The sequence below is a fragment of the Manacus vitellinus genome, unplaced genomic scaffold (assembly GCF_001715985.3).
Source record: "Manacus vitellinus isolate BGI_N305 unplaced genomic scaffold, ASM171598v3 scaffold_25_pilon, whole genome shotgun sequence".
Lineage (NCBI taxonomy): Eukaryota > Metazoa > Chordata > Aves > Passeriformes > Pipridae > Manacus > Manacus vitellinus.
This window is the reverse complement of record NW_021939882.1, coordinates 4699645-4769185: the sequence shown is the minus strand read 5'-3', so window position 1 is coordinate 4769185 and position 69541 is coordinate 4699645. Positions and strand designations below refer to the sequence as shown.

General features: G+C 50.9%; 4 protein-coding genes across 4 annotated transcripts; all 4 read right to left on the bottom strand.

Moving 5' to 3' along the window:
* Window positions 1-2403: 2403 nt before the first annotated feature.
* LOC103764972 (sulfate transporter) lies at window positions 2404-7564 on the bottom strand. Its single transcript, XM_018073697.2, has 3 exons — window positions 7526-7564; window positions 6059-6692; window positions 2404-5255 (listed from the first exon to the last, which is right to left on the bottom strand). The coding sequence occupies exons 2-3, from the start codon at window positions 6677-6679 to the stop codon at window positions 3657-3659; spliced, it is 2220 nt and encodes a 739-aa protein (XP_017929186.2). The 5' UTR covers window positions 6680-6692; window positions 7526-7564; the 3' UTR covers window positions 2404-3656.
* An 11858-nt stretch (window positions 7565-19422) lies between these two features.
* Window positions 19423-24873, bottom strand: SLC26A2 (solute carrier family 26 member 2). Its single transcript, XM_008931856.4, has 2 exons — window positions 24226-24873; window positions 19423-21922 (listed from the first exon to the last, which is right to left on the bottom strand). Exons 1-2 carry the CDS (start codon window positions 24865-24867, stop codon window positions 20417-20419), a joined length of 2148 nt encoding a protein of 715 aa, XP_008930104.1. The 5' UTR covers window positions 24868-24873; the 3' UTR covers window positions 19423-20416.
* A 5947-nt stretch (window positions 24874-30820) lies between these two features.
* On the bottom strand, window positions 30821-36459 carry LOC103764970 (E3 ubiquitin-protein ligase TRIM50). Its single transcript, XM_018073696.2, has 6 exons — window positions 35331-36459; window positions 34613-34708; window positions 33982-34215; window positions 33865-33887; window positions 32777-32919; window positions 30821-31884 (listed from the first exon to the last, which is right to left on the bottom strand). Exons 1-6 carry the CDS (start codon window positions 35952-35954, stop codon window positions 31577-31579), a joined length of 1428 nt encoding a protein of 475 aa, XP_017929185.1. The 5' UTR covers window positions 35955-36459; the 3' UTR covers window positions 30821-31576.
* Window positions 36460-43066: 6607 nt separating this feature from the next.
* On the bottom strand, window positions 43067-56174 carry PPARGC1B (PPARG coactivator 1 beta). Its single transcript, XM_029960188.1, has 12 exons — window positions 56166-56174; window positions 55853-56026; window positions 53152-53364; window positions 51220-51336; window positions 49035-50151; window positions 48501-48537; window positions 48035-48099; window positions 46832-47603; window positions 46278-46353; window positions 45309-45430; window positions 44861-45015; window positions 43067-43269 (listed from the first exon to the last, which is right to left on the bottom strand). The coding sequence occupies exons 1-12, from the start codon at window positions 56172-56174 to the stop codon at window positions 43166-43168; spliced, it is 2961 nt and encodes a 986-aa protein (XP_029816048.1). The 3' UTR covers window positions 43067-43165.
* Between the last annotated feature and the right edge of the window lie 13367 nt (window positions 56175-69541).

Here is a 69541-nt window from a genome sequence, read left to right as displayed (position 1 = left end):
CAAAGAGTAGAGCTGCTTCAGTACCAAAACACCAATTGCAGGAAGATTTCCCAGGCACTGGGCTGATTCCACTATTTTGTAGGAGATCACAGAGACCAGCAGCTACTGCTGTTTGTGAGGATCCTGGATATTGCAAGAATTTTGCCCAGAGTAATTTTCCTCTTCAGATAATTTCATCCCTGTCCTTTCTCTTTTTCCTTCCCTCTGTGAGAGCTGACAGCTTCTCCCTTTGGAGCGCTGTTGTTTTCCCTATGGGAACCAGGCTGTGATGTGACTGTTCCCAGAGGAGCAGAGCAGGTGGTGGGGTGATGTCACAGTTTTCCCTTTCAGGGATGTACAAGGACACCCTCTCCCTACCTGCAGCCAGCCTGGACTGTGCAACGAGCCTGACAAGTTCCCCCGGCAGCTGGGGGAGAAGGGGGCCTGTGCTAAATTCTCCAGGAGCTCTTCACCCCCACCCGGACTAGGTTATCCCAAGCCACTGCCTGCTGATTCCTCCATCACCAGGCTATCTCCAGTGATGTATTAATGCTGGCCCTAATCTTTATTTTTATCCCAGAAAATCCAGTGCCATCACCTGCAGCTCACTGCTTTCTCTTTCCAGCTCAGTTTTGTCTGCTAGGGAAAGCATACATGGGTAGATAAGCACGTGCTGGCAGCACAGTAACTGCTTTACTGCAGTTAGGGATCTGCAGAAGCAACTTCTTGCCATTATACAGAGTGTGTGTTTCCAGGAACGGGCACTGGGAGCAAGGAGAACAGCCCTCCATGCAGCAATCAGTGTCTCCAACACTTTCTAGAAGGGAAAGCAATCAGCACCAGCCACAATCTTTACTCCTTAAACTTCCCCAGAGGGAACATTTCAAAGCATCAAAAGGATTTAAACCTGTCCAGATGCTGCTGGGGCATAATTAACAGTTGCACAGTCAGCTCCAACTGCAGCTGACAAAGCCTTAGCAGCAATCCTCTGTTTATCACACTCCTGGAGTATTTATAGATCCACAGCAAGGTGAGCTGCTTACTGGGGGGGATAACATTTGCTTTCAGCTGCATGGCATTTCCTTGGCCCCTGGTGAAGCTTTAGGAGGGACAGGCAAGCAGGATGCCTGGAGTGCAGCCTGTTCCCAGTGGGACACAGAGGCAGGTCCTCGGGTGGGACATGTGGGGGGTCCATCCCCAGCTGAGACACTGAGGCCCTTTGGCAAACAGAGGGACTTGGGCTGTTGCAGCAGGGTTCTGGGGCACACAAGTGCCCTGTCCCCTCACCAGGAGCCCTTTCCTTACTGGGACTTGGCCAGTGCCACCACCTGCTCACCTTCCTGCTCACATCTGCCTCCACCAAGAGCTGCAGGTGATGAGAAAGCAGCCTGATCTTCCACAACACTGACTATAAACTGACCTTGGACTGTGTCGTTCGTCCCTCCTCGTCTCTCCTCTGTGTCCTGTACAACCCTGTGTCTCTTCACTGATATAAAAACAGCAATTATCCTTGAACTCCCTTGGCAATCTGTGGGGAATGAAGGAATGCTGGGTCCTGGGATGTTTGAACTGTAGGCTGGAAGGAGATGCTGGAGTTGATGGGATGGAAGATATGGGCGAGCAGACAGGGCAAGGTCTGCCAGCAAGATCCTGGCTACTCTGGGCTGGAAAGGAGAGGGAAGGAGGTTGTCAGCCCAGCTCTCCTTTCCAAGGGAAGGCATCCCATAAAAACTGCTGTGTATCTCTTTGTCATTTTCACAGCTCTCCCAGCCCTGAGCAGGCTGGGAGCAGGAAGTGCTCACATAAAACAGCTGTGTCCCATTGCAGGGGGCTGCAGGACCTGCTGCTCTTACCGTAATCTCATCTGCTCTGAACTGTACCAGGCTGTGCCCAGGAATCATCAGCACTGATTTTATTCCCTGCTGTGGCTTTATGACCCCACTGAGACCATAAATGCATCTAAAGTCTAACTAAAACAAATTCATTTTCTCCATAAAGAGTCTTATAAAGAAAATTATGGCAATGCTATTCCAAAGGGGAAGGATAGTCATAATCCTTGCAGGTAACAAGACTTCTTTACTAACTTGCTGTTCAGCTACAAAACTGCCCCATTAGTCATGGCTAAAGCAAACTCCCTGGGGAGTTGCCTCATGCTGTGATGGCCTGAGAGGACTGTTGGTGAGAGATGCTGCAGCTCTTGAGGGCTGCACCCCGCTTGCACCCACACCTAGAGCTCATTGAGTACATCCAGCCCTGCAAGGTCCTGCACCGAGATCTTCAGTCAATCCAGCTCCACCTGACACAGCTTTTTCCCAAGGACCTGCAAGCAGCTGGGCACACCATGCTCTTTAATACATTCAAAATAATCTTTTGAGCATAACAAGACATATTCCTGAGCAGAGACATAGGATTCCTTTTCCATACACTTTATTTACAGCAGTCTCCTGTCCCTGGGCTTCCAAGCTACAGTTCCCTTCAGAGGAAGGTGCTGCATTGCTTGGATGAGGCCAGGGGAATAGTCACAAAGAAATATTCAACATAGAAGGTGTTTTTACAGATGGAGCTAGTGGAAGAAAAGCTATTCTGTGACTTGGCAGTGCTGTGGAGCCTTCAGAGCTTAGAGCACACACTCACCCCTGGGGTGCAGCATCAGGGCCAGCAGGATGCTGCCTGTCCCTGTCCCAGCCCAGCAGAAAGGACAGGTACCCGTGTCCAATATGGAGCTGAGGCTCCTCCAGTTGCACACCTGGAAGTGCTGGAGGTGTCAGAAAGCCCTGACCCACTGCTGGGAGTGACAGCTCCACGTCTCCTGCTGCAGGCAGGATCCAGCTACACATGTGGATGTGCAGTGCAGGTAGCACAGATCCTGCCAGGCACTGGGAGAACTGTGGCTCTTGCAGGCTGTGGTACAGGTCTCCTGATTTACAGTTTATGAAGAGCAGCTGGTGATCTCCGGTACCTTTTTTGGGGGGGAGAAAATCTGTAATTTCAACTGTGGAATACTGACAGAGAGTGATGATGTCCCCTCTCAGTGTCTCTTCTCGAGGCTGAACAGCCCCAGCTTCCTCAGCCTTTTCTTGTAAGAGAGATGCTCCAGTCCCTTCATCATCTCCGCAGCCTCGGCTGGACCCGCTCCAGGAGCTCCATGTCTCTCCTGACCTTGCCTGCAGCTCCTCTTTCCTTTGTCTTAGTGTCCCATCTTGACCCTGTGGCTGCCCCATCCCTGGAAGTGTTCAAGGCCAGGTTGGACGGGGCTTGGAGCAACCTGGTCTAGTGGAAGGTGTCGCTGCCCATGGCAGGGGGCTGGAAGGGGATGACCTTTAGCTCTGTCCCCCCCAAACCACCCCGGGATTCCCCGAGCCCGCCGGGGTTGCGGGAGGCGGCCCCGAGCGCGTCTCACTCGCGCCCCCCCGCGCCCCCGCGGGGCAGTGCAGGGCGGGAGCGCCTCAAACGCCGCCCCGGCTCTCACCGGCACGACGGACCCCAAAAAACGCCTCCCGGACGATTTACCTGTTGCCAATCCCTCCTCAAATCTCTCCTCCCATCCTTCTGCCCCATGCCGCTGCTGGCAGATCATCACCAGTCTCTCCTGCGCGCTCTGACTGCACAAAGACTGAAACTGCTCTCGAGTACGTACCAAGCCCTTCCCCGTTAGGAATCATTCCCCACACACAGGTCTACAAAGACACCTGGAAGTTCAGGTCTTCGGGGTCCAGGAGAGCATCCTGTTTCTCCTTGCTTTCCTCCTGGTGCACATGGTACCACCGCTCAGCAAACTGCACTGCATCGTGGACGCTGTGGAAAGCCAGCTGACCCTCACTGCCTGTCTCGCCAGCCCAGCCTCCCTCCCGGAGCCGGTGGCGGATGGAGGGGTTGCAGTTGGCCAGGAGCACCTGGACATCAATCTTCTTATAGTCATGATATGTCTCCTTTAGCACAGAGAGACCCACAGTATCTATGAACTGCATTGCCCCACAGTCAAGGATTAAGGTGTGCATATCTACGGAGGGAGGAGAGGCATCTGCTGGAGGTTTCTCAGCCCTTTTCTTGGCCTGTTTCAGGCAGTCAAACCCAGTGCCCAAAAAGCTCTTGCTGTTGCCTGTCTCTGTGTTTGCCTGGGCCCGCACCTTTTGGTGTTTAGCAGCCAGCAGAACAGGATTTACCCCAGTTCTCTGGTACAGAACAGTCTTGAAATAGTCCTTGTTGGCGTAGTAGAGGGACGACTCGAAGCGGAAGATTTTGATGTTGGCGATGCTGCTGAGCTGCTTGTAGGTGGCCTGGTCCTCGTAGATCTCCGTGTTGCTGACCTTGCCCAGGAGCGCGGCCCTGGGTCTCTGCGTGCGGAAGATGATGCAGAGCAGAGCGAAGCAGACGCCCACGAGGAGCCCGATCTCTGTGCTGATCAGGGTGGAGCTCAGCATGGTCACCCACCACACCACCGTGTCCAGCTTGCTGAGCCGCCACATCCGGGGGGTGTCACGGAACTTCCTCAGGCCCCCCCGCAGGTTGACGATGGTGACCACCCCCAGGACGGAGGTCTGCAGCGAGTAGAAGAGCGGGGCAATCCACAGCAGCACCAGCAGCAGCACCAGGGAGGTGACCAGGCCAGAGACCTGGGTCTGGGTCCCCGTGGACTCCTTCAGCAGAGTCTTGGTCAGGGCTGCAGAGCTGGCGAAGCAGTAGAAGAAGGAAGGGATCAGGTTGCACATGCCAATGGCGATCATCTCCTGGTTGGCACGGACAGTGTAGCCATGCTTTTTGCCAAAGATTTCTGCCAGGGAGATGGTCATGGCAAAGCCAATAACAGCAATGGGCAGAGCATCAATTGCCAGGCTGGGAAACAGGCTTATATCTGGTAGAGTGGGTTTCCTGAAACCAGTGGGGATATCCCCACAAACATCAGACTTGTATCGCGTTTCAAAGTTGAAGTAGTGAGATATGACTGTGGCCACAATGACCACCAGCAGCTCTATGGGGAACGGGGCCTTCATCTTCTCCTTGTACCGGTCATTGATCTCCTTGACAGGCACTATGATGGCCAAAGCAACCAGGCTGGTGACCAGGTCACAGATGTTGGTGTTCTGAATGTATCTGAAAAGGTCAACCCAGGTCAGGATGAATGATCCCACCCCTTCGTGACGCGGGATTTTCAGTCCCAGGAGATACTTCATCTGGGAGGTGATAATGGTGAGGCTGGAGCCGGTCACAAAGCCACCAAGGAGAGGTTCTGACAGGTAGACAGCAACAAATCCCAGCTGTAAAACCCCCAGCAGGATCTGAAAAGCAAACCAGCCATACCTTTAGCATGGATGAGAAGGGCTGGAAGAGGTCAGTTTGCTTCCAGTTTAGCAGCTTTGGCTACTCTGTCTGAGATGAGCATTCAGTGTGAGGCAGAGGACTTTGTATTCAGTAGTTAATCTGGCATATGAAAAATTAAAGAGACCTACCTCTAACACCTGTCTGTGGCTATAGGGATGCCATACAAAGAAGCCTATGAGGTCCCTGCTACTTCCTCCTTAGAAGCAATAAGGGTACATGGTTAACACTGAAATTCCAGGCAGAAGCCCCACCAAAGCAGCTCTGAGTATCACTCAGTGGCATAAAACCATTGTGATGCTCTAAATTTTAGCTGTCCCAGTGAAAAAGCCTGGAGTTGTTCAGTGACAGCTAAGCTCAGGCAGTGGAGACACTGACAGGGAGCATGGCAGGGTCCTTGAGGGTGGTTCTTGTCAGCCCCAAATCTGCTCTAACCTGCCCAGGTCCAGGACTGGGGTGGTGGGAAGGTGGTTCACAGTTCCTCTTCTCCCTTGCTGTGTCTGATCATGAGGATGTTTCAGACACATTCAAGGATCTGGGCTATCACATGGGGGAAACAAAACTCCCCACTCGGCCGTGTTTGCACATTTTAAAATCACTACATTCACAGGGAGTCAAGGATGTTGGGGTCTAGTCACACCAGGAAATGTTTCTCACAACTTACAAGTCCAAACCAAGACTGGAGCTTAGAGATCTTAACCTCAGAGAAATTCCTAGCAGGGAAAGGACAGGGAGGAAACAGCACAGGAGCAAACATTCGTACCTGGTAAATGCCAACCAGAAAGCATAAGGAAAGGGCCACAGTGATGGCGTAGCAGCTCCTGTCGCAGGCGCCCGTCCCGTTGCCAGCAGAGGTGGTGTTGCCCGGCAGTGGGGAGCTGTCGGAGCTGTCGTCGCCGTACCCCGCCAGCCGCAGGTGCCGGTTCACGCTCTGCCCCACCAGCAGGCACAGCACCCCAAAGGAGCCCACGCAGTTGTGCCGCGAAGTGGCCACGGCGACGTAGATGATGCTGCAGAAGAAGTTGGTGTAGAGCCCGTAGATGGGATCCTGGCTGGCTAAGAGGGAGTAGGAGACAGACTGAGGGATGGTGACTATCCCCACCAGGAGCCCGGATATGACGTCCCCAAGCAACTGTGTCTTGATGTTGTAGCGAGGGAGCCAGTCCAGCACTGGGAACAACCGGCACAGGAAGGTGATGATGGTTTGATGATTGCATGTACAGACCTCTCTGGCTTTCTTTAGGATGAGTTCCTTGGTGCTGAAGTCTGTGGGCTCATACTCCTCCAACTTGACATGGATGAAATGGGCAGGAGTCTCCTGTGGCACTGGGGAGCCCAGTGTGTCTTTGCTTGGTCCGGACTTCTGGCTGGACGTGTCCTCCATGGCACCAGGAGAGCTAAGCAGGAGAGCAGGCAGTCAGGAAGGGCTGCAGTCATGTACACAGTTTGCTTTGCTTAGCTCCAGGCCTCATGCAAATTGCACGGATAGATAGATAAATAAATAAATAAAGGAAAATAACCTCAGACAAACCAAACAGAAAAGCACTTTCCCATAGTTCTGGTTGATTTATTTGTAGTCATTTACCTGATTAACCACAACCTTGAGCCTATGGTTTAAATACATTCATGCTGGCACAGGTGCCCACATCAGGGGCAGAACTACAGAGACCCCTGTGCTCCTTCCTAACATACCTCTTGTTTTGAAACAGGACAGCAGAATGGGTTAAAATCAGACAATATTATTTCATTGAAACTAAAACTCCTTCAGGAAGTCTGTGTTTCTTAGTGGCACTTCTACTTAAGCAAAAACTATTTTGAAAATGTTGAGATATTCCAAGTGATACTTTCAGGAATGCAGCATGTGAATAAGGGAGGTAATTTGCAAAATATTTTTTCCTTCAACATTACAAAATTGTAAATTACATTGCTGGCTTGCACCAAACATGCACATCACAGGGGCTCCCATCTGCAGAATGAAACCATCCTACTTTTTCTGTCTGGTTAAGTAACAGAGACACTTTCCAGAGCTCATCCAAGCTTTCCAGCCAAAATGCACCTGCAACAAAATGTACCTTTTTGTCAAAACTGAACAGTACACACAGAGAAAAATGCTCCTGAGAGGAGACCCAGAGTGACTGTAGTTCGGAAATTGAACTGGGATGATGAGAAATCTCATTCCCCTGCCCTACACATTCATTTCACACCACTAGTCCCAGCCCAAATCTCTTACCTCTGGCTACCAGGAGACACACTGGTAGTTTTCTTACTACCCGGAGCTTCTCCCCCTGTGGACAGACCTATCTCCACCTTGCAGCACACCCTGAACAGAGGAGGCACAAGGCTGACAACTGTGAACCTGGACCATGTGCTGCTTCCCTTGAGGTCTGAGTTAGTCAGCCAAGCCCTTTTATCTCGCTCCAGCCAATGAAGACAGTGCAGCGGGACAAAGAGAGCTGTATTTTGAAAACAAACATTATTATGAGATAGTATTTTTGATAGAAACTTACTCTGGTCATGAAGAATAATTGAAGGGGTTGACAAAATTGCTTCTGCCAGATTAAAAGTATTGCTGGTATCTGGAGAAGTGTTTGCTAAACAAGGGGAACAATGAAAAGAAACCTCCCTGCTCTGGCTCTGTATGAACTGAATGAACACAAGTCCTGCTGGGCTTCTCCACTCAGGTTTTCATCTATTCTGGACAAGCTTTTGTGCCAAAAAGCAAAACTTGTTCCAGAATGACTTTTCTGTCCTTGTAGTTCTTCCACAGCACCCACCACAGAGGCTCTGTAAAACAGAGGTTTGTCTGCACAGCCAGCAAAGGTGTGGTGACACAGGTTATTTCTAGGCAGACAGGAGGACTCAGTATGTGTGAAATTTGCACAATCCACATTTTTCGCATGCCTTTTAGAGACCAGCATGGATAACAAGGGATTTTACTGCACAAAATAAGCACAATTCAGCAAAGTGCAGGGTTGGATTTTTTTTGTATGTAAAGGTGAACAACTGCACTTGCAGCCAGGAAAAAAGGGAACGTCCCATCATCCTGAGTGGAAACAGCAGCCTCATAAATACCAGCTGTGACTGTTCTGCCCTTATGATCCCTGCCAACAACCTACATCAGATCCACACCCATTCCTCTCATGCTCCCCTCCTTCTTTTCCATCTCTTTTTCACCAACCTAGTCTCTTAGATTTTGTTGGATATGCCATTGCCCCATGTAGCTGGATAAATGCCTGGAAGTCAGGCAGCTTGGCCTCTGCCTCTGCTCCTGGCACTGACTGTTCTGGGACTGGGGAGAGGGCTGAGAGCCCAGGGCATTGGAGAGATGGTGTGGGGTCTGGAGAAGTGGCATTTTCACAAGGTTTTTATAGAGATGCTGGGGAGATACCCTGAGGGAAGAGAAGGGGAAGACCAGCATTCTGAGCTACATTTATCTCATCAGTGGCAGTCTGTATCTCTAATTAGAAGTAAACAAATAAGAAACATCCATGCTCTCTGGCAGCAGAGAAAATGAGAGCACATGGCAGGGAGGCAGCTGCTCAATGTATTTACCTATTTATACAAATTCTTTATTCTCTGTCATTCCTCCACAGCTCACGTATTTTAAGGTGCATTGTTGATAACTCCCTTTTGCTTCTCCCAGTAACAGACTGTATCTTTCCTTGGCCTTGTCTTTCCTCCTGTCCTTAAAAGATGATCCTTTCATATAGCTTGGTAAGCCTTGATATAGCCATGGTCTTCCACATCTCCAAGGTAGAGGCTTTTGTAAGCAGTTCTTTTTCCCATTCCTTCTGTCTCCAAACCTCCCCAGCCATCCTTCTTTAAAATTTTTTTCTCCCTTTTCTTACGTGTAAATTTCCCATTGCTTTTGTATACTTAGCTTTAAAATATTCCATATTTTCCCTGCAGTTCTCAAGCTCCTTGTCCCAGCTGGTTTTCCAATGTGTTTGGCTCTCTGCATGGTTCTCTCTGTGCTGGAAATTCCAGCTGTGGGCACCGAGGAGAGGCCACTCTCTGTTATCCATCCTGGCAGAGAGGATGTAAGAACACACTTGGTGACACTGTAATCACTTTTACTGTATGAGGTGAGGCAAGGGCAGAAACTGCAAACATTTCACATTTGCTCTGGAAAATGTGTAGCAGAAAGCTTAAAAAAAGAAACCCACAACAGAACTTCAGGTGACCTTGAGCTGGCCAAGGTTGTGCTGCCTTCCAAAGCAAGGTCACTACAGCTGACTGCTGAAACTGTTTGTTTGCAAATGCATCTTTCAGGGTTATTCTTTGTTGCCACTATAAACTCATCTAACTGTTTGGCTCCATCCTGGGCAAGGCTGGGCTGGACAAGTGGTTTTATCTCGAACAATGCAAGTGCAGACAGGATGTTGCCTGGCACTCTCTGGTTTTCAAACAGGAATCATGAAATCCATGTTTTCATTCCTGGCATGGTATGTGACCAATTTAACACCCATCTATGCCACAGCCACTGCAGCCAGTTGGACACCGAGCAGTGGAAACAAGCTCCAGGTACAAGGAAAATGTAGTAGTGGCCCGTTGCACTTTTCTATCCTAAAGTTAAAAAAAAAAAAAAGAAAGAAATTTTCTGGGTCTGTGATTGTTATTCAGGCATTTTGCAGTGGGCAAATGTAGCAAATTCAAGTCTCTCCTGGTGTGCCAATGCATCGCTTTTGTTTTACAGGACAAGCTGGCATCTCATTTTCTTTGGAACAGAGCTAACTGCACTGCACAAGGATTTTTGATTTGATTTAAGGTTTGTAAATATCCCTATGACTATTTGGCTTCTGAAAGCCTTTGGAGTAACATCCTACATGTCTTGGCTTCATAAACAGGCCATAAACTGGTAGTACCTGGATGCACCCCACTGCTCCCTATTATTCAGATCACATGCAACTTTATTTAAATAAAAATTATAATGGTGCCAGGTATCTAAGACAGATGCTTTTCCTTACCTTCAGATTTGGGACTTGACAGTATTTTCAGATGGCTGTTGGTTCAGTTCTGCTTGGAAATGTATTTTCAATACGTAGACATCTGCAAAACATCATCCTTTTTAAGGAAAAAAACAAGGAAAAGGAGACAAGCTCAGAATTGGTCCCACTGCTGAGATATGGCAAAATGCAACAAAGGCACCTGAGGACAAAAAAGCTGAAGAGAACCTCTCCAGTAGTTTCTTGGGAAGCGATTATTCACATTTCTGCAAGAGACAACACGTCCCAGAAAACAGAACAGCTTTTGCAGCCACCTGTTATTTGGCAGGGCAGTTTGTGCTACCATGCAGGGGGCACAGCAGAGCTTGCAGGACAAAGAAAACACAAATACTGTGAGGCCAAAAGTGTCACTGACCCTTTGATTGCACGTGGAAATGCAGTCACACCACTCTGAGATTTGAGAGGGACCAAGGAACCTACAAATAAACACTGATAAAGAGCATCTTCGCTCCTAGAAGATGGAAAAAAAGATCACTTCCAACCACATCAGCTAGAGGATTCAAGGAGTACTCCCCATTTATGTAACAAGGACGAAAAACATTCCTTGGCAACTTTTGCAACACTTTGTTGCTGTCTCCATGTTTTTCCCTGCACAACAAATGTCCAGTGCTTTTGACTCTTTTCCAAGTTATCAAGCTAATCATTGAATGCTATAAAGGATCTGCAAACAGATTAAATTGATTACAGATAAATACAGTGCAATAAAAACTGGAGACACATTTCTCTCTCATACTGAACTGGCATTCAGCCCAGGCTATTTGGCATTATTTAGGGTGGTGAGGCCCTGGCACAGGTTGCCTGGAAAAGTTGTGGCTGCTCCATTCCTGGAAGTGTTCAAGGCCAGGCTGGACTGAACTCAGCCACCTGGTCTAGAGGAAGGTGTCCCTGCCCATGGCAGGGGGTGGGACTGGATGATCTTTAAAGTCCCTTCCAACCCAGTAAAGAATTCTTTCCTAATACCTGATCTAATCTCCAGCTACCTGCTGTGTGACAATACTGGATCTGCTATGATACTTCAAACAGAAGGAGAAGCTTTTTCCCACAGCTCAGAGGTCGGGACAGACTGTCACAAGGTGTGGTGGGAGTCAACAGGTTCAAGAAAAGAGGTTAGGAAGCTTCATGAAGAAGTGCTGAAAAAGCTCTAAAAAGGTCTCAGTGCTCAGGAGGTTTCTAACCTGCTGCTTTCCAGGTGCTGGGAGGGCTTTGCATGAGCTAGGCTCCTGGACACTTTTCCCAAGGAGACTCCAATCAGGCTGTGACCTTGAAGATGGGGCTGGAGAGGTCCCATCTAGTACAGGAGCGTGTATGGCAAGAATTTGTTATTCTCAGGTAAGGCAGAGCTTTAAACAGCACAGGTAAAGGGTGCTGCTGACTGAATCTGGTCATCTCAGCTCTGTATCAGCAGGAACCAGACTCATTTTGCTCAAGGCAATGCCTGTCCTGTGCTTTTCAAGAGAAAGCTCCTGCAGGCATTCCCCAGAATTGAGTGCTCCTACTATGTTGGCAACACAAAAATTGCAGCATGTGCTCTGAGGTCTCCTAAGGTAAAAGGTATCCTCAGGTAAAAGCTGAGCCATGCTGGGTCTTTTCCATAATTCAAGGACACATAGTATGCAAGACATAATGTTCACAGTAACTGCTCAGAACTGCATGCAGAGCTGCTCTCAGTTTTGCTCTGACTCTTACTGGCCATGACCTGAACAAGGTATATAACCTGGTATACAATCACAGAATCAAAGGGAAGGGACCCACAAGGATCATCAAAATCCAGCTCCTGGCCCTGCACAGGACACCCCAACAATTCCACCATGTCCCTGAGAGCATTGTCCAAACATTCCTTGAGTTCTGGTAGCCTTGGGGCCATAACCACTGCCCTGGGGAGCCTGCTCAGTGCCTGACCACCCTCTGGGGGAAGAACCTTTTCCCAATATCCAGCCTAACCCTGCCCTGAGACAGCTTCATATTATGTCAAGTAACAGTGAAATACATGACAGCAATTTCATAAGGCTGAGTATGTAATACCAGGCCCTGTAACTACACATATTGTAAAGTACAAGTAGCATCAAACTTGACCAACTCTGTCATTTCTTTCGTTTTAGGAATATGGTCCTGACCCACAGGAGGATGCTGCTCCCTGGTACATGGCACATCACTGTCACCACATTGCTGATTACCTGTTATTAATCCTGAAACAAACCACAGCTGGGTTGCACAGAGCAGCAGGGTCAGAACAAGGTGAAAGCCACGAATCATCAATCAGTGCCCTGGTTTACGTGGGCAGGGAACCTCCCTGAGTGCCTGTGTGTGTGCAACATGGTGTGGGAGAACAGAGCACACAGCTGTGTGTACACTGTGCATTGCAACAGGGACCCTGTCAGGGGAAACAGGGACTGAGGACTCACCAAACACGTGTGGCTCTTCTTTCCAAAAGTTATAGCTGCAGCATCTTCTGAGGCAGAGCAGTGGATATTGTCTAATGAGCTTCAGGGAGGCTTCTGACACCTTCTCTCAGCAAACTCAGGTAGTGTGGGCGGGATAAGCGGACAGCGAGGTGGATTGAGACCTGGCTGAATGGCAGATCCCAGAGGACTGTAATCAGGGTCTAGTTTGGAGGCCTGTCACCAGTGGTGTCCATCAGGGTTCAGTACTGGGCCCAGCATTGTTTAACTTACTCATCAATGACTCAGATGAAGGGGTCAGCACCTCCTCAGCAAGTTCACTGCCACGAAGCTGGAGGAGTGGCTGATCCCCCAGAGGGCTGTTGCAGCCCTTCAAGGGACCTCGAGAGGTTGGAGAGGCAGAGACAGGCAGAGAGCAGCCCTCTGAAATTCAACAAGGGCAAATGCCTGCACCTGGGGAGGAACAACCCTGGGCACCCGTACAAGTTGGGAGCTGACCTGCTGGAGAGCAGCTCTGCAGGGAAGGACCTGGGGGTCCTGCTGGATAACAAGTTGTCCATGACCAGCAGTGTGTCCTGGGGGCCAAGGCCAATGGTATCCTGGGGTGCATTAGGACGAGCACTGCCAGCAAGTCAGGGAGGTGATCCTGCCCCTCTGCTGAGCCCTGGTGAGGCACATCTGCAGTGCTGTGTCCGGGTCTGGGCTCCTCAGGGCAGCAGGGACATGGAGCTCCTGGAGCAGGCAGAGCAGAGGCTGTGGAGATGATGAAGGGATGGAGCATCTCCCTCACAAGGAAAGGCTGAGGGAGCTGGGGCTGTTCAGCCTCGAGAGGAGACACTGAGAGGGGACCTGAACAATGTCTGTCAGTGTCTGCAGGGAGGGGTCAGAGCATGGACCAGGCTCTGCTCGGGGGTGCCCAGCAATGGGACAGGAGGCAACGGGCAGGAACTGGTGCCCAGGAAGTTCCACCTGAACATGAGAAAGAGCTTCTTTCTGTGCAAGTGACAGATTGCCCAGAGAGGGTGTGAAGTCTCCCTCACTGGGGATATTCCAGAACCATCAGGAGACAATCCTGGGCCATGTGCTCTGGGATGACCCTGCTGGAGCAGGGAGGTAGGACCAGGTGATCCACTGTGGTCCCTCCCAACCTTTACCCATCCTGTGATTCTGTGATCAAGCACACATCCAACAACAGAAAAAAACATAAATACCATATTTTAATTGTGCTAAAGAAACCCAATGATTTTACCATATTTGATAGAAAATTCTCATGCTAACAAATCTTCTACAATGGCAATAAGGCACATTAGCATTTAAAAATAACAAGTGATACAGCTCAGATAGAGACACTGTAAAGGAGAGCCAACACCACGCAGAGGATAGACACCAGAAACGACAGCAGAACACAGATGACTACTGAAAAAATAAAACTGATGCCACCAAATAAGGGGACTTTTTATAGATATTATATGATTTTCCCACATTTTATTCAAATAACACATAAACTATTTTGTAAACTGGTCAGCTGACCAATGTGATCTGTTCCAGTTCTGAGGTCCTGTTGGCAAAGTTTGCCATTTCGTTTGTTCTGTAAAAGATTACATCACAAATATCTAAAATTATTCTGAATTTAAAATAATTCAACAAATCATACCCCAGAATATACCAAGGTACTAGAGATGATGGTCAGGGACAGAAGACTGATGACTCGTGCTTTTCAGAAAAAGTGACATTTTACCTCTCCTTAACCATGTTTCAGCTGCATTTCAAATATACATAAAATTTACTTCTTTAGGTAAAAAATCAGATATCAAAAACTTGGACCCAAGTTCAGCAAAGTTTGTTTCCTATCTTCTTGTGGAATATTGGGATCATTTGGGAGCTGGACTAAGAGCTAAGTGCTTTCAGAGCTGGAGAGAGCTGCAATTCAAATATTTTTAGCAGTAAATTTACCTCGATGGAGATTTGATTCTCCATTCAATGCTGAAATATTTTGTGCATTTGCATATTAAAGAATACCAATATGCCTCAGCTTATAGATCTCTAGAAAATAAAATAGAAAGGTACTAATTATACTATGAACTAAATATATATATATATTAAATATTTGCCATTTTACCTAATGAGAGGCCTCATTTTTAGCATTGCAAGGATCTCAAATGAAAAAGCAAGACTCAGAATTATTTGCACTTCAGGCAGAATTTGACTGAAATGGTAAAGATCAGGTTGATTTTCACATGAGCAGTTGATCCTACAAAGGCTTATGAACATGATGACCCAGTGCAAGTAATTCTTGGGATTTACCAAGGTCATTCACAGTGCAAAGTCTGCACTAAAGACATGACTCCCTTTGGTTATGCCAGCAGAGAAATGGAATGCCCTTCTCATGTGGAGAGTTATATCAATATTGAAGTCTCACAACAGCATCCTACACTGAGACTCAGCAGAACCAACTAAGCTACACAAAGTACCTTGTATGGCACGAGCAGAAGATGAATATTTGCATCACAGCTTCACTGGCTTAGCCATGTCAATGAAAAAAAAATTAAAAATGTAAATCACCTCAAGCATTTAAATCACTTTTCTAAAGCACGTGAAAAAAAAACCCCACAACAGAAGATAATGCCCTGAAAGAGACTATTTGCCTGAAGAGTTTCACCCTCAAACAGATCTAGGACCAAGCACAGGCAGGGTTCAGGGCCAACCTCAGCACAAGGCTGTGGGAGGCAGTTGGGTATGGAAGAGCTTAAAACCCCAGTGTGGCAGCCAGGATGTTTTCCTGCCTGCAGTACCTCACCTCTGCTTTTCAAACCCATCATCAGTGGATTTTAATGTCTCTTGACAAAAGCCAGCAGGAGTGAGCAGAGACAAAAGCGTGGCTGTGAGCTTTCTCCCAAGAGAGACACCCTTCCATGGGCATGGAGCAGTCGTGGCAGCTCTGCTGCCCTGCCTGGGAGAGACTGAGATCAAAATGAGACCGAAAAAAATAACCATGAAACCAGAAATCCCTTACATGTGTATCTCAGGACAGTGACTGAGGAGGAACTGAGCAGAGCACTGAGGAACCAGGTCCCGTGTTGTTATTACACTCCCTGTGGAGAAAGGCACAGGGCTGCACAACACCGTGTCCCAGCAGCCCCATAATAAAGACATTAAAGGTTAATTTATCATTCCTGGACAGCACCAACAGTTACACAAACCCTCCGCCAGTCCCAAACCAGGCTGAGGCTCCAGCATGGGGACACACACAGAAGTGCTCCCCTATCAGCTGCCCACAGCCCCCTTTCTTCCAGTCCCAGCACCCACAGGATTCGTGGGGTTCTGGGGTTGTTTTCCTCTCTCTGTTCAGGAGCTTTAGCCTTATCAAAAGATCTGCCATGAAAACTGAGCAGCAGGTCACATGTAACAGCAACACACACAAAAACAATGATTCTTCTATTTACAGTCAACTATATGCAATGTCTTGCAGCAAAACACAGAAAGAAGCATCAAGAAGTTGGAGGTGGGTCTTGCAGTGAATTAGGAGCAGGTGGAACTGCAATGGCTCACAAGGAAATCAGGATCACTAAATCACACAAGACTAAGGTTGACAATGTCATTATGAATCCAAAAATAAGCACCACTGCAATGCCTTTCCCTGTTTTGTGAAGTGGACCTAAAATGGTTTTCATGTCAAAACACTCACACAAGTGAAACATTTATTAGTGCAGCTGCCACGTTAAGAGGAACTGACACTACTATCTATAGCAGCAACACACGAGGAAAAAAGAGCCTGACATTTAGCAGGAGATTGCTAAAGACATTTCTAGGAGTCTTTAGTACAGCTGAGGCTGGGAGTGTTAATTTCCATAATGCCATGTTGTTGTCATTAATGAATGTGCTAATGATCTTGTAATTCTTCATTTAGAGTGATAATTGCTGATTAGTACCTTTGGGAATGGAGATAAAATGATTTATACCATCTTCCAGTCTAGCTTGGGGTTCTGAAGTTTGCACCTGGGAGGAACATTCCAGTTCTGGACAGATGCATAAATCCAAACCCAATTGTTCTGAGAGTCCCTCTTCCCATAGTTTACATTCAGCTGTGAGGTAGGGAGGAGAGAAGGCATAGGAGAGAAGGCAGTGAGATTTCCCCTTAAAAAATCTGGTACATGTTCTCCACTGTTCATTTAGAACAGCAGAAGGCAGAAGAGCCCTTTCCAGGACAGAAGAAGGAGTATCACAAAAGCATAACTGGATATATACAGCTGCTGCAACCATCACACAGCAGCAAAAGATACATATATATATATATACATATATATATATGTACCCACACAAATATATACATACAAATACAGATGTGTGTATGGATATATACGAAATTCCTTTATAAAACAAATTCTTTAGGGCAATAGCTTTCAATCAGTGGTCCCTGATTCCTAAAGATGAAATTGGATTACTTTAAATGGTCCATAAACATATTCAAGCAAAATGTGCTTCTTGCCAGCAGGCTTAAATCAGATTCATGTCACTGCTAGAAAGTTATTCTAGGCCTAAAAGGAAATGGCTGAAATCCACTGTTCTAAGAAATTCCAGCCATAATAAGCTCTAATCTTCAGTTAATTCCAAAGGATTCTATTACACTGAACCGTCTGGCAAATGGCATTTATTTTGGTTCCCTTTTAAACAGGGTAGTGTGCATTAATATAGACTTATTAATACTATGACCTCTGGATGTTATCTTAAATAAGAACATTAGAAGTTTTTCTTTGGGTTGCCTGGCTGGTTTTGCTGTTGCATTTTAGTTCCTTTATGGAATTTGGAAGCTGCATTGCCAGTTATGGCTGTGCAAACAGCACTGAGGACAAATAGAATGTGCTCTAGTTAAACATAAATCACTTCAGTGTATCTTTTACCTATAATGTAATTTAATTGTTGGGAAAATCAATTCACAGCTGTTTTATTGTGCTTCTATGTAAATAAATACCTAGGAGCTACAAATACCCATTCTGATAGCTGTGGAAAGTATTAACATTAAAATTAACACTGCTATTCCTCCCTTCCTGACACAGGTAGAAATGGATTTGAAAAAACATCACTTAATAAATAAAGGTTTTCCCCTTCTCAGTTAGAATTTGGCTACACAAACCTGTGCATGGTCACGGATCAGAAGATTTCCACCTGGGCAGCATGGAAGGAGCATGGGAGAGAGGGAAAGAGGAAAGAATCAACCAGAGAAATTTTTACTTGACTTCTGTCCCACTTGTGGCTGACCTGCCTTGAAGTCTCCTGGCCAGCAGCTCCTTCCTCCTCTCCCTCTCTCCTGCCCATGCCTGAGAGAAAAAGGAGTGAGAACAAGTAGCTGCAGGTAGGCAGGAAAATTACAATAACAACATGCTGTAATTTTTCATCAGGGCTTTAAGTGTTTCTAGCACTGCTCTGCCCTCTGGCAATATAGTAGTTAAAATCAGCATTTAGAAATTATACTGAGGCTTTTGTTCAAAGTTCCAGAGATTCTGTGAACAAACTGTGTTGAAAAGGGACTCCCCCCCAAGCCATGGCCCCCTGTGGGGACAAACCTTCCCACCCAGGGTCTCTGATTAAGAACTCAACACAAACCAGGTTTGGTTAGGAACTAAAGCATAACTTCCATCCAGCACTAACTGCACTCACTGCTTTTATACAGCTCAGGCCAATCTGCTCTGGTAATGCCAATTCAGTAATTACAATTACCCAAGCTGCATAAAGGATTTTTAGCCCAGAATAAAAAAGTTCACACAGAAAAGGAAAAAATTCAGCAGAATTTGGGATTCATCCCCTTATAAACAAGCCTCGAACAAAACAATAATTGGGGTTTGAATACTGCAGAAGCTTTAGCATTTTCTCTCTGATACACAGAGGCTTCTTTCCTTAACAGTGCCAGTTCCAGGACATGGAGTGCACAGATCTCAGTTATATGCTCCTTTTCAATATGTGCTACAGCCACCCCCCACCTCCCCCAGTATTTCTATAGGCTGTGATGATGTCCTAAAAAAATGTAGCATGTTCAGTTAACATATAAAGGACTCATCTTCCTGCTGTCTCGTCCTTCTCTTGAGGTCCCATCTCCTAGAGTAGAGTGTTACATGACATTCAGCTTTCATAGAAAGAAGAGAATAGTTACTGGTCCTTGATCAGAAAAAAAAAGAAGAAAACAGTCTAAACTCAAAATATATTCCTATTTAGTAAACGTTTCACAATTCACATTGCATTTTATGCCTTTTTTGACTCCTGACTTATTATTTTGGAATGATTAAGGATGAGAATATTGTTGGTAAACAGCACCTTTCCCTTTTGAAAGCTGTGAAGCACCTACAATTCAGACTGTAAACTCCCCTGGGAGAAAGTACCATCTTCCAAAGATGTATTGTGTGCTGTGTATAACTGGTACTCAGCAAAAACTGTTAATCTCTCCATTCTGCCTTCATAATTGTATTCTATCACTGTAAGGAAAGAGAACCTCTTCCTACCCAGTGCTTGTATTTCAGCATGAAGAACAGGCACTGTTCTCTGTTCTGAATAATTTAAAATCCAACTAAAAAGTTCTATTTACACTGACCTGGTGAAACAAAGTTCAGTAAAGAGTCTTTTTGGCTCCTTTTCCAATGACTGTATTTCTTGGTCTGTGCATCCCCCTTGCATAAAGTCCCTGGTAGAGCACGTGCAAAGGGTCTATGGCCAATAAAACCTGCATTCACACGAAGTCTGTGTGACATGAACACATTTGGATAGATGTTGGATCATCTATTTGGCCCTTTCCATTTTGGTGCCTGTGCTGCTGTTTGCCTGGCATATAAAAATGCCTATAAGGGACTGTTTTCTGTTGAAACTCAAGAACTAGATATTTTCCATATCTAATGTCCACAATCCTAAAGAGCTCCTAAATATTAGGAAAACAACTGACTGACCATAAAGATGAACCAGACTTCTAAGCAGTCACCTCTGAATAAAAATCATTAAAATCAAACTGGAGAGGTAACATTTCCATAGGCACAGGCACATAAAGGCCTGGAAAAATAAGATAACCATGCCCCCGTGGCCTGGCTGCATTAGGAGACAGTGCCAAAGCCTCTGGAGGTGATAGGTGGTTAGAAGCTATTCATGAAGATCTTTTCATGCATGTTTAGATTTGATTTATCTACCTGTTATTTACCTTCAGGAAGGTTAAAAAAATCAAACACTGCACAGTAAAGACCAAACCAAAAAGTCCCTGTCAGTCATTCCTTAGCAAACATAAGGGTGTGGAGATGGAAAAGCAATGCCAGAAGGAGGGACAAGAAATGAGCTGCCTCGTTCTTCAGCTGGACAGGATGACCAGACTACTTTAGAATCCTGCCCCATCCATAAAGAAAAGGTTGCAATAAAGACTTCAATGCTGATGATTAAACCTTAGAGGGGAACTGAGACACCGAAAGTTCAAGAGAGAAGAGAAAGATGAGATGAACAACCGTATGAAAACTCTTAGAGTCACAGATTAGCCACATTCAAGCTAAGAATTGCCTTTGTTCAGTACCGCTCATTGGATCACTACACCTGGCAGGCAAATTTAAAGCATGTAAGCAGACTGCACAGCAACCAGCATGCTAAGAACCACCCTGCCCTTTTTATCTGAGTGCACATATATTGATTGCATAGATATACAGACCCACAGACACTTTTTCCCAGGCTTTGTTCCAACTTGCTGTCTTTTCACAGCTAGTCCTTAGAAGCACTGGTCCCACCGTGTCCCTGGGTGCCCAATGCAAAGTCCACAGCCTGGTGCACACTGTGGAAGAGAAGGTGGTCCTCCCCCTCTTTAAAGAATTCCCCTCGGATCAGGGAACTCCTCACTGAAGGATTGCACTGGGCCAGGAGCACATGGACATCTATCTCCTTGTAGTCCTTGCAGACCTCCTTGAGTGTGCATATTCCTGCCGTGTCCAAAAACTGCACTGCACAACAGTCAATCACTATTGTGTGAAACTCCAGAGGTTCAGTCACAAAATCCATGGAGATGCTGGTCTGGTTGTCACCAGAACCCATCTTTTTCTCCCTAAGCATTCTTTTTGCTGCCTTTTTCTTTGCTGCCTTCACCCAGACTGGGTTGACCCCAGTTTGTTTGTACAGGGTGGATTTGAAGCACTCCTTGTTGATGTAGTAGAGCGGGGCTTCGAAACGGAACACCACGATCCCTGGCTTGGTTTGCAGGTTCTTGTAAGCAGACAGGGACTCGTAGGTCTCGGACTCTGCCACCCAGCCAAGCAGAGGTGCCTCCGGCCTCTGAGTTCGGAAGATGACGCAGAGCATGGAGAAGCAAACGCCAACCAAAAGACCGATCTCGGTGCTGATGAGTGCTGTGGCTGCCATGGTAACTCCCCAGATCACTGTGTCCACTCTGCTCAAGTGCCACATTTTCGGCAGGTCCCTGAACTTCCGCAGGGCTCCTCTGAGGTTCACGATGGTTATGACAGCAAGGACACATTTCTGAAGGGAGTAAAATAAAGGTGCAATCACAAGGAGGACTAACAGGATTACCAAACTAGTCACCATGCCAGAGACTTGCGTCCTACAGCCTGTGGACTCCTTGACAAGAGTCTTGGCAAGAGCTGCGCTGGTTGTGAAGCAATGGAAGAAGGAAGGAATGATGTTGCAGAAGCCAATGGCATACATTTCCTGGTTGGCCCTCACAGAGTAACCATGCTTCTTGGCAAACATCTCCGAGAGGGAGACCGTGATGGCAAAGCCAATGACAGCGATGGCAACAGCATCCAAAGCCAAATTGGGAATGAGGGTCCAATCTGGAGAGCGAGGTGGCAGAAACCCAGTTGGGATGTGCCCAGAAATGCTCGAGCCATAAGTCTCTTTCAGTTTCCCAAAGTGAGATGCCAGAGTAGCTGCCACAACCACAACCAGTTCAACTGGTATCGGAGCCTTGAGCTTGGATTTAAAACGTTCATTAAGCTCTTTGGCTGGGACAAGCACAAGAAAGCACAAGAAGCTGGTGATGAGATCACAGATGTTGGTCTTGTGTATGTTTTTGAAGATGTTTATCCAGGTGACTATGAGAGAGCCGACGCCTCCGCTCCGTGGGATGTCCAGGCCCAGGAGATACTTGACTTGTGAGGTTAGGACGGTGTAGGAGGCGCCCGTGACAAATCCACTCAGCAACGAATCGGAGAGGTACACTGAGACAAAGCCCACTTGAAAGAAACCCATGGCCACCTGGAAGGAGTCAATCACACACAACAGATTAGGACACAAATCTTGTGGATTTTGTCCGTGTGGGGCTCTGGAGGGAGCTGCAGTAAAATAAACCTACTGTGCACAGCCCTGGAAGACAAGGCGTAGTCTGAGCATGGAGAAAAGAGTCTCCAGCAACCAAAACAGGCTTTTTTTGGGGGGGTCTTCACACTCTGGACCTGTGTTTATTGTTTGCTCATGGGTCCAGCAGTAACTGCTGGTTATCCTGGTGGGGAAAAAAGATAGCCTGGCAAAAACCGCCACGTTTGAAATACTGACTGCTTTTTCCATTTCTCTCTCAGTTCTTTTAACCTCTGTGAACTCTGCAGGGATCTAAAAACTTTTCTAGTGGCCTTTGTCTCTCTTACACTGGAGTTCACAGCCTGCAATAAAACCACAGCTTATGGTGTAACAGTTGTCCTTTGCACTGCATAAGGTTTAGTGCATCTGACTCAGTATATGAGCTGCAAACTCCTGTGATGCAGATCATATAAACAGAGATAATTTTTTAAGTGTCTTGCCATTAATCTTTATTAATGCTATTTGAATGGACAAATGTCTTTCATTGGAATGACTGGTTTTATGGATACCTACTCTACACATGCCTCTTCACACCTGGTAAATGTCCCTTCCTCCCCATCACACTTCATGCCAAATGGAGAAAGGACCTTCTCACAGCAATTTGGCAGAAACATTTTAATTCCCTGTGCTGGCCAACGGGGCTGTCTACACTGTTATCTCAAGACTGTAGACCAGAACTTACAGGTATTAAACTTTCAGAGGTGTTAACTTGATATATCCCCTTAGGTAGTTAAGGCAAAAAATAAAGAAGGCTGGGATTTCCATGAGAACCATAAAGTACTACTGAAGAGAAGGTAGGACCTGTACTGACAGGAAATCAGCTCAGAGCCAAGCTCTAAAAAACAAAACAAAACAAAACAAACAAAAAAACCAAAACAAAAACAATAAACAAAACAAAACAAAACAAAAAAACCCAAACCACAACTCCCTTACAGCCTTGGTAATGAAATTAATTCAAGGTTTTTCTAAGTGTAAAACATTAACAATAATTGGCATAACCTAATTATGCTGTAGGCAACTGGTGTGAGAAGACTTGCTTTTTATGATTTGATTGTACAATTTCTGCTACAAAGAACATGTGATTTCAGTTGGAGCTTCAAAAAAAAAATTTGAGGGTGTGAAGACCTATTGGTTGGTCTTCAGGGAGACAGCAAGTAGAATATGCCTGACATTCAGAGGGACTGAAGATAAAGTTATCTAACTTCTTCATATAAAGAAACCTAATTGTACTTATACTTGCAAAGAATATTAAGTGCAATTCACAACTCCAAAACTTCATCTATGTGATGAAAAACAAAAGCCAGTGCAGATCAGGAGGTCCAGGATACTTCTGAAATTGCTCAACTTGAACTTGTAGTAAAAGAAAAAGTTCCAGGTTGTGTCTAAAACCAGTGTTTTAGAGTATCACAGCTGTGTTTCTTTTCCCCTCCCATACAGTTTAATTAGCTATCACCCTGGACATTTAAGAACAAATGAATGTGAACTCACAAACTCAAATACCACAGCTCTACAGTACCATTAAAACTAATCCCATTCTGGTTAATGCATGACACTCTAAAACAAACATACCTGCTTTTATTTCAGCAAGCAGTGAATTTTAGGAAGTAAGTAGAGATAGACTGGTAAAATATTGTTGAGTAATATATTTTTATATGGTAATAATTTAAAGTTTCATTTCAAATACATTGTATCCTCTCAGTAGTGTTCTTTCCACACAATGCCATTGTTTTGGATTTAACTGGGCAAACAGCAAAGTTTTATAAGCACAGTGATAAATAAAAAGAAACTGGAGATCCACTTTTTTTTTTTTTTGTTAAAAGGCAAATGATTGAAGTCTGGAATTAAGAGCTGATGCACGTTTTGGTCCAATGAAATGGGGGGATAAGCTATAAGCTAGAAAAAAAAAATAAAATTTCAGGCCACAGCAAAGAAGGTGGTGAGCAGATTGTGAGAGCAGTAGGTGGGGTGTGCAAGTCCTTGCAGTCCACAATAGAGAAGGAATGAAAGCCCAAAATGCTGTTAAAAAATGGAAAGCACCCAGAGGAGTTTCCTGCACCACAGTAACTCCAGCCCTCCCCACATCCACTGCCCTGAGACACAGACTGAGGACACGTGCAAACCCAGCAGGGTGTTCACGGGCACAACCACCTAAAGAAGAATTATAACTGTTTCCACATCATACCTGTTTGTCCACCTCCTCTTACCTGATAAACTCCAGCTAAGAAGCTCACGGTGACTGCCACTGTAATCGCGTGGCAGCTCCTGTCACAGAGCAGCTCCTGCCATGTGCCATTCACTGGTGAAAGGGTGGTGTTCACACGTGCTGCTGCACCTGGGGGGACGCTGAGCACAGCTGGCTCCACGTCATAGCCAGCTCTCTCCATTTCACGATCCACCACTTGCCCCATCATCAGGCAGGTCACACCGAAGATGCTAACTGAGATGTGGCGGGAGGTTCCAAATATGCAATAAATAAGGCTCGCAAAAAAGGACGTATAGAGGCCATAAATAGGCTCCACTCCAGCCAAGAGAGAATAGGCAATTGACTGTGGGACTAGTAAGACCCCCACGATCACCCCGGACATTAAATCTCCCAGGAGATCCTCCCTTACTTTGTATTTAGGAAGCCACTGTAAGATGGGAAAGAAACCGAAAACCCAGTCTTTAACTTTGGCTGGAGTGCAGCTGCAGGTTTTCTTTGCTTGCTTAACCACCAGAGCCTTCACGCTCCTCTTCTTCTCTTGGGGTTCCAGGAACATTCCGTGATGGAAACTGCATTTGGCATCATCTGCTTCCGGCCCCTCAGTCACTGCATGGATGTTGTTGGTTTCTGTCACTGCTGCCATCGCAAGGACTTACTTACTGAAAACACAAAGAAGGACCACCTGCATTAAACCATAAATGAATGTACCCTGTGAGACATTTTTTAGAGAGTGAACACTATTTATGGAAAGTAAGGGCTGAAAGTGTTAGTTCAGCAGAGAGAAAGCAATCTCCAAGCAATTTGGGAAAGATCCTCCCCATCTTATCCCTGTTAATCAAAGAATGACCTTTCCTAGGAGGGAAGCTGATATCCCCTAGAATACACCTGCTGCTGGCAATGTTGTGAAATGGAAAGGAATGCAGCAGCACTGCTCCTCTGGGAGTCTTCCTTGAGAAAATCTTTATCTGCAGCCTGTTTCACCATGCAAAGACAGACACAGGGTTTATTGTAGTCCAACAGATATTTCAATACAGTTGCTGAAAATTAACTAAAAATGGTATATTGCTAGCAATGTACAGCTTGGTCTAAATCTCTTGTGGATTTTTTTTTTTTTAATGCAGTGATTGCACCTGCCAAATACTGTAAAGACTTGTTACCTGAGAAGTGGCATTATTTCAGCCAGGGACACACTGGAAGGAAAACGTGTTCTTCACGCCTTTTAAAAGCTGGTTTTTCAAGTAAATTACAACCGACTAAAACAACACACACCAGTGGAAAACATATTAGTGGGCACAAGGAAAGATAAGTGGAACACTACCACTAGAACTTGTGCTCTGTCCAAGCTGTCCACAAACAGTAAAAGAGGGTGTTTATACCAAAGCACATTTAATACTGGAAACATATTGCCTGACTGTGAAAGAGCACAGTCTTGATAAGCTATAATGAAAGTTGACAGTAACAAGTGATTGTCAGCATTTATACAGCACTCCCATTTCCAGAAAGCATTCAGAATCCTCCAGAAAACTCTTTCAGCCACAATACCTGCTACAACCAGCATTCTGAGGTTGATAACTTTCAGCCAGAAACCCACTGGGCTGGTGCTACAGTGGAGTCAAGGTGAGAGACAGCAGGAGAACCCTGAAAAGTCTCACTGCCAGGCTTCCCTTTCAACCACTGCAGTCCCAGAGTGCCAGTAGCAACCTACCTCTTATGTGCTACTTATGTCTCCTCTGTGCAGTGCAAACATCAAACAAACTACTGTCTGTGCAGTGTTTATCACTGAATTAATTACCAAATTGCTACTGGAAGTAACAGTGCTGAGGATGCCACAAAGAGTCTGCCTTGAAATATGTTCACTTAATCACTATTTCACAACTAGACATAAAATCACAGAATTGTAGAGTCACTCAGGTTGGAAAATCCCTCTAAGATCACCGAGTCCAACCATTCCTCCAGCACTGCCAAGTCCCAATAACCCATGTCCCCAAGTACTACATTACATATCTTTTAAATCTCTCCAGGGATGGTGACTCCACCAGTTCCCTGGGCAGCCTGTGCTAAGGCTGGACAACCCTCTCAGTGAAGAAATTTTTCCTAACACTCACTGCTACTATCACTTCAGCGAGTCTCTCAAAAACATGTGAGGGGAGAAGTGACAGAAGTGAATTTGTGTGATGCTTAAGCTAACTTCCCTTGTCTAATGCTTTCCAATTCAGTATCTTAAATGTGTTCTAGAATAATCAGGGGCTCAGAAGACCCATATGAAGAATCAGGATCTTTACAAGGAGGAAACATGCACTGCAAGATGTTACGTGCTCAAAATGACACAATGATCATGCTTGGAGGAGATCCCCCCCACCTTTCAGGTATCTAATCTCACCCACCTTTACAGGACTCCAGAGTGTGCTCAGGGATAATTTACAGCACTCACAAAACTGCCCCCAAATACCACACAGTGAGAATGAAGTATTACAAAAGCCTGCTCTACTCTGCTTAAACACATTCTAGAGTTGTATTTGCTCAAGAAGTTTTATTCATTTTACAAGCACAGAGTTACAAATCAAAAAGCTTTTCACTCACTCAAAGCTCAGCAAATCAATACCGTAAAAGCTGAGGGGGGGAAAAAATCACCTCACACTACCTTTTATGTGTAGAAAATTATTTGGATGAGTTTGATTTCTAGATTTTAGTGATGAAAATCCTCCTGATTGCACTCTCCCTCATGCAGGACTTGTAGACAGCTCTTTTAAACCTGGTGTTTTCTAATGTGCCAGGGAACTCCAACACAAAACCCAGACAGCTTGGATTAGTTCTGCTGTAAAACATTTGTGTGGTAGATGATGCCTGGGTTTTGGTCATGTCCAAAAAGCAGAGAAATGTTCCAAGTAAAAATCTCTGGCTACGAACCTCTGAGCACATACTGAGTCTTTGTGTTGACTTGCATGACGGCTTTCTCTACGTGGCATGAAAAGGGCCTTTCATCACACAGTCCCTGCCTCTCCTCATGTCAGGATAAAAGGAAATGACACAATTTCTAACCCCCCTTTTCATCCTCAGTGTTGCTCTGTGTTATTTTTATAACCGTTAGCCCAAGCTTGCCTAAGAAAACTGGATTTTATTCCTAAACATAAAAAAAAAAAATAGAAAACCCCATTGGTTTAATGGATAGGACACTGAATGATATTCTGTATATTTAGATGGGAAAAGGAGCCACTGTGTTTTTTATTTTGAAAGCTGCTATTTATGTACAACTTCGTACGCCTAGAATTCACTTTTATCAGTTCCTTTTGGCTTGAGTAAGGTCTTCAGGGTGTGTCTGTTTGCCACAAACTTTACTCAAGATAAAAAGAAAAAGACTACAACACAGAACTGAGGGATTTTCCAGTATCTCTCTGTTATAAGTGACTGCCAGTTACTTATCAGTGACTAAAGATATGGGGAGGTTCTGCAGTTCTGGAGATCTGATGACTTTTACAGACTCTTTTTGGAGCCCATCTGGGCCTTTCTTTCTGATCCCATGACATAGCAGAGGTGAGCTACCACCTGCCTGGCATCTGTCTTTGGGGGAACACAACCTGCAGCACAGGGCTGGCTTCCACAATCCTCTGTCACAGATCACAGTCACTTGGCAGTAAGGGAAAAATTGATTGTGAAGCTCATTCACCTACTGAAATAATGTACTACAAGCTTAAACTGAAGATGTGAGCATCTAAGAGTAGAAACTAAATCAAAGGTTAATCAGAAGTATTCCTTCTATTACACTCATCTCAGTTTTCCAGATTATTTTTCTACATTTCATGTGCACGAGTTGACACTGTATGTGATCACTACCCACTTTCAGGTACCTGTTTTGCTAGACATGAAAAGTTAAAAACGAATGTATAAACACATGATCTAAAGAGACATGAGCAATTCCTTAAAGAGCTGTAAAGGAGAAGCAGGTGAATCAGAAATCAATGAACTGAACCAGAGCTGGGCTACTACCTCTGGATCCTTGGAAAATCTCCCCCTAAGAGTATAAAAGGAGAGCATATCACAGTATTTTGACAAGTAAAGCTTTGACCTTACTTTTGTTGGACAACAGCCTTTTTCAAATAATGTCTTAACTCTTGTGGAGCAACAAGGAAATTCAATACTGCCATGATAACACCGAGATAAGCACTGGAACAGCACTGTATGCACCTTGGAATTTGACAAAACACTTAACATCCTCCAACAAAACATTCAAGCCACGAACATTTACTTCAACAAAGGACTTAAAATAATGTGAGTACCAAAAAAAGACATACCGTGTTTAAGCAATACATTTGGGAGCAGAGCGACCTTACTTTTGGCACAATAACCACCAGCCGTTCAATCATGCGGGAAAACCTGCAAAGCCGGACAACAAAACCTCGCTTGTGTGAAATATGTAATCTCCTCCTGCTTCAAATGTCGGTTCTCCTGAGCAGCAGCAGCAGCAAAGCTGCTCACCAGCATCTCTGGGGAAGATCCCACGGAATCAGCAGCCCCGCTGGCAGCCAGCCTTTCCAGGAAGGTCATCTCACCTCCGAGAGCAGCTGTACGAGTGTGTTGGCTGCTCTGCCCTGCCCTGTGTGAAGCAGATCCCTCCTGCAGACCAGCCACAGCCTCGCACAGTGCTCCGGCAGGCTCCATCCGAACTGGATTTTTTACGGAGACTTTGCTAAGAAGTACTTCCACCAAGTCAGGGCCCTCCTCCCGCCCTTACCGTTGGCAAGCAGAGGTGAAGCACTGAAGAGCTGCTGTGTTGGGCGGCGAGGAGGATGGGCGGTGGGAGAGCTGCCCAAAGGTATTTCCTGGGGCAGTGGCCGCCAGCTCAGCTGCCCACCACGGCCCCAGCCCAGCTCCATCCGCAGGGCAGCAGGGAGAGAGCCCGCCCGGCTCCCAGCGGAAACCCAGGCACTGGGACTGTGCCGGGTAACGGCGTGCTGACAAGAATGCTGTTTGTTGAGCTGGCTAGGGTTTTTTTTATGTTAACAAAACCCTGCTAGAAGAAGAGACACCAAGAAGAACCCCACGCGCTGTTTACACTCCTGAAACTGCGAAGTTTTGCTGAGAGCTCGCGTGTCGCTCTGGGAGCCAACCAACCAGCAACTTACGCTGCCGGGAGGGCGAAAGGGAAGTAAGACACAGCAGCATTTTAGTTTGTAAAGCAACATTCACTTTCACCCGCAGGGTCCCGAATACAACATTCACTTTCACTGCCTTCACATCCAGCCCCTCCGCTCCCGCCTCGGCAGGAGCTCTCCCTATGGACCCGCGGCTTCCATCTGCCGCTTTCCTCCTCCTACCCTGCGGAGCGGCTCCCAGGGGGGCTGTGAGCAGCACGCCCGAGAGGGTCCGCAGCCGGACGCCGCTGCCGCCCCGACCCCTGCCGGCCCGGCCCGCCTCCCTCCCTCGCCACTCACCGCGGGCCCCGGCGCTCCTGCAGACCTCGGGCGGTGGGACCGACGGACAGACGGAACCGACGGACGGCGGGCGAGCGCGCGGCTGCGGCGCACACGCCCGCGAGGGCCGGAGCGGCGGCAAGGGAGGACGGGCAGGGCCGCGCCCCTCAGCCCGCCCTGCCCCGCTGCCGAATGGATGCCGCGTGTGGTCCGAGTTAGGAGGGGCCCGCGGGATGGCTGCTGCAGAGAGTGGCTCCCCGGTTCTGTTCCTGTTCCTGTAGCCGGGGAAAAAACCCGCCCTGCAGCGAGGAACCCGCTCCGTTGTTGAGGAACCCACGTTTCAGGCGGGGAAGTCGCATTCACGCTTCTAAGTTGAAAGATTGATTAGGGTTGGTAACGCGAGATAAAAGTGAGCTTAAACTTTCCGCAGATAGGGAAACTGCAACAGTTTCTGACAGAGGACAGCGCCCCTTTTTCCTCTGAGGTACCACAAGGATTCATAAAAAATTAGACTTTCAAAATCCCTCCGTGATGTTTGTTTTGGTGTCCGGGTGTGTCTGGGAGGTAATTCCAGCTGGACGGACAGAAGATCCATGACAATGTCGGTATTAAAAACACCAGGTTTTTGTTCGGTACTCTGATTTTATCTCTAGGCTGGAGGTCAAGGCTGGAGGGGCCATGCCCAGCCTCGTCTGCCTTTCCTTCACCGTTTGCAGAGAAAAGCAGGCATTTGATCTGAAATCAAACATTGCGCAATATTTGCATTCCAGGTGGAACCTTGAGCTGTCAAAACGGAACATGAATGTATTTTAGCATATGCAAACCTGTAGAGTCCCTCAAGGTCTTTCACTGTCCCTGCTGGGGTGAAGAGCTTCTGCTTCAGCTGCTTCATGCAAATAACTGTGTCTGAAGGCAGCAGAACCACAAGCAACCAGCAGGAATATCATCTCTTCCTCCCCAAGGTGTTTGGACAAGCATAAAAATTTACTAATCCAGACCACATATGGCACAGGCGGTTTTGCTTCTGCATCAGATACCTTTGATTGGGCAGGATGGGCACAGGCAAAAGCTGCTGCCTTAGAGCCAAGATCAGCATTGCTGCTGCTTAGTTTTGTTGCAGTTCCTATTGTGCTCTCAACTTTAGGACAAAATCAATTGCCACTGACTTTTGCAAACTGAATTACTTTAATAACATGCTGCCAACACCGTATTTGATACAGCTGAGCAAAAATGAGCAACTTAATAGTATTTCCACCATGGTTAACAGAACAAATAAGAGAGAAGCTCTTGTAGTAAGAGGCAGTGACGTACCCCACAGAGGCCCTCACAGCAACCCACAATCCCTTTTCTGATATGCCAGCTTAACAACCCTCCCCCTACAGCAATGGTCCCAATTCCTAGGCCTGGAAATACAAAGCAACACCTTCTCCCCACATCAAAATAGGAGCTTCAAAGAGCCATCAGGCACAATGATGCCAGCATGGACTGGATACTTCAAAGGGATGCTTACTGTCTCTATAAGCCTGAGGCAGGGTGTTTCTTCAGCAGTCTACGCAGTCTACATCTGCTCATATCACTTCCAGGTTGTTGGTCTAGGAACATGCAGAGGTAATCGTGAGGCACTTGCAGGCAGCACTCAGACAGGGCACAAATGACTCCAAGCTTCCAGCAGCTCTCATTGTTGGTGTTCACCTCCCAGAAACTCTGGACACTCTGCATGTCTGGGACAGCACTGCACATATTTGAGTTCTGTCCTGGTTTTGGCTGGGAGTGGGCAGGTGGGGAGCAATTTTATTGTGCATCACTTGTTTTAGTTGGCTTTTCTCAGTCTCTTTGCTCCTTTCTATTACTGTTATCATTAGTAGTAGTATCTTTATTATTATATTTTGCTTTGTTTCAGTTATCAAACTGCTCTTATCTCAACCCACAGGTTTTACAAATTTTTCAGAATTTCTGAGGAAACCCACCAAAGCTAGTATTTGAAAAGCTAGAGCCAAATAGGCCAGTGGTAGAGGAAGAAGCAGGATTTGAAGAGCTAGAGCCAAAGGAAAAGCCAGTGGTAGAGGAAAAAGTAGAATTTGAAGAGCTACGGCCAAAGGAGAAGGCAGTGCCAGAGGAAAAACTAGGATCTGAAGAGCTGCCTTGGAAGGAGTTACAGCCAAAAGAGAAGCCAGAGGCAGGGATAAAACTAGGTGGGTAATGTGGATGCTGGGGTCCACCTGTACCGCTGTGAGGAGTTGAAAACCGCACATCTTTAAAACATAAAGAAAGAGAAAAAACACATTATGATTAACAGATAATTGTGCATTGATGAAAGCTGGACTTCCCAATCCAACTCATCCAAGTCATCCAACTCAAACCCACCCAAAACATATGTTAACTGAAACACCTTCTGCACTCTCTTAGCTGCTCCTATGTAATTCTGAGGTGGGTGGACAGCACATTTTGGGAAATGCAGCTCTTTCAGTTTTAGCACAGTGTGCTTCTTAGTGTACCCAAGGCTGTACAGATGGTGGCCAGTTAGGAGTGCACATCACTCACTGTCACACACGCTCCAACCCCAGCTGTCTCAGCCTTGACCCACGGCTCACTCTCACTGTCAGTGAGGGCTGAAGCACCATCAAGACAGCAGTAACAAGGGAACCCTGATTTTTTCGATTCAGTTGGACAAATGCCCCACCACGTAGAGCTCTGGGATTGTAGGCTGAGCATACCAAGCATTACCAAAAAGCAGAATTATTTGCACAGAAAGAGCAGAGTATTTATGTCGTAAACAAACTCCACCTGCTGCTGCTGTGATGAGTTCTCAACTCTCCCCTTGAATCAAAGGCATGCCACAGACAGGGGAGGAGTTGCCATTATCTTCTCTTAATCCTCACAAAAAACTCCTAGAAATTCCACACCTCTTTGCCCAGAGCCTGTTTTAACAGGGTCTATCCAAGGCATGCCCAAAACACTGAAACCCAGGACAAATTTCCCTTTCTGTACACACATTTACATTTGTATGCAAATAAGCATACGAAGTTAGGAATCAACACTTCTAGGGGTACTTCATGTACTTGGTGTCTTGTATTACAACCCTGTCTTAAAGATGTTTTGTTGACTTTTCCATCTTGCTTTTGCTATAGTGAAATGATCACTTACCAGGTGGTGGTTTAATTGAGGACTCCATGTTTGAAAGGAATTGCTGGAAAAGGGAGAGAACATTGCGTGTTTTTGATTCATCCAAAGCAATAGGTGGGTTTGGCACTTTCACACCATCCGTGATAGGAACAGGCTTCCGTTCCCTAATACATGCAGAAAGAATCATAGAACCATAGAATCATTAAGGTTGGAAAAGACCTCCAAGATCATTGAGTCAAACCTGTGACCCATTCCCACCTTGTCAACCAGACCAGAGCACTGAGTCTCAAGTCCAGTTATTCCTTGAACATCTCCAGGGATGGTGACTCCACCACCTCCCTGGGCAGCCCCTTCCAATGTTTAATCACCCTTTCTGTGAAGAAATTCCTCCTAATGTCCAACTCAATCTCCCTTGGCACAGCATGACACTATGTCCTCTCATCCTGTCCCTTGTTCCCTGGGAGCAGAGCCCAACCCCCACCTGGCTCCACACTCCTGTCAGGGATTTGGAGAGAGTGAGAAGGTCCTCCTTGAGTCTCCTTTTCTCCAGGCTGAGCCCCTCCAGCTCCCTCAGCCACTCCTCACAGTCCTCACATGACTGACTCTCCAGACCCTTCCCCAAATCTGTTTCCTTCTCTGGACACGCTCCAGTCCCAAATGTCTTTCTTGCCATGAGGGGCCCAGAAGTGGACACAGCACTCGAGGTGTGGCCTCACCAGTGCCCAGTGCAGAAGGACAATCACTTCCCTGGGCCTGATGGCCACACTATTTTTGGTACAGGTCTGGCTTCTTGTCCACCTGGGCACACGCTGGCTCATGTTCAGCTGCTGTTGACCAGCACCCCCAGGTCCTTTCCCACCAGGCAGCTTTCCAGCCACTCTTCCCCCACCTGTAGCTGGGGTTGTTGTGACCCACGTGCAGGACCTGGCATTTTGCCTTATTGAACCTCATGCAGTTGTCCTCGGCCCGTCGATCCAGCCCGTCCAGATCCCTCTGCAGAGCCTTCGTGCCCTCCAGCAGATCAACACTCCCGCCCAACTTACTGAGGGTGCTCGCGATCCCCTCGTCCAGATCATCAGTAAAAATATTAAACCTTGGGAAGATCTTACCTGGCTTGAATTGCTGTAAAAGCCTGTAAAGACATTTTGAAAGTAGAATTAGCATAGCACAGGCTCAGGCCAGCCCAAGAGCTGTGTATCTCTGGGAAGGGGGATGCTGTTAGGTACCCTGGTGAAAAGAAGTATATCTGTCTGATTTCTCAGAACCTCCAGCTCCTGAACATCATGGCTGGCTGAACGCTTCTGCTCTCTGTGGTTCTTTAACTCCATATGAATCCGAGAAATTTGTTGGTTCTCATAGTCACTGAGAGCTTTCAGGATCTCACGTTTTTTTTTCTCTAGCTGCAGACTGATCTCTTTGAATAGGCTCTCCAGCCGTTGCCGCTGCAGACCCTCCTTAACCTATTAAGAAAACACTTTTAAAGCTGTAAGGGACTGTGTAGGGACATTTTCCACACGAGCTCTCACTCAGAAAAGGGCCTGTTCTGTTCTGGGATGACAGAAGTAACTAAAAATTGAATAAGGTTGGAAAAATAAAAAAGCCACACACCAATCACTCATCAGGAGGCATGGATTTAACAACAACTTTCAAGTTTAACTAACAATGTACCTCCCAGATCGATAAGAAAGCTGTTCATAATCCTCCCTCAAAGAAGAAACCTCAAAAATACACTAGAAACCGCCCAGGATCTAAAAAAAGCTTCAGAATCCATAATCTGGGAAAGCGCAAAAGAAAACCTTATCTCAACAGTTGCCAGCATGCAACCATCCCCAAAGTGATATGGGTCTTGGAACAAACCTTTACTTCCTCCGCTTGTTCCAGCAGGTTTGCTATGCTTCGATCCAGCGCAGCTTCATAGTTTTTCACCTCTTTTACAGTTTCGGGAAAAACACGCTACAAATATAACCAGTGGGAGATATCAGGATAGGACTCACATACATGCATGAAACCAGCAATTTTATAGACATGGGCTAAGCTAGACTTGCCAAAGGTTTGCTCACTACATGCTCTCAGGACAAATCAATACAGAAAGGTTTACTGCAAGATTTTATCCCTGAACAAATGCTTCAATTACTAGCACAAGAACAACAATTTGAAACTGAAAACTGTTCATGTGTAATAGCCACACATAAAGCTACTTCTGCTGCTGGCAGCTTCCTTTCTGTTACTCTCTCATTAATTTTCTTTGCATAACTGCGGCTCAGGCTAATCTTTGGCTTGGAAGTGCACCAAAGCCACGAGCACTTGGTCCCACTCTCCCCAAACCCTCCCCTCAGGATGGGAAGAAAGTATTTACAACATCTCGGTTTACATCCCAGGGGCTAAGCCCAGAGGGAACCTGGGACTAAACTGAGAATAAAAGCCCAAAATGGGAATTTAACCCCACGCTGGGTCTGCAGTTCTGAAACATGGGAGGAGCTCCAGCCCTGTACTGCGGGCAGCTCTCCGCGCCGCAGCCCCCCGTGGTTTTCCTAATGCAATCCATGCCCGAGCCGCTGTCCCGGCAGCCTCTTACCTGTGCTTGGCCAAAAGCCTCCTCTAAGCTGATGATCTTGTGCTCCCTGTGGGAGCTGAGGACAGAGCACAGCATGCAGATGCAGACCTTGTCCATCTCGCAGTAGCATTCCAGCAATTTGCCGTGCTGGGGGCATTTCCTCTCAGCCAAAACCTGGGCACCACAGGGCTCCACCAGGACGTGGTTCTGGGTGTTCTTTGTGCTGTGCTTGCTCAGGTGGGCTTGGCACAGGGAGGCCTCGCAGGTCAGGCAAGTCTTCACGGCTGGATAGGGCTCCTGAAAGCAGAAATCACACAGGATCACCTCCTCTTGCTGGTCCGAACTTTCCTCTTTCTCTTTGCATTGCACTTTCTGCTTTTCTTCCTCTTGATGAATACAAGCATCCAAAAAGTTCTGCACTATGTTGCGGAGATGGAAGTTGGGCTTCAGCTCCCCGATGGGGCCTGTGGGGGAAAGGCAGAGCGGGCACTTGGAAGGGCCCTGCTGGCATTTCTGATCCTTCTGGATGCACTCCTCGCAGAAGCTGTGACCGCACCCCAGGGACAGGGGGTTCCTGTAAATGTCCAGGCAGATGGGGCAGGTCAGCTCGTCCTTCAGCCTGGCCGCAGCACCCGCCTCAGCCATGGCGCCTGAGCCTCGAGAGAGGGCTGAGAGCAAGGAGGAGGGCACTGGTGGGAAACGAAACTGAAAGCAGGAGTGGAACAAACCTCTTGTTTGCTCTGCGGGCAAAAAGCTGCTGCCTCCTCCCCCTTTAAAGGGAGGGTCTTCCCTCTCCTCCGCCGAGCTTCCTGCGTCTCGCCTGCCACGTGAATTCGTCACAGCTGAATTCCATTTAGCAGCTCAGAGCTGGGAGCTTGGGTGCTTCAAGGGTAACGGGGCAAAGAGTCCACCCCTGCTTACACGGGGATGCAGCAGCCAGGACTCGGAGCGGGAAGGAAAGCTGGGAGGAGTCCCTGCGGGCATGGGGCAGCTGCTGCGGGCAGGGAGGTCCAGAGAGCTGGACCAGCAGGGAGAGAGGTCCCCAAGCTGGCAGGGAGGAAAAGAACCAAACCTGCCCCTGTTCGCCTCTGCAAAGACACCTGGATGGACCTGGACGACAAACTGGGACTGATAAATGCTGAGAGTGGGCAAATGCATCCATTACTTAAAGTGCAGCCTCCAGAGCCCCTGTACAGACTTTGAGTGGCCCAAAGCTGAGGTCTGTGTCAGGGAGTGGGGAGCTGCAGCTCAAGGCACAGGTGGGAGCTGCAGCTCCGAAGAGCAGCCCAGGACAGCTCACTGGGCAGTGAAATGAAGTCCAAGCAGCAGGTGTTTCACACTGGTCAGGACCAGGAGCCTGGGGTGTGCTGCCCACACTACCTGCTGCCCACACTGCCTGCCAGGTGCTAGCCAGCCCATGGCAGTGACCAAAGCCGTCCTATCCACAAAAGCTCCTGACTGACTGATTTTCCCCTCTCACAAGGCACACTGTGCCTAGTCCAGGAGATAAATAACACTGCCTCCCTCCCCTCCAGCAGCTGGAGAGGAGCCTTGTAAGTGACTACAAAAGCAGTGCCTGTCTGTGTGAAAATGAGTTTATCACTAACTTTTATCAGTAAGTTATGCCAAAATGAAAACTTTCCCACTGGCTTTTTCCAAATGGTTGGAACTAATTGCTGGGACTAACAGAGCTGCTGAAATGATGTTGACGTTCAGCAACAGCTCCCTTCAGTCTCTAGGTCTGCTCTCAGAAATTATCCCAATTTGCAATTATGCTTGATAAACAATATCAGTTGTTTATTTTCCAGGAAGCTGCCTAGGAGGCGCAGGTCAGGCTGGGAGGACAAACCTAAACTGTGGGTCTCTCTCTCCCTGCAGACCTTTCCTTCATGTGCTGCAGCCTGGGAACCCACTTCCATGCCTCTGCTCCCACATGAACCCACCCTAGGCACACCAACACCAGCTGCCTCAGCAGCATCCCCACGTTTCCCCCCTGCAAGTTCATGTTTTCATCTATCCTGGCACTGTTACTGTGCCTGATGTATTTCAGAAAAATACTTCTGGTTTGGTGGTCCTGAAGCCTGCTGGATTTGAAAAGCAGCAGGGAATGGGCTTCTGATCAGTTCTCCACTCAGGTTGCAGCAGTTACAGGGATGAGGGGCTGGGTTTGGGGTGGGAAGCTGGTTCTGGCTTTGTGGTGGGCTGGGGGACCCACACTGGGCTCCTACCAGCTGTGCTGGAGACAGACAGGTGTAGAGCTGCTGCCTAAATTGGTGCACACCCACAAAAAACCAGCTGGGACAGCTCAGCACCATGCAGACCTGCTCCTCTCAGGCTGCTGGGATCCTCCTACTCGGCCACATCACCGAGCCACGTTCTTGATAAATCCAGTACAGCCTCTCTGACCTGGCGAGCCCTCACAGGGGTAACAGCTGGCACGAGGCTCCCGTGTGCCAGGTGCTCCAGGGCAGCTGCCTTCCATCCCAGTGCTTCCACAGCCTGGAATCCCCTGATGACCAGGACACCAGGACACCCTGTGCTGGGACACAATGGCTGTGCCCCTGGGAGAGCAGGCTGGTTCCCAGGGGACTGCTCTCCTGCTTCCAAGGGACTGTCCAGGTGCCATCCTGAGCTGTACAGTTGCTGCATCACCATCTGGAGTCTTTTCCATACTTTTTCTTGCTCTCTTACTCCCACTCAAGCAAATTTGAGGTGCATGCCCCACTTCATCTTTAACCCTCCCCAGTCTGGAGGGTTTCTTCTGCAATGGGTCTTGTGACATCGGCACTGCTCCAAAGTCCAGAATACGGAGCCCAGGCTTTTCCTGCACGAATTAAACTGGAAGAAGCCACACTTAAAATAGCAATATACAGGGATATTCTCCCACAGGAGCTGCATCCCTGGCACCCCTGGTGTGAGCCAGCTGGGGGGTTCTGCCACCCCCATGGCCCCAGACATGCCCCCACAGTCCAACTGCCCAGGCAGATGCAGGAGAGCACCTTCAGCAGAGCAAAACACCTCCTCCCCGAACAGCCTTGCACTAACAAATTAAAATATTGCAGCACAAACTTGTTCTTTTGATTTTTTTTTCCCACTTTATAGTATATATGTTATCGTTTATTTATAGGCAGATCACTTCACTATTTACAGTACATGAGCGTAGAGATTCTACAGTCTTTTTGATGTAAACAATTAACTCCACGGCAGGGGAGTCTGGAAAAAGAAGCCAGTTCTGAAGTATTTACACAATTTAAAATAGAACTTTTATACCCACTGGATAGATATAGAGAATACATTGAGCGATTTGGTTAAATTATCTATGAAACTATAGAATCTGACAATGTAAAAATACAAGAAAACGTTCTCTCATTTTAGAAGGTAGACAGTTAAATCACACTAGAAATAAATCTCTTTTTTTTAAAAATAATAACAATAATAATAAAGGAAAGGCATAAGAATCCATGCCATCTTTTAAGGTTAAAGTATATTACATAAATAAGGACACAACAGAAAGGAACTGGGGAAAAAATTAAGTGAAATATAAAAAAACCACTACCAATTGAAAAAAAAACATACTAAAAACTTGATTCTTTATCACAGTGGGATCAATTCTGCTACTTTTACTTACTCTGCAAGTAGAAAATTGCAGTTAAGTAGTACTTACTCAGCATGAGCAAGGGAGGCAGAATTGGCCCCTAATAATTATGAGCAGTGTCCTTTTACTTAAAAAAAAAGAGAATAAAGAAGAAAAAGACAGAATTTAGCCTTTTTTTTTCATAAATAACAAAGCAGATGTGCCCCTTTTTTGGTGAAATTCTTACACCTTTCTCAAGAAATGCATCAATTTAACTGTTCTCTCTGTTTCTCGCATGCATACACACACTCCCTCCCCGACTCTGTGTTGCAGCCAAGCTGCTGCTGTCCCTGACCCCAGGGAGGGTGAGGGAAGAGGAATGAAACCCCAAGGCTGCGTTTGGGCTCTATATTGCTTGAGATTGTCGGGGATGGACTACAATGCTTAGAACAGAAAGGGTGTCGGGTTGAACACCGATGTATCTTAGGATTCAGCATACCTCCAGGAAGAAGGAAAAAAAAAAATCAAAAAGAAAGGATAAAACCGTGTTGATCTGCAATTGCAATACTCCTTTGCATGGACCAGAGCTGAAATCAGACAGGACTGTAACATGGTGACTGAGCTGCTTCATTCAAGATGTGCAGCCCAGCCAGCTGCGCTGAGGAATCGGGATAAACATTTTCTTTGGGGCAGCATCAAACCTAAAACCTGGGATTGTCCTCTGCATTCAGCCCACACACTCAGAAACATTTGCTCCTTCCTGCGGAGCCTCAGGGACCCACTGGATTCCAGCCAGAAATCCAGTATCCCACCCTGAACAATTAGCTTTTCTGGGGCAAACCTGTGCAAAACAAGCAAAGGGGCATTTTATCACGAAACTCTTCACATTCAGCATTTCCCCACAGCAGCCACAGGAAGTGACTGAGGGACATTCTATAATTACATATTTTTAAAAAAATAAATCTCCTCCTGACTTATTGCCTACCAAAGTAAACCCTTCTGCTCCCAGTTTCTCTTTGAAGCTGTATTCCTACCTGTCCCACAGCCCCCTCGAAGGGGCTGGGGTGTTAGGGTTCCCTTTTTGGGGTGCCCAGCTCCGAGCTGCATCCTCCCTGGGGCACCCACATCGATGCCACAGGCTGGGTGGGACATAAAGGCAATCCTTGGAGAGAGGGGGATCCCCACTCTCTGGCAGTTCCTGCAAAATTGTGTGCCCCTGGCTTGCCTGGTAGCACTGTCTGCCTCCCCCCACACAGTGCCCACGCATTGCTTTGCTCCCACCCCACTTCCCTGTCAGCATCCAAAACAGTCACAGGCTGCTAAGGGACAGAGCTCTCACCTGCCCCTGTGCCCAAGCTCACCTTCCTGCCCCTGTGCAGACTTGAGCACTGTGAGTTAAAGATACCTTTATAGTAAAAAGAACCACCCCCCCCCAAAAAAAATCAAGTGGAAACTTACTTTTTACCACAAACCCTGCATGAGGGATTCTAAACCCAGAAAAGCTGCTCTCTCCACTCTCACCCAATCCTAAAATTTGGAGGAAGCCACCAGAGCAGGCAGCACACAGCCCATGGGGCTCTAAGCATAGTGCATAAGATCTAGAAAAAATTTCTTGGGGAGGAGGGAAAACAAACCATCCCAATTTAATGAAAAAAAAAGTAAAAACCCAAAGAAAAAAAAAACCAACCCCACTTATAGGCTTCAGGCACCTCGAAGACCACTTATTGCATCTCTTCCTACCCTACGGCTGCAGTACTGATCAGCTCTGTGCAGGACCAGCCCTCCCCTTCCCAAGCACTGCTCTCAGGATCCAGCAGCTGGGCACAGGCAGGGGCTGTGGGCCAACCTGGGGTGCCCAGCTGCAGGAAAACAATGTGAAATTTTTTATCTGGATACACCAAAACCAACGCTTGGGAAGCAACTGAGTGATCCTCCAGGAGTGGGCTGGAGTCCCCCCAGCTCTGCACTAACCCTTCCCCTCCACCACGCTTGATGCATCCCCAGCGGGGCCCGGCCATGGGTGCCCCTGGCTGAGCGGGAGATGGAAGAATTCCACTTACTTAGCTATTTTGTTTTTGTTTTTGTGGTTTTTTTGTTTTGTTTTGTTGGCTTTTTTTTTTGGATTGATCGTTTTCTGAAAAACATCAGCACAGCACAGGACAGTACTACCCACCCTAAATGTGTCGCTATATACATTCTACATAAGCTCTATAGCAATCACATGTAAACATCATCATCGTGAGGAAATACTAGGACAGAAAAAGGCAAAGCTACAATGAGGCAATTGCCAATAGCAGATGCTCAGTCTCGGCCAGAGCTGCTCGTGTTCACTAAGGTGGGATGAGAAGTGGGGGGATTTTGTGGCAGGAGAGACACCAAACCTTGCTGTGAGGCTGAAATGGCACAAGGACTGTTCCCTGGCAGTGATCGTCACTGGTGGTGGATTGGGGACCCCGCGGTGGCCTCTGGGCCCTCGCGCTGCCGGGCTGGTTGTTGTCAGAACCACGGCTTTCCCGAAAGAAATAGCCAGGGAACTGTGCTGGTGTCAGCGCTGCCGGCATTCCTGCTCCCACCAGAGACCAGCTGCACTCACAGCCCCAGAGCCAGGGGCCATCCCGGCAGGGCTCAGGCTCTTGGCATCGCACCTTGTGCAATTTCGAAGGTTTTGGTCATTCTCCCTGCAAGATGAAATATATCCACGCCAAGGAAATGAGAATAAAACCCCTAAGTCATGTCGAGGGGAGACCCCAGGAGATTCTAATCTATCTATTGGCATAGTTAAGGCTATAATATTCTATCTACATAGGATGGCTGAATCCCTAGTGGTCTTTGGGGGGAAAAATAAAAGGAGACAATGGTAATGGCTTGAGGAGCAGTGAGAATCCCACTCCCTCAGGAAACAGTGCCTCTGGCCAGCTGGTGGTGGGGTTTGCTCCAGGCAGAGGTGGGCTCTCTCCCCATCGCACCTCACCCAGAGGTGAAGGGCAAGTCCGCAAGCAAATTTCATGCTTGAGCATTCCTTAAATCCAGTCCTGAAGGCCCCTGGCCAGAGGCAGAGCAGGCAAACGTGCCGTGGGGCACTGGCGGGCATGGGGACGGATCCTGGGTGCCAAGTGGGTGCTGGGAAGTGTATGGCTTATCAGGCAGTGGGCGGAGGGCGGGCAGGGTGCTGGGTGGGCAGACGCTTGGTGAGGATGCTGTGCCCCCTTCCGCCTCTCTGGATTTTGACCTGGCTGCCCAGTGGAGATCACAGATGGGTCACAGATGGGTCTTCTCACCCCACTTGCTTTGCAGGGGCTGGAAGCAAGTGCAGAGCAAACCGTTTGGCCCAGCCAGTCTCCCAGCCATCTGAGGGGCTGGAGAGAAGCCAGATCCCTCATACTGACCTGGAGATACCCACCCCTCAGGCTGTGCCAGCAGGACCCGCTGGATTCAAGCCTGGCTGGCTCCAGCCCCCCAACCCCTCTCTCCTGGCTCCAAAGGCAGCAGAGGGCTGGAGCAGTGCTGGTTGGAAGTAGTGCATCCTTCTTCCACCCCTCTCCTTCCCACCTGCAAAGCTGCCAGGACCCAGCTCAGCATCTGGGTGCTGCTGCGGAGCTCAGGCCACGTGAGCAAGAAGAATGGCTTTGACAGCAGAGTGGATGACCCCAGCACAACCATCGAGCACCCCGGTTTGCCAGCGGGGCAGGTGGGTGAATGTCAGCTCCGGGACTCTGCTCTGACCCCCCATTTGCTGAGTGGCAAGTGCCTCATTACAGTGCATAGTTAAAAATCAAGGAAGCGGTACAATAAATCTGAATTACAGTACATCTGAGCCATAAATACATTTTTTTAAGTATATACTTTTTTTTTTCTCTTCTTCTATTAAAAATTAGTTTATAATCCTGATTCTATTCACAATTAACAATTTCATCATCACACACTACAGACAAAAAAATGTTATGGTGAACACAGCTGCAACTCCACGGCGGGAGCACGGGGAGGGCCGGGAGGGGGAGAGGGGCCGGGGGGCTCCTAGGCTCACCCTAAAACAACCAGTCAGAAGCGGAGGGACTAACGTGTGGCAGTGAGACATCAACACCATGGGGACTCACAGACAGAAGCAGCTTTGTTCAATGTAAACATCGATCAGAAGGGAACAGCATCTCTCTCTGGCCGTGCGTGCCTCGCGCGTTTATCGCTCTATCTCGCTTTCCATAGACTGAATAATTTCTTTGAAAACGTAAACATATTGGAAGTGCCTTGACTGAGGTATTGAGGTATTCCTCCAAGGTTAAGGCTGTTACCGATGCAGGCTTAGCTGGGCCTCCTGCAGCAAGCTGTCGAAATCCATGGTCTCGTACTTGCTTTTCACTGGAGCTGGGGAGGATTCCTCCGTGCCGCAATCTGGGAATGGCAGGGACAGAAAGCAGCCAGGTCAGGGAGTGGGGCACCAACGTGCTCGCTGCCTGGTTGGGAGGGAAACTGAGGCACAGCAGGGCACTGCTCATTGCCCTGCTACCGCAGAGCCAGCCTGGATACAGCAGTGATGGCAGAAGGGATTGGGATGGTGTTGTCTCTTCCCCATTGAAGAGAGCTGTGGGCAGAGGGGCTGCAGCAGGGCCCAGCTGGGCCTCATCTTCCAGGTGTGCAAAAATCTACCGGATGCAGCCAAATTTGCAGGTGCTGAAACAGCTTGCAGAGAGGGGAGTGCCTGCCTGCCCTGCTCCCAGGCCCCTGCCAGAAGCTGAACACACAGAGTCCCTGGAAAGCCTGGGGAATTCAGCACATGCCAGAAATAAGGCTGCCTAATTTAACAGCAGCTTAACTTTTTAAGAGTATATTTTTGAATGGCATGGTTGTATTCACCTCTGCCTGTGGGGTCTGCATCTCATGTGTCCTGTACTAGGACAAGCAGGATTTTAGGAACAAGCCAAGCTGCGCAGGAAGGGGGTGACTGGTGGCTTTGCAGAAATCAGCAGGTGAAGAGCAATGAGGGGGCTTCTCCAAGGCTTAGGGGCAGCTCTGGCTTCCCTTCCTACAGCACTGCACAGTCAACACCTTCATCATGGGCTGCTGTCTGCTTCCTAGATTCTCTGTGCCCAAAATGAGAGGCTCTGGGATTTATTTAGATGAGTAACAGGCATCTGTACCCACAACTGAAGTTGGAGGGATCAGAGGAGATATTGCAATGTGATGAAAGATTGGTCAGTGCTTGTGTCAGACTGGGTGTCTGGAGGTAAGACTTGGGGCTTTATTTTCTGGGCCTCAGCCTCTCACTCATGAAGTGGAATCCTAGAACCCTTCAGCCCCTACAGAGGGTACAGAAATAAACATGCAGTGTTGGTGAAACACCTGAAGATCACAGCAAGGAGTGCTGGGCGAAGCCTGGGACACATTTCTCTTGTAGGACTAGCACAGGGTTTGGCTCCTGCCCCTCAGCTCAGGCTGTAGCCCTATACCCCACAGAAGAACAGGGTCCAGTGAGACCCTGGGAGACATGGTCACTGAGTAAAGCATTTGGCCTTGCCAAAGCTCAGACAGCACTGAAAGGGGTAATGTGACCACAGCACATTTCAGTGCCATCAAACGATTCAAAAGTGCATGTGCAGTGTGGTGAGCAAACCACTCAGATCACCTCTTGGGCTAATGAAATGCTGCTGACTGCCTTCTCTAACAACTGGGATGAGAGTTTTCTGCTGGAAAGCCTCCAGGGCTGTGCAGAAGCGCAGCAGAGATGGGCTGTGGTCAGCTGAGACCCAGCAGCCCTGGGGTGTGATGCTACATTTTGCAGCCAACACACTCTGGGGCCTCATGCCAGTTGTTCTTCCCTCTCCCCAGTTTCCCAAGCCACCTGACTGAGCTACGAACAGCTATGTGAGACACAGGAAAGCCAGTGGGCTTTTCCTGCAGGTTGTAAACATGTCTAGGATCCTTGTGTGACCAGGGCTCAGCAGTGCTGTTACATTCTGTGCTGATAAAACTCCTGTTTTCTTACCCAAGTCAGCATATCTGGTCCAGAAGAAGCGCCCAAGGCCACCAGAGCTGAGCTGGAAGGAAGGCTCATTCCTCTTCCTTAGGGAGGGGCCATTCTTCAGAGATAAGGCGGCATGCTCTGAATACCGGTAGGTGATAAAGCCATATTTATCCCCCCTGAGCAACCAGAGAAAGAATTCAAGATGTGATGGGCCCCACAGCCCTTCTGACACAGTTGTGCCCAGCACCGTGCCCCTGTCCCTCCATCCTGCTGTCCCTCCATCCCAGCAGACCTCCCTGCACCCTTGGATCTGTGGACACACCACATCTCCTTGCCAAAAGCACCAAGACCATGGGCTCAGTTGACCGAGGAGGTTGGTCTGGCACCTCCTGGCAGTGCTGATGGGGACTGGGGAGAGGGGCTGCTTATAGCTGCTGGAGCCCTGGACCACAGCTCACTGCCTACCCACCTGTTAGTCCTGGACAGGACCTGACACTCCACGATTTCACCAAACACCTCGAAGCGTTTCTTCAGTTCGCTGGAGCTCATGCTGCTGGAGAGGTTTCTGATGTACACAACTCGGCCTTCCCCCTGGCAAAGCAAGAGAAAGGTTTCAAGCTCCAGGACCTCACACCTCTGTGCTGATGGGCACTAGAAATGTGGGCCTGTTGAGGAGCCCCTGTAAGCCAGCACTGGGATACACTGCTGTGGGCATGGCCTGACATCTCTAGCATCTGGTTGTTTCCACTCCAGCCCCCTCATGGTGTCATCCCCAGGACACCCCTGCTGCAAGGGACAGCCATAGCCAGGCTGGAGCAGCCACACTCCCTTCTTCTCTTTTAAAATTCTGCTGCATTCTTGCAGCTCTTTCAGCTTCTCCTGAAGACATGGGAAATATTCCCAAGAACTGCTAGGGGCAAAATTCAATTGTATTGCAGGGAAAAATGCCAAAGCGGCGTGTGTGTGTGTGTGTCTGTGTGTGTGTCTGTGTGTGAGTGCACTGTGTGTGTGCACAACAGTACGGAGCACCAAGTTACTTTCCCACATCCCCACCCCTGTCCCAGCTCCCACCCGTGGGCACACGCTCATTTCCTGGTGCATGAGGATGCAGCAGGGCCACATCTGTAATGGCTGAGCAGCTTCAGGGATTCCCCAGCTCACCCCCCAAACTGCCGATGCCAAGTGTGCTGAAGCACCAGCGTAGGATGCTCTGGGCATTTCTGTGCCAAGGACTCCATGTGTTGCCAATTGCTGGTGGCTTCCGCTCCAGGTTGGGTTTTTCTCTCCCTCCTCCACCCCCATGTCCTTGTTTAACATTGGCCTCGCACCAAGGGATGCTGAAGCCAGGGCTAATGGGCTCCACTGCTGCTTTTCTGGAGCGGGAGATGAACTGAGTGCTGGGGATTGCTTTGTCCCAGCGTGGGGTCCCCCCACTTACGATGGCCTTTTCCCGTCTCTTCTCCAGCTGGCCCCGGTGCCCGCTCCCGCCCTGACACTGCTCGCCGTTCTCACACCTGGGAAGCGAGGGAGAGGAGATCAGCCCAGGATGGGGGGAGCTGGTGAGGAAAGCTTCAAACATCAGTGATAAGCCGAGGCACGTGGTGGCTGCAGCAGCAGGTGGACACTCCAGAGCACTGGCAGCCAAGGAGAGATGGGGGTCTAGAAACACTGGAAATGACACTGGAAAGCTTTTTCTGATAGATGCCAGGGGGTGTCTCCAGCAGGCACCCCTTCCCAGGCCGGGTTCAGGTCCCTGCCCATGCCCTGTCAGCCACAGAAGCCCTTGGCTGCTTCACCCCACTGCTGCTTCCTCTGGCCATGGCTGATTTTTGCAGCAGTGGCTGATGTAGAACCAATTATTTTTATAGCTTTTCTTTCATTAATTAACATCTTTACTACTTGGGCCAGCAGAGCAGAGAGGACTGGGGCTACCCTGCACCATGGAAAAACACAGCAGGCAAGAATGATCCCAAGGTCCCCGTGCCCCCGTACCTGAAGGTGCGTCTGCTGGCAGGCGATCGCGACCGGCAGCACGAAGACCCCGAGCTGGACCTGCTCCGGGAACAGTAATGCAAACTGGTCCTGGAGAGGGGGTTTCTCCGCAGGCACAGCTTGGTGTTGCCATGCTCCTCCTCCTCCTCCTCCTCTTCCTCCTCATCCTCCTCCTCCACAGGGGAGCCACTCTCACTGCAGCTGTCTTCAAAGACGGTGTCATACTCGGGGGTCTTGCAGAAGACCATGTCCTCGTCATCGAGAGCAGTGTCCAGGAAGCCAAAGTGCTTTGTTAAGCTGGCTCTGATCTCCTGGTCTCTCAGCTGCTTGACCCCATCCTTCCACAGCATCTCGCTGCCCGCCTCCTTGCCGAGGTCCAGTCCCTGGTAGTGGGCAGCTGGGACCTTCCTCTTGTGCTCCGTCTCCACTTGGCTCGTGGGCTCCCACGACTTGAGCACCTTTCTCTGCAGGGCAGCCTCGGGTTTGAGCACCTGGCAGTAGTCGTGGTCCCCGAAGGAGCGGGAGAAGGGCCTCTTGAGCAGGCCCTGCTGCTCAGGGAGCACAGGGCGTGTGGTGGCAGCTCGGCTCAGGTGGGCAAAGAGCTCCGTCCTCTCGGGGTGCTTCCTGGGGGCTTTCCGGGAGGCTGCCACATCCCCTGCACCCCCAGGGCTGGGGGCCATCCCGTCCTCCTTCCCTGGTTCCTGGGGGATGTCTGGCTTGTACAGGTCCTCCTCAGCAGGCTTGTATGGCGGAGTGGTGGGTGGTGTGAGACCTGGACCCCCCCAAACAAAGGGCAGGAGTCAGCTCTGCCCCTGCCATCCTGCCCTGTCCCACCCCAGTGCCTGGGCTGCACCAGGTATTGCAGGGGAGGAGACTGCTCAGCCCCACAGCCTCATCCATCCGGTGGCACTTGGGGAAAAAGAAGGATGCCTGATCCCAGCAGGGACCAGAGGACTCTCCCTTCCGTCCTGGCTCCTTCAGGGGACTTCTGAACAGCTCCCACCACCCCAAACACATCCCCCTGAAGTGACCGTAGTGCTCAGATGTGGAGGGGAGTCTCCTGTGTTCATAGTGTGAAGAGAGCTCAGTGTGCTCCCTTGGCTGGGTAGGCTGGAACTGATGACTCCAGACTGAATTTAGGGTAAATCTGTCCTCTCCTATGGAGGAATTTTGCAAAACCCAAAACTTAAAAGCCTGTCCTACCTGCTGTCCCACACAGCTCCACAGTCAGCATTGACTCAAAGTTTCTCTTCCCAAAGGCTGGGTCACTGGAGAAGAGCAGAAAATCAGGAGGGAGGAAGTGTTTAGGTGAACCACAGTCCCAAAACCTGAAAGGAAGCTGAGAAAATGCTGCCTACAAGTGAGCCCTCCCACTATGGCTAGTGCCTGACAGAGGGGTGTGAGGGCAGTGGGCTGAGCAGTGTGCCCTTCCCATCCCAGCGAGTGCTCTGGGGCACACACAGAAATGCCCTGCCCTCAGGATGAGGCTATCCTGGCTCCTTGCACCCTAGTGATGGCTGTGGCTCCCCACAGCCTTGTGCCCAGCTGGGTGGCTCAGTCTCCTCTGCAAAAGCAGCTTTGTGTGCTTGCAGCAGAGGCTTGGCCCAGCTACACAAACCAAGGTGGTTTCCAGCCCCAGCACAGTTCCTTCAACCCCGTCTGCACTTACGTCTGTGCCAAGGACAGCGTGAGACATCTGGGTGTTTCTGAAAGGCAGGAGAGAAGCCGGTTACCAGTGGAATTGTACTCCCTGCAGCGCCCGAGGTCTGGCAGGGGCTGGGCTTTGCCCCCCTGAAGGAGAGGGCTCATGCTGCCAGGGCTGAGCCATTCATGCTCATAATGAACCCCAGAGCCCAGGCACAGTGTGAGCCCATGGGCAAGAGGGACCTGGAGGGATGGGGCAACCTGGTCCATGCTGGGTGAGCCCTACATCAGCTTCTCTCAATATAAGGATGGAGAAACGGGAGTAGAAGGCCCCCATGGATTGAAACAGCACCCCAAAATCAGAACAGGCCCCCAGCTCCCCATGCATGGGACCCCAAACCAGCCAGCACACGGGGCTGTACTTGGGGCTGCTCACAGCTTTACTGCCAGCTGAGTGTCCAGCGCCTGGCCAGTATTGCTTGGCCACAGCAGGGATGGCACAGGCAGCATGGATGTACAAGGGAGGGCTGAGCAGAGTGACAGCCCACGGCCTCCTCACCTGTTTGCTCCAGGAGGGCACAGCGCCGGCTCTCAGCCCCGTTTCCCACCTCACCATCCACTGGGGAACCCAGGGAGAGGGGCTGGGGCTCCGCCGATGCTGCTGTGCCCCCCACCTCCACTTCAGCCGCAGGCTCTTCGGCAGAGAATCCCTCCAGCACTGGGCATGGTGCAGCCTCTCTGCAGGCCAGGGGCACGGAGGGCTCGGGGGGTGGCCCATCAAGGAAGGATAGCCAGTGCCCGAGCTCGGGGTTGAGTCTCTTGGACCGGCGGACGGCGTAAACAGTGTTGTCCTGCTTGCGGGCCACCTTCCCCACTGCTGTGCCTGAGGTCCCCTCTTGCTTCCCACCATTGTCCTCATGGCCACTCAGCTCCTGCAGTGCCTCTGCCTCAGCTCCAGGGCTCTGCCGTGGCTCAGCCTTCTCTGGTGCTGTTTTCACTCTGGAGGTGCAAGTCCCACTGGCATCCTCCCCATCGCGGGCTGGCGGCACAGGGGAGCAGGAGCCAGGCGGCCGTGCCAGGGCAGCGTACACGGGCTTGCCCAGGCGGTATGGCTTGCTCACGTCACACAGCAGGTCCCGCGCCAGCAGCTCCTTCAGGATGGAGAAGGATGCTCCGGGCTTCTTGCAGCCCCCTGCTGCCTGCCAGGCACAGCCCGGCCGGCTCTGGGCACTGCCAGGGGGGCCCGGCTGTGCAGGACAGTCCGGTTTGGCTCTCTTGAAGGGGCTGCTGCAGGGCTGGGGCTTGGTGTCAGCGGGGTCACGGGTGGGCAGCTTCCGCGGCGGCAGGCAGTAGGTGTGCATGTAGCGGATGAGCTCCACCACGGAGTGCATCTCCCCCTCACAGGACAACTGGCTGCCAGAGCCATCCTCTGCTGAGGAGAGCGGCGTCACCGAGTCACCAGAGCTCAGTGAGTCCTCGCTGGAGTCACTGTCGTCCTCGTGATGGGCGCAGTCGCCCGGGGATGGGTGGTGGCCACCACTGGAGCACTCCTCGGGTGCCTGGGGGGCTTTGGTCTGGGAGCAGGGGGTGGTGGAGGTGAGGTGCCTGTGCAGTTCAGTGCAGCTGCGGCTCTGTGCCTGCGGGACACTCGCCCTCCTGTCCCGGGGACCCTCCACCTTTGGAGAAGAGAGAGGAGAAAATCAGACACAAGTACCTGGCATGGGGGGAGAAGCCCTCCATGTTGACAGCGCCAACCCACATCCTCAAACCCCCCAGTTCTGCCTTAGAAACACCCCAACCTGTGTGGAGGTCAGCCCCCTGCCCCAAGCGCCGCACACAATGATGCTTCTTCTTCCAGGGAGGGATCTGCTGCTCTTCCCAGGCAATCTAATTTGCCAGGCCTGATGCACTGCACAATAACCATCAGCAAAGTAGAAAAATCTTTGGTGGCAACTTCTGCTGGGTTTCAGATCAGCTTAAGTGAGGGGTGGGTTCTGCAGCATGGTATGCAGCTCTCCTTGGTGATGGCCCCTGGCTTGGGCTGAGAGTCAGCAGAGAGGGGGACAAGGGAGCACATGGGGCTTTCACAAATGGGCACCCAGGGAAGCTGGGAGAGGCTGAACCACCCGGGGTCCAAATGAGATCAAGGCATTTCTCAGCCCAACGCAGAGAGGGATGGGAACGCCACGTGTAGGAATAGGTATCCCCTTTTTGGAAGAATTTGTAACGAGAAGGTTAAAGCTTAATTAACTTGTTTCTTAAGGAGACCTTCTGCCTAAGAACAAACATTTTTTCAAGGATGGGGGAAGTGTTTCTTTCCCTCCTGTGTCCCTCTTGTGTCTCTCTGGTCTGAGGAGAGATAAACTCTCAGGATGTTACAGGCTGCGCCTGTCTTGAGGCTGGGAGAGGGAGGCCAGAGAAGATAAGAAACCTGGAAAAGATCTGGAGGAGTTACTTTCTCAGGCCCAGCGCTCTCACTGCTGGTGCAGAATTTTTCTTCGTAAGTTTTCAGTGTCTTTGCCCCCAAAATAAACATTTTTGAATCCTTTCCACTGCCTTGGCGTTTTTGGGGAAAATACCTGTGAATACCTTACTTTACACCACAGGTGATGGCCTCTGCCCGTCCCCAGCCCCTTGCCCAGCTCAGAGGCTGCCCATGCTCCCTGACACCATCCTTCAGTGCCTTTCTTAGCTCCCAAGAGGTGGGCAGTGCACGGGCTCGAGCTCTGCCCATGAGGAAGTACCTTCGTGCAGGGCCGTGCTGGTCGGGATTTTGGGGTCCCCGGGCGCCGGGCGGTCCCGTCCCGCTGAGCCTCACAGCTCGGAGGCACATGCGATGGAGAGAGGAGCAACTTCTTCAGCTGCAAAGAGAAGTGGCAAGAAAAAGAGTCGGCATGGCAGCGAGGGCAAGAGAAAGCGCCAGCAGGGCCGCAGCCCTTGGCTCACGCGTGCCCAAAAATGGGGCAATAAAAATCTAAGGCAGGGAGGAATTTCCCACCCCACCATGTCTGTGGAGGCAGGTGCCTGGCCATGTGCAGCCCTGAGGGGGTCAGGGCTGTCTCCACAGCACTCACCCATGTCCCCAGGGACCCTCAAGCAGGTCGGGGCAGTGCAGACGTGAGAGACTTTACTTCCCAGGGGCAACCCCACTCCTGTCAGATACACAGGAGCTGCCGTGGCATCCAAACGTCTTACTCCAACAATTCTGCCCTTAGGTGACAGAGGCTTTGTGCTGATGTGAGTGACAGGTTTGGACAACTCACTTGTGCCCCCGTGCAAGGCTCATTTAGCCAAAACATCCAGAGAGGGCCTGGACTCATTAATGAGCTTTCAAGGCATTTTGCAGATGCAAACCCCTGTGGGACCTGTCGAGGATCTCCCCAAAGCCCATGGGTGGTGGGAGTGGGGTTTTCCCTGGGTCACCCACAGAGCCATCTCTTCTGATGGCAAGGTCAGCATAACATTTTTCTTCTACTCAAACCCAGTTTTGCTCAGGGGGAGGAAAAACACCAACCCCACACCCAGCAACAACATTTCATATTCCACCCATGTCGCGCTAACAACCGAAGGCGACAACAGCTCAACAGCAAGACGACTGCGTAGGCACTGTGGGACTGCACGGAGGAGACAGATCTGGGGCTCCCGTGCTGGTCGGTGGGCACAGAGCCCTGGGGGGGTACAGGGGTGATAGAAACAGGGGGTGCCCAGGTCAGGGTCTGCCAGGAAATGTCAACCGGGGCACCCACAGCTTTAGGTGTGCAGCTCCTGTTGGTGGAAGCAACCAGCACCCTTTCCCCCCCACCCCTGCAACGTATACATCCTATATATACACAGACATATCGTGTGTGATATATACCCCTGCGTAGGGGCGTGGGCGGTGGAAATGCACGCTGTCACCACTGGATGTCACTCCTCCCCTTTTGGGTTTTTGGGGAGACCCCGGGACTAGGCTGAGGGGTCCCTGAGGGGGACTGTGAGCCTCAGGACGGAGCAGGCTGGGTACCATGTTCCAGAGGATCTCCTCGGGATGGCAGTAAATGCTCCCAGTTAGTCCTGGGCAGGATGGGGAGCGGGGCTGGAGCCCCAATATGGCAGAGAACCAAGAGGGATACTCCAGTCACCAAATCTGTAGGGACTGCAGGCCACACAGACCCTGAGGGGTTTTGGTGGAAGGGACAGGGAGGGTCAAACCCTCCCACTGAAAGCTGAGGGCACAGGATGACATACGGGCCAAGCTCCTGTGTCCCTCTTGCGAGAGCAGCAGGGAGCTCAGCCCGGGGCAGAGGTGGGTGGGAACAGCCACTGTTGCCCATGGACACAGGGCTGGGATGAGCCAGAGAGACCCCCAGGCAGCCCCACATCTGCATGTCCGATTAAAAGCAAGTGTGGGTCCTGCCAAAGCAGCCCCCACCCCTTTGACACCCACCCCCACCCCGTTCATATACATATTTGTATACACACAGCTTGTTCCCGTGAGGATGGTGATGGAGGTGACAGCAATGATGCAGAACATGTATACGTATACAATACAAGTATATGCTTTGGTATTGACGGTTAAAGAGAGTTTTAAGCCTAGAATGAAAAAATTCAGACCTTTGCTTCCTATCATACCCATGCAGCCGGCTTATCAGGGGCTCATCCAAATCCACCTTAAACAGTAGGAAGTGGGTTCTTACTAGAGACAGCTCATCAAACTCGGGGGCCGGGGACGGCCCCCCCGTGACCGGGGCGGTGGGTTTGGGGGAGGGGGCAGGTGAGGTGTAGGCATGGTTGAGCGTGTCCCCCTCTTCCATAGTTCGGAAGGCAGCCAGGCCCATGTCATCTCCCTGTATATCATCCAATGTCTCCGTGAGGGCTGCCAGCAGCGCTTCGTTCTCGCTGTCTATTATCTGAAATGAGCAGGCAGAGAAGAGAGGGGGAGTTAGGCTGGGCAGAGGGTCTGTGAGATGCTGGGTGGGGGAAGAGGGGCCAGCAGTGCAACAGCAGCTCTCACTGAGCAGCTCCCACTTCCCAGTGACCCCACAGGGCAACCTTTGAGAGCTCTTCCCCAGCACACCACCTGGATGGGATGAGGAGGAGAGACCCAACTGGAAAAGGAGCATCAATCTGTCCACCTGCACCTCTAACAGAAAATAATGAATCAGAGCATCTTCTCTCCCAACAGCTGTCTCCCCCCCACCATCATGCAAACAGCAGAAGATAAAAGATCTGTGATTAAAAGGCTCCTTGCCCAAATCCTCCTGACTCCGGGCTGCAAGTGCCCCAGCTGGGATGGGAGCCCAGGGAGGGGGCAGGCACAGCCCCCTGCCCTCCACGGGCTGGGGAGGCCTGAGAGGTCATGGCTGGTTAATCTGCAGCTCTCCTGACAGGGAAGACAGAGAAAATGTGAGGAGCTGGGAGCTCAGCCCAGGGCTGCCCAGTGGACAAGAGGGCACAGCCCGTTGGGAGGGCACAGGGGAAGCTCAGCCTGGGCTGCACTGCTGGCCAAACACCATAGCTTGTAACAACAACCAGTATGAGTTTTGTTTTCACTAAAAGCCCCTAAACTCAGGCACCTCTAGCTCGACAGGGATTCTAAGCCCTCACACTTAAAGCTGGCTGCACCCAGTGCTCTGCAAGGGACTGCGTCCACGGAGCACAGCCCTCAGAGTGACAGGCCTTGCATTACAGCTCCCCTGACCTATTCTTTGGGTGAACAGCATGATGTGGGGGATGTTGATGGGAGATTTGTGAGTGTCTGTGGCTGCACTGGGCCAGTCAGGACCAGGGGTTGCTCCTGCCTCCTCCCTTCTTGCTGCCCTGACCCGACCTCTTGGGTCCCTCCCTCTTTCCATCTAGGCTTTGGCTTGGCTGATGCACCTCCATTCTTCCCAGTGCCCTCCCAGCCCCACGAATTCCCCTCCAATCTGGCAGTACACTGCAGAAGCCCAAGAGAGGACAGAGAAGCTGAGGAATGGCTGGAGTGAGTCAGGAGTTCCTTCTTTTTGGTCCTCCTCCATCACATTCTGAATGTAAACCATGTCCAAGAAGCAGGCTACCATCAGTGATAAAATTAGCACGAGGGTAAATTCAGGCTCGCAAGCAGGACTGTTGCCTGCACACACCCTCCTGTATTTCTCTCATCTTGTTTGAAAATTAAATATCTTTTGTTCCCTGCCCTAACCTTGCTCTCAGTTACTAGAGCAGGCTCGAGGGAAAGGCAGCAGGATGCTCCATTTTTGGCTCCGTTTCTTTTCCTCCTGTTATTGGCACGAGAGCACTGTGCATATAAGTTCAGTGGGATACATTTCATCATACTCCACTGCTCCTAATGGGCCTGTCTTTTGCATTTCTTTTCTGTTTATCTTTTCCCCAGGAAGTTCAGCGGAAAATATGCATCTCGTGATGAAGGTCCCTCAGCTGGACTGGACCATTTTCAAGCACAGCATCAGCACAGCATAAAAGCCACAGGGTTGTTATTACGGCCAGGTTAGAAAATATTGGGGCTTTTTGGTTTTTTTTCCCCTTGTTTAAATATAAATCCTGCTCCCTCCCAAAATGTAACCCAGAGTTGGTTACTAGTTGACACTAGTGGGTCACAACCTCCTCGTCCGAGGGGTAAGGGCCTGGGTGCTGCTCAGGAGGGCAGAGAAACTCCAGCCCCCAAGGATAGGCACATCCAGGGCATGGCATGAGCTTTAGGAAATGTGATAAAGGCAAAGTGCCCGATCCCCAGGCAGCTTCTGCACCTCCCTGTCTCCAAACGTGCCTCTGCTGTGCTCACAGCCCTGCCCTGGCCTCACAGCTCCACGAGATGCTCAGCTCTTCTCCAAGGAGAGACAGGAACAGTGCTGAGGGTTATGGACCAGCCCTGCCTGTGCCCAGGAGCACCCTCTGTCCCAGCACCCCTTTTCACTGTGCAGTCCATGCTGGCACATGGATCCATCTCAGCACAAAGCCAAGCACAGAAACCAGCCACCTCTGCCAAAAGGACCCGAGACCCAAACAGAGGGAGCTGCCAAAACTGGGAAGCCAGCGTGGGTGGGGCTGCTTTCTGCTCCTGAGAAAGGAATAATCCTGCCCCATACCACAGCACTGAGACCCCCGCACTGCCGCCCTGGCACATCCTGCCATTCCAGGAATCGAACAGGATGCACTGCACCCCGGCTGTAATTCCCTGTGAATAATACACCACAGGAGGGCTGGCTCAGCAGCCTCCTCTGCTCCTCCACCTCCTCATTAGCCTTACTCCGCTTGCCCCATTTAGAGCCAGTGCACAAATTAATGGAGCACTAATCAGCTGGGGAGGAGATATTAATAGTTGTGCGTGTTCCCTCCTCCCTCCCTCCTCCCCCTGCCTCCATCCTCGCGTGCCCTGTGCCAGGAGGATGGGGGTACCTGGAAGAGCTCGGAGTCATCAGTGCTGTACTGGCTGGAGTCTGTCTCCGAGTGCTCCCCGCACCACTGCAGCTCGCTGAAGCAGCTGGCCGAGTCGAAGTCGCTGGCATCCAGCTGAGACAGATCGATCTCTGGGAAGTCAGAGTAGAGGTGCTCCTCGCCAGACACCTCGTACTGCACAGAGAAGAGAAAGGGGGTGAGCCCACTGCTGTGCCAGGGGAACAAGAAGCAAGGGGCAGCAGCATCCACCTGCAGAGACGGACGGTCTCCTGGTGCGCTCCCACCTCCGCTCAGGCCCGTTTCTCAGCCCCACTTTCCACATGGCTCCAGGAGCAATTGCATGGCAGTGTGGAGCATGGTGAGCAACTCTTCACTGCACACCTGCCAGATTGGTTTGCACAGCCTGACACTGGCACTGCTGGTTACTGAGAACACCCCCACAACTTCCATCAAACCCCCTCTTGTGTCCCAGTTGTGGCAGGAGTCAGAACAGCAGCATCTGCATTCAAAGAGCCTCATCTCCTGCAGTGAGCAAACGCTCGGGGCAGAGCACAGCCACCCAAGCTGTAGAAAAGCAGCTGCTGGAGCTCTTAGGGGCCATTCCTGCCTTTGGTGCCACCTAAGGGTGACATCCAGGTTATCTAGCTGGAAGTCAAGGCAAGAGTCTTGCGTGCACATGGGACAGCAACTCCTGTGATTGGCCTCACACCTGGTCCCTACCCTGTTCCCATCCCTGCCACATGGCACTGAACCACTCAGGGACAGTCACCCTGGGGAAGGAGCACCACCAGTGCAATCCAGACCCCGCTCCCTGCGTTGTACAGGATGAGAAAACAGCATGGAAATGAATGGATGTCCGGGTGCACACAGGGTGATGCGAGCTCTAGGAACCCAGCTAAAAATCTCCATTCAACTACAGAAAGGAGCTGGCACCTGCCCTGCTTCAGCCTGGCTTCCAGCCACTGCCCTCCCACAAAACCCCACGGCTGCACCCAGCACCCCCGGAGTGAGGGCTGGCACTGGCACCCACTGCCTGTGCCGGCATTTGGACGGTGCCTGGTTTTGTGCCTATGTCCAGGTTCAACCACACAGGGGAAAGGTCTGGTGCGACTCCTCCCAGCATTGGCTGCCCAGGGGGAGTTTTCTGGCAGTGAGGGAAGCAAGTTTATTTACAGAGCAAATGGATTTTGGAGCAGGCAAACATCTGAGCATGTGAGCGAGGCTGTATGGGCAGGGGAATGCAGGGGCTCCTCCTCCTGAAGCTCCCTGGAAGGGTCTCCTCCTTCACTCAACAGGAAGGAAAAGGGATTTCAAACACAGCTGGAGGAATGGAAAATACAGCTTTTCTCTCTCTTTTTTTTTTTTTGGTCAAATTGGGATAATCTGGGATTATTGATTGTGTTCCCACAGGCTGAGAAGCCTGTCTACTGTGCTCCCCACTGTGTTTAGGGCACCCCAAAGGGCACTCCCATGCACACACTCACTCCCATTTTACATTTCTCACCTGCCTTCCGCCCCAACCAGTACCAGGGGAGGTGGGAGACAGGGAAAGCACGGGCAAGGACAGGGGGGAGAGCATTTTCATGGCCCAGTGGTGAGCCAGTGCCATGTCACGGCAGCTGGGGCTGCTGATACTGCCCCAGCCCAAGCTCTGCAAGGGCCTGGGAGCTGCCCCATGGTGGGGGATGCTCTCCCCAGTATCCTCCCTTCATCCTGCTGCTGGAGAGATGTGGATCAGGTAGATTACGCAAGTGTAGTGCCACAAAGTATATCAGGCACCCCTGAGTGGCTCCAGGATCTGATACTCCTCACAGCCCCCCAAGGCTGGGGCTTTCCTAACCTGCCCTGCAAAAATCTTTGGTCCCTATTCTCATCCCTGCCAGCTCTGGGGGACACAGATGCGACCTTTCCCCTTGTTCTCCTTCCTCCTCTGCTCAGGTGCAGCCTGGACTGCTCTGGGATCAGATGTCCTTTGGCCTTTCAGGTGTGTCCCTTACCTGCTGTGGCCCGTCCCTGCCTTCCTCCCTCTGCTCTAGCACCTGCTCCAAAAAAAGTCTTGCAACAACTTTGGCTCCCCCTTCTCCCCAAATCTTCCCATGGGAACACAGGCAAAGGCTTTTATTTTTAGAAAAGCCATACATACATATATATACGTGTGTCTCTGTGTGTGCGTGTGTGCGTTCAATTAAAAATAGCAGAGCAGTCAAATTCTCCTGCTCCTTTTGATATGCCACAAGGGAAAAGATCCTGGTGCTGAGATCACAAGGAGCAGCTGACACCAGTGCTCGGGATGTCTTTTGATCAACTCCACAGATGTGACATGTCCCCATTGGCAACAGGGCTGGGTAAAAATAAACTCCTGCAATCTAATGTTGCTGAGCTGCCCTCTCTGGGCACCACAGGGGCAGGATTGCCCCGGCACTGCCACTCTGTGGATGCTCCCAGCTAGCACAGGTCAGGAATGCCTAAAAACTCAGCTTGGCCTGTGATGAGCCCCCTCCTCAAAAAAAACCATGGGGAGAGCATTTGCCCAGTGCGATCACTCACATGAGTACATGGATGGGCACCCCGGCACATGGTCACAGCTCCAGCCAGCCCCCTCTGCTAGACAGTGCCATTTAACCCACCCAGCCACCAAGGACCTGAATCTCCAGAGGGAATACGTCACTCTGAGCTTGGAATCCATCACTCCAAGCACCGCTTGCCCAGCACAGAGCGCTGAGAGTGAAGTCCCTCTGGGCTGGCCACGGGGGGTGGGGGAGGACCCAGCCCCCCACCCGGAGTTGGGGGTGGCAGCAGCAGTGGGGAGGCTGCCTGCGGGCACAGGACCTCATCTGCTCTGACTTTCCCTTTTCCCACCCTTTGCATTTCCTGCTGCCTTGGGAGAGGAGTGAACTTTTGTTCTAATTTTACTCGGGAGTTTGTAGGAAGATCAGCCATGGGTTCTTGGTGTGCAGCCAGCAAACACCCATGGAGACATGCTCAAAAATTTGGAGGCATCCTCCAGCCCAGACACCTGGCCTGTGTGTGCTGCAGCAAGGCTGTGACCAGAAAGCTGCCGGCAGCTCACTGTGACGTGTCTGATGAATCCCTGCTCCGGGGGGGAGAGATGCCCTACACAGGTGCCCCCATGCCACACACCTCCATCCTTTGAGGGAGCAGGAGCCCAACCCTGGGCATCCTCTCTGGAAGCAATGCTGTGCTGGCAGTTGCACCTGGCAGCCAAAGCTGGAAGGTGAAGGACATTTGAGGAACAGCCTCCATTCAGAGACATCCTCCTCTGCTTTCCTTAAAGTATGAACCAACTCCGACCTCAGCCCCAACTGAGATGCATTTGCAATTCTAGGACAGAGAGGCAGCTGATACTCGCTCACATGTTGCACAGAGCTTCCCTCTGCAGAGGCTTTGCTTGACAGAGCAGCAACACTTATTTATCTGCTACTGAGCTTGGATAGTCCTGCCTGTTGTGAGGGGTTTGTCACTCCAATTGTGGGAGAAGGGGTTCCCCAGGGACCCTCACACAGAGGGTCTGTGCTCACTTTGCGCCCCTGCAGAGGCTGCTGGACCTGGCAGCAGCTACGCTGTGCATGCCCAGGACAACCAGGTGAGCAGGAGGGCTCCGTGCCACTATGGCTGTGCCACCCTACTGCCAGGCCCCTGTCCATGCTCACCACTGGCAGCAGTGAGAAAGCACAAGGGACATCTCCAAACTGGCAGACAAGGACATCCAGAGGTCACTCCTGTCCCCGGGAGCCTCAACTGCACCTAAATGCTCCCAGATAAAGCGCCAGTGGGGCCTCTCCCTGAGCACTGTGGGTGAGGAGGGGCTGGCTCCCCCCAGCCTGTGTTCCATCTTCTCCTGGAAACCCTGTGTGAGCAAATCAGCCTGAGAGTTTCTGGTGTCTCCTTGGTCATCCCCAGGAGGGAATGGAAGAACTCCCAGCTGCTCTGACTCTCCGCCCCTTTGCAAAGCCCCCAGTTTTTGTCCTTCCCGGGGCAGTGGCAAGGCAAGGCAGGACAAGGAGCTGGCCCGGGGGTTAGCTCCATCTCCCTGCCTGACTCTGAGGGTGGTCAGCGTGGGCCACTGTCTCTAATGTCCCCAGCAGCTCTGGTACGTGGGCAGTCCCTGGCTGGAGGCACATCCAAGGATGCCCCATTGAGCACAGCTCAGTGCTGGCTCCTGATGCTGTGGGGACAGCAGGTGGGGCATTTCCCTTTCAGTTCTTCCCTCTGTTTTGGAGCAGTGTTAATTCTGGTGTGGGAGCATGTGAGGTCTTATCGCTGCAGAGACATGAAGCTCCTCTCCAAGCCCAACTCTAATTCAAATATTGGATTAATGAGACAGAGAATGTTTTCCTCTTTTTCAGTGTCAACTTGGGCTGCTCAAACTAAATCCCCCAGTCAGAAGGACTGGAGAGGCTGGCTGGGGATGGGCTGCTGGCTCCCAGGAGCAGCCATATCCTTGAGCCCACGGAGAGCAGGAACCACAGCCCTGCTGCCAGGCAAGCATGAGAGCTCAGCTCATTGTCTGCTGTGCTTAACTGGCTCAGGGAGCTGGGGACAGGGCAGTGACCGTGACAAAGAGACTTGCAGGTCCTCTCCTCTGTCACACCCTGACAACAACACCAGTAGAAATTTCCCTTATCTGCAAAACACTTGGGTCCAATCCCTTGAAGTTGTGTCCAAGTATTTTGGAGTGAGCTCTGAGCACACTGTGATGGCACACACACTGTGCTCATGCTTAGTCAGGCTGCAAAAGTTTCAGCCTCTGAAGTCTGCCGGCGTGAAAGTGCTGCTGGACACAAGTAGCACCTTCGCGGGATCCTAATCCTGCCTAAGCCTGGGAGGGCAGCTCTGCATTGCTGCCTGCAGACACAGCCCCAGGATGCTTTGCAATTGCCTTGTCATTCACGTGCCACTTTGCTGTATGGAAAAAAAGGAAAGAAAGTGGCAGCTCCTCGGAGGGGCCAAAGGAACCAGCCAGAAACAGGCAGCCCACCTCCTCCTGAGGAGCACAGCACTGACTCAGCCGCACACGGAGCCTCCTCCCTCCCCACAGCCAAGAGCCTACTCAAAGCATTAAGAGATAAATATACATCCACACGTGCTGGAGACAGAGCCCCAAATTAGCCAGTAGCATTTAGGCTGGGACCCAAACGAGCAGAAGGTGAGAAATGCCGAGAACATGAAGTGCCAGCTCCCGCCAGCCCTCCCTCAGCCCCACTGGCAGTGTCGGATCCCAGCGCCCGGACGGGGAGTTTCTCCCTCCTTGCCCTCACCCCAGGCTTGGCTCTAAAAAGGAAAGAAAATCCTTGGGCAGGGGTTTTGGAGAGAGCCGTCTGGGCTTATCAGGGAAATCCGCAATCACAGACTGCTTGAAATGGGGATTACAGCCGTGCAGGGAGACGGGCACCGCCAGGCTGTTTCACCGGGATGAGCTCTCGCCAGGCAGTGCAACGGTGGGCACAGCCGCTCACCCAGTTAGCTGCTTCGGGCAGGGGGAGCCCCACTTGGGCAGGCCGGGATTGGTTCCTGCAGACCCCTGGCACCTTCCCGGGCTGTCCCAGCACCGGAGTGGGAAGGCACTGGGGGCATGACCCACACTGGGACCAAACCCAGCCCCACCCGCCCTGGGGTGCACCCTGCTGTTCCTGCAGCTGCCACCCGTGGGACAGGGTCCCTGTGCAGTCAGGCTACCAGCACCCTGAGGGGGCAAAGTTGGGTGCTGCCAGCCCCTCGTCACCCTCAGGGATGCGTCAGCTCCATTCCAGCCCAGAGGGATCCATGTGAGGCAGGCAGCCCCACTCCAGTACTGGGGAGGAGGGCAGAGGTGAGAATGGAGGAGAGAGCTATAAATAAGTGTAAATACAGCAAGGAGCCACCTGGCCAGAGCTCTGAAGGTCACCAGTGTGTGCCAGCAGATAAGCAACCCCCCCCCCTCCCGAGTGGCATTTGATAAAATGTCACTGTGAATGAGGGAGAGGTGGTGTCAGGTTGTGACTTGGCCCCGCTGCCCCTTGACACCCCACGATATTTATAGCCAGAGAGCCCCAAAGTGAAGGGTGAGTGGTACCTCCTTGAGGGGCAGTGGAGGCGAGGGGACCCTGCCTGCAAACCCACCAACTGACACGGTGGAGGGGGGCACAGGTAGGGCTTGGCAGCAGCAGACTGCTCCCTCATCCAGCTCCCCAGGTCTGAGGGGAAAGGCACACAGGAATCTCCCAGGCTCCTGGGTTGCACAGAGGCACGTGACACCTCGCTGTCCTTCCAGGAGCAGGGCATTTTGCCCTCTGCACTCTGTTAATTTTTAATTTTTATTTTTTTTTTAAATTTCTACTAATCCATTTTAACAATTCAGCCCAGCCAGCAAGAGGCAAAACCAGCATCCACATTTAAAGCCTGGGCAAAGCAAACAGAAGCTTGATCCTTTCTTCCACTGCAGCTACTCAAAACCAGCTTCTGTTTGTCCACATTGGTGCAGCACGTGGGAGCCGCCGCGGCGGTGCCGGGCCCCACGCCGGACACTCTGTGCCAGCACAGGCTGAACTCAAAGGTTGGACTCAAAGATTGGAGTTGATGATCTTAGAGGCCTTTTCCAATGTAAATGATTCTGTGGTTCTGTGGCACACATGGAGCAGCCACCTTCCCAACATGGCCTGCGACGTGCCGAGAGGGCACAGGGGGTGCACTGGGCACCCAGCCCCAGGCACCAGCAGGATGAGGCTCTGAGCCACAACCTCAGCCTGAACACAGTCTCACTTGCTGACTTTTGTCTTACATTTAGAAGGGTGTAATTAAGATCAACCACGAGATGCCAGTAATAGGAAATATTAAACATTAACTGCAAACAATAAACATGAACTTGCCAGGAGTATCTTTGATATGGAGGAAAGATGGAAGAAATTGCACTAAAGTGTCCCTGAGTCACAGGATAGAAAAAAGGAGCCTGAGATACTGGTAGTAATGGCCTGGATAAACAACATTCTGCTGGAACACTTTAAACAAAGGTGTGTCGGGATTAAGAAGAAGGGCAGCAGCAAAGTATATCACGGGTTACAAAGCTGCATGTCTACACTGTACCCAGCAGCCATTTATTTGGGCTTTAAACTAGAGAGTCCACTTTCTTTCTGCCTGAGCTCCAGGACAGACCAGCCCAGGACTGCAAAACCTACTGGTGCCACAACAGACCCGTGGAGACCTTGCAGCCCCTGCATAGAGCTCAGAGCACCCCCCAAATCCAGCACCCTCACACTGCCAACACCAGGAACAAGCAAGGGCAAGTGGTTGTTGTGCTCCATGCAAGGAGCAGACACAGCAGGGAACGGGCTGTTCCCAAAGAGCCATGCTCCTCTCTCAACACGACCTAATGGAAACAGCCCCGTGCCAGAGGCTGCTGCTGCTGTGTCCTGGGATACGATCTGCCAGGCAAAGGGCTGTCCAGGCAGTGTCAGCACACCTGGGCACACAGAGCATGCTGGTAACTTGTCTCCCCAAGTGTGACAGCTTCATCTTGCATCCCTCGATCCAAACAGAAGCACCCCATGCCAACCCTGCCAGCAGCCAGCCTGGCAAACACCACCCACTGCTCGCTGATCCTGGCACCACCAAATATGCACTACCAGTGGCTGCTGCCAGCCTTGTCCCCGTCACCGACGGGTGCTCCGCAGGCAGTGGGGCTGGCACCACTCAATGGCATCAGCCAGGCAGGGCACCCGCCTGGGCCAGAACACTGATGGTGTTTTCTAAGAAATGCCTTGTAATCTCCCCAAAACCAAAGGCAGGACCAACAGCCAACAGCCAGCAAAGCACAGTGGGAACTGAAATGTCCCATCAGCTCGGAGGGCTCCAGCCCTGGCATGTGACCCCCTGGCCATGGGGAGAGAGGCAGGGCAGGAGCAGGCAGGGGTTATACAATGCTCACCTCGCTGTAGCCTTTCTCCAGTGAGGCAGCACAGCCTGTGTGGGGCAAGGACAGAGCAAGGGGCGGCACAAGCCCCACAAGCTCGAGAGGCTCTGCACAGATGCCCTACAGGACAGGGAGCAGTGGGGACCGTGGCCGAGACCAGTGGGGCATCGAGACCCTGAAACTCTTGGGATTGCTTCCACTCACAGACCCACAGCTGGAGGTGGTAGGAAATGCTGTGGTTCCATGAGACAAGCTGGGGACCCCTATGAGTGGGGGTACCCTGAGCTCCAGGCAGGCTGGCAGCACAGGGGGCCAGGCTGCACCACGGGAGGGAATAAGTGCCTGACTCACTGAGGAGCTGACTGTTAGCCAGCTCTGCTGGTCACAAAAATTCCCCATGATGGCAACTCCCCCCTTTGAAAGGAAAACATGAGGGGGTGATTATTTTCAGACCTTCCTCTTCTCATGTCCCTGCAGCCAGCAGCCACATGATTGCTGTGGGCACAGGGACGCCAGCAAGGAGCCTTCTCCAGGACCAGAGGAGGAGCAGACCTACCCCTATACACCCAGCTTAGCTCCATGGGCACTGTTCACCCTGGCACTGACAGCTCTTCACCCCTCTCAGCTGGCTCCAAGAGCAAATCCCTGTCTGAGGCAGTAACTGTCCCTCCAGCTCCCAACAGCACGAGTGAGGTCAGACCTGCTGTAGCCTCAGAGAAGGCAGAGCCACTGCCCGCAGGGAGCGTGGTGGACATCACCACGTCATGCCACATTGTGTCCCACTCCAACTGTACCATCAAGCCCGGCCACAGCCATGCTCCCTACTCACAGCCACAACCTTGGGATGTTCCACTGCTTGGAAAGCTCACCCTGGCTTTCCAGGAGCCACGGCCGCAGCCTGTAATCCTGGGAATCCCTGAGCTACTCCCAGGCACTGGCAGAGTCAATGTCGGGAAGCCGGGAGGCTTTTGGGACCCGTGGGCTGGCAGCAGGGAGTGAGCAACTGGAGGGGCAGGATCTCAGTTGGGCTGGATCTGCTCACCCCACAGTGTGACCAGCTCTGGGGCTGCTGACTGGAGGCTGTGAAATGACGGGGAAGAGAGAACTGTCATCACTGACATACCCTCCTCCCTGGCTTGGGACACCACACACAGGGCTCTCCGGGTGGCAGTGGCTCGGCAGGCAGCCTGGTGGGAGCTGTAATTCCCAGCGCATTCTGGCACTCGGTGTTATCCACGGCTGTGAAACAGGAGCTGAGGTTAAAGCCAGTCCGTGTCCTGCCTGAATCCTGCCCCTTTACATACACATCTGACGAGCGGGTGGAAAGAACCTTCTGCCTGCCAGACACTCCAATCCAATGTCATCCCCCTGACAGGTCTGTCACCATCATCTGCAGGATGCCCTTCACCTCTCCAAGCCTCCCGTGCCTTTTCAGACCTTGTGAGGAGGAGGGACTGTCTGGGCCCCTGCCAGGAGCACTCCCAGTCCCTTTTGCCAGGGAGGTGGCAGCAGGGGAGGAAGGGAAGCATGTCTCCTGCCTGCCTTCCCGCCTGCAGGTCTGGTACCAAAGCTCAGAGAGGTGCTCAGGCCTTCCCTGCCATGGAAGACAGCGCAGTGCCCTGCACTGTTGAGAGCTGCCTGTGCCACCGGCAGCAAAGCAGCCTCTTAGTGCTAATCAGGATGAGGCAGGAGACGGGGAAGGTTCAAGCTGGGGTTAAGAAGGCGTAAGGAGGATCTTCCTGCATTAACTTGACCTCTCAGTGAGTCCAGCCCTGACACTCTGCCGCCACAGGCATGCTCCGGTGACACGCCATACCCTGCTGGGGGTCAGGGCACCACCACCAAACCCGACCCACCACGATCCTCCACAGACCCTTCATCCTGCATTGGCCCTTCTGCCAGGGGGGTCTGCAGGACCCCACGCTGTGCCCAGCTCCCACATGAAAAATGAAATTTTTAGCTGGAGGCACGAGATCTCAAAGGGTGAAAAACACTGTGGAAAGGGCAAAACCACGTGGATCTGTCCGTACCCTCCCACCCAGCCTGTCCATGCTTGCCCAGACCCATATCCCAGCAGGGGTGGAAGCACCAGCCCTGCCAAGCAAGCACTGCCGGCTGCCCCTCTCTGCATCCATCCACTGCTGCAGGGAACAGGCGGCACTGCCCGCTCCAGCTGCTGCTTGCTGCCCTGCACAAGGCCTGGCACCCCATGGCATGGCCATACTGCCTGCACCTCACTGCTCTCCATCACCAGGGCCCCCTGAGAAGGGACCAAGAAGTGGGTCCCCCAGCCCTGTCCCCTGAACTGGGGGCTCCCTCTTCTCCTTGCTCCTGCTTCACCCAATTAAATTATTGCCCATTTTCTGCACAGTGCCTGGAGGTGTCCTGGTCAGAGGAGACCTGTCACCACCTGGTGTGGTCACCCCATGCCTCTGCTCCAACTCGACTCTGCCCAGAAAGCCGATGAGGAAGGGGAATGCTGACAGGTGGGTATTTTCCAGGTAGGCATCATCAGTGCTAGGATGCCACTAATATGAGCTGATTGGCAGTATTGATACCATTCCAATTGTGTGGGAAAACCGAGCCAAGGGAAGGTGAGACAAGAGCAGGTCCCAGCAGGTCTGTGACCACAGGCTGTGTACACTCTCACAGTTGGATGGATGGTGGAGGTGTGATCCCTGAGCAGCACCTCTGGGCCAGCCAGGCTGGTGCTCCTGCGCCCGCTGGGCTTTCACCAGTACAACCTGTTTGGCCTGGGGATTTCCTGGTGCTGCACCAGCCAGCAAAAGGCTTTGCTGTGTCCGGGTCCACACCGGAGCATTCAGGGACGTCCCAGCCAGGCCACCTGCCCTCAGGGGCCCAGGGCTCTGTCCCTGCTTTTTGGCTCGGCAGGAAGCATTTCTGGGAGCCGCAGCCTGGAGCTGGTGCTGCCAACCCACTTTGCCCGGTCTTCCTGCTCTGCAAACAACTGACTCACTCTGGAAAGAAACTGCTCCAAGATCTCCAGATAGAAAAATTGCTACAAGGGCAAAAGGCTCCTTCAGGAGCACATGCAAACCCACATACACAAAGCTTTGTGCTGTTTCAAATTCCCACCTGCTGGGGACCACACCTTTGCCTTCCTCAAAACCCCCACAGACAGGCTCCAACAGGGCAGGAGAGGAGGGGTCTGGCCGCTCCCTGCTGCAGCATCTGAGGGCTGGGGCCCCTCTCCTCCTCCTCCCAAACCAGTTGGGGTGAAGCCTACAAGCATTACTTCTTAATTTAAATCAGACTCTTTTACCCACTCCATGTGCTGTGCCTGCTCCCTCGTGACCCTGCCCTGAGCTTGCCTGCTCCCAAGCCTTGTCCCCCCTATTTTTGACCCTAGCTAAACCAGGGATCAGATAAAGCCAGGGCAGGCTGGCCTGAAATCCAGACTCGAAATCTGGATCTGACAACCTGCCCAGGAACTGGCTGCCTCCAGGTTGGGAGCATCAGAGCTGGGGGTCCCCTCTGGTGTGCAGGAAGCCATCTCTGTCCTGGCAGTGCCATGTCCCAGACGGCCCCAATCCCTGTGCAAGGCTGGTGGGAGTTAAGGCTCCTGCTTGGTGTGCCACCTTCATACACTGCATGGCCCCAATGCCTGGCAGCAGCTCCCCAGTCACGTGAGCAGCTCCAGTCAGCAGCCCCACCACCACCTTCTGTGCCTTGCTTTTATCCATCCATCTCCCCTCCACAGAGGCCATCCGTCTCGGCTGCCTCTGCTCCCTGTGTCAGACGCTGCCATGTGGGATCATGGCCAGGTGTCCTTGGGCAGAGGCTCCAATGTCACCTTGGAGGGGTCTGGCAGGAGGCAGGGCACCAGGGCCCATGGCTGCGCTCGGCACGGCACCGTCGGGGGACTGGCGGGGATCCTGCTGGGACACACAGCCCGAGCAAGCACCCTCCCACCACTGTTGGCTGCAAACAGCCACCCCCACACCTCCCAGCGCCTGGCAGCGTGGAGGGCACAGAGGACACAGTGGGCACGTCACCACAGCAAGCAGCCACCTCGGTGCCTCCATCGAGTGCCGTTCCCAGCCCTGGGTGAGCAGGTGGAGCCGTGTGTACCCAGACCCGGCTGAGCCGTGCTTGCTTATGCAAACCACAACGGGAGCTGTTTCAACTAGTTGGACTGCTGCCTGCTAGTCAGGTGCCTTCCTCCTCCTCCTCCTCCCGAAACAGCTGCCAGTCCCCTGCAGGCAGCTGCCTGGGCTCCGTCCCCATGCTGAACACACCACAGCTGCTGTGAGCAAGGGGCTCTCCTTCCCCAGGGTGCCCCAGGGGGTGGGGGCAGGCAGGGCTCGCCATCCTCCAGCATGATGTGCTGTTATCCCCCAGCTCAACTGTGAACGAGCTTTTCACAGTCCTTGAGGTGTCCTCAAGTGTCCTGGCGCCACAGGCAGTCAGGGGGAATGTTGTCCATGTGCAGCTCGTGCCCACATGATACCCACCATAGAATCCTAGAATGCTTTGGGTTGGAAGGGACCCTAAAGATCATCTCATTCCAACCCTCCTGCCATGGGCAGGGACATCTTCCACTAAACCAGGTTGCTCAGAGCTCATCCAATCTGGTCTTAAACACTTCCAGGGATGGGGCAGCCACAGCTTCCATCACGCTCGGCTGTAAGAAGGGAAGACCCACAGTGCAGCAGCGGGGAAGGGGCTGTTTGCCCCACTGCCGGTGAGTTTTGCCCAGCACTGTGGCCACACTGGCATTTCCCACCCTGTCTGTATCCTTGGGGGAGTGCAAGAACCCAAGCAAAAGACTTCCTGTGACCTGCTGCAATCAAAATTTGGAAGGATGCAGGAAAAAAGTCACAGTGTTGTGAGCCTCAAAGGAGGGCTCTGCCAGAGCTGGTCACCATGTCTATCACCAGCTGGCTCTGCCACACTCTCACCTCATGGCAATGGCCAGTGTTTGGCTTTGCCTGGAGAAACTCTCCGCAGGCTAGGAGGGGAGGAGCCAGCATCTGCTCCAAACAGCCTCTGACATTGCAAAACAAGGGAAAAAACCCAGATCCAAGCACCGGGAATCTTCATGCAAATCTCAGCACTCCCAAGCCAGCACCAACCTCACACTCTGGAATGCCAGGAAACCTGCAGCTTGGCTTTGCACAGGGCTCTTCAGCCTTTGCACAACACTCTGGCCTCTCCTTAAATTTCAACATGGATTACAGGGAACTTCGTATGCCACCAATTGAGTCAGCGGACGCCCGGCAGCCCTGGCTCCATCAGGGAAATGTTCCCTCACCACCCCCGGCTGCTCCCAGCAGCTGCAGTGGCACAGCCAGGGCAGCCGGGATGCCATGGAAGTTTAGGCACCAGATGGATCAGCAGCTCTGTGGGATGAGACCTGCAGCTGTGCTGACAGGCAGGATGAAGTGGGATGAAGCCAGCTGCCCGCCTGCACCAGGGCTGTGGGGCTTCTGCCACGGCTGGTGTCCAACCCAGGGAGCTCAGGTGGGAATGTAGAGAGGGGGAAGTGCTGCAGAGCAGCCTTTGTTCCACTCATTGGGAAATGGACGGGAATCAGCCAGTCCAGCACATGGAAAAGAGACGCCGTCCAGGATGCACCCACAGCAGTACCAGGAGGGGCACAAGGGATGGCTTCATTCCTGTTTCTTTACTACAAACTTTTGTGCAACAAAATAAGGCCTTTGCCAAACGCAGCAGGGCCCAAGCCAGCTCCTTCCAAGGCTTCCTGGGATGCTCCGCTCTGTCATCCCTCGGCAGGTGCCGAGATCTTGTGTAGTTATTGG

Bases quoted from the DNA above. Each gene is read 5' to 3' on its own strand.
- LOC103764970 (XM_018073696.2), bottom strand. From the start codon at position 35,954: ATGGCTGAGGCGGGTGCTGCGGCCAGGCTGAAGGACGAGCTGACCTGC. The intron at 34,216-34,612 runs GTTTGTTCCAAG...TTTTCTTAATAG, and splicing joins AACAAGCGGAGGAAGTAAAG to GTTAAGGAGGGTCTGCAGCG. The intron at 31,885-32,776 runs GTAAGTGATCAT...TATGTTTTAAAG, and splicing joins CTCAATTAAACCACCACCTG to ATGTGCGGTTTTCAACTCCT.
- LOC103764972 (XM_018073697.2), bottom strand. From the start codon at position 6,679: ATGGAGGACACGTCCAGCCAGAAGTCCGGACCAAGCAAAGACACACTG. The intron at 5,256-6,058 runs GTACGAATGTTT...TTTGCTTTTCAG, and splicing joins TTCTGGTTGGCATTTACCAG to ATCCTGCTGGGGGTTTTACA.
- SLC26A2 (XM_008931856.4), bottom strand. From the start codon at position 24,867: ATGGCAGCAGTGACAGAAACCAACAACATCCATGCAGTGACTGAGGGG. The intron at 21,923-24,225 runs GTAAGAGGAGGT...GACTCCTTCCAG, and splicing joins TCTTAGCTGGAGTTTATCAG to GTGGCCATGGGTTTCTTTCA.
- PPARGC1B (XM_029960188.1), bottom strand. The intron at 47,604-48,034 runs GTAGGACAGGCT...GGGGGGGTCCAG, and splicing joins GGAGCTGTGTGGGACAGCAG to GTCTCACACCACCCACCACT. The intron at 46,354-46,831 runs GTACGGGGGCAC...CTCGCTTCCCAG, and splicing joins GCCAGCAGACGCACCTTCAG to GTGTGAGAACGGCGAGCAGT.